The 72,089-nt window shown below is 50.2% G+C and overlaps 1 long non-coding RNA gene across 1 annotated transcript; it reads left to right on the top strand.

The window, feature by feature from the left end:
- The first annotated feature begins 32,345 nt into the window (after positions 1 to 32,345).
- LOC140430087 (uncharacterized) lies at positions 32,346 to 58,790 on the top strand. The gene is made up of 3 exons (XR_011949320.1): positions 32,346 to 32,940; positions 39,815 to 40,007; positions 58,117 to 58,790. It is a non-coding gene; the product is annotated as an uncharacterized lncRNA (long non-coding RNA).
- The last annotated feature ends 13,299 nt before the right edge of the window (positions 58,791 to 72,089 follow it).

The following is a 72,089-nucleotide window of genomic DNA, read 5'->3' on the forward strand; positions in this document are numbered from 1 at the left end:
AACGTTGATGATAAAGTGAGGGTGAATTATGGAAACCCTGCGGGAGGCAGGTCCCAGGGGGATGCCCCTAGAAAGCAAAAGCAAATTTGTACTGATAATTGCGGGTTAAAGGAATAGACCAAAAGGCCTGGCTAATATCCAGGATCGGGGATCTGTTTCATCATAGTTTCGGGACTAGTAGTTAACATTGGTGTAAAAAAAAAGAGTAGATTTATTTAATTCCCTAGAATCAATTGGAAGGCACCATGGCCCATCTGCCTTTTTAACGGGACAAATCAGAGAGTTACTGGTCATGCGAGCGATCAAAGAACTCCAATATCAAACAAACTATAAATCACTCTGGCAACACCTTGTTCTGCTCCTGTTTTAGGGTCTGGTCCCTCAACACTAACTTCACCCTTCTTACAAGCGCAGACATGTTTGTGACTGACAAAGGCCAGCTGGTTTTGGCGAATGATACACTGACCATCTTTGTTACCCGATATCTCGGATGTTCCGATCCACAATTCCCCAACAGAGCAAATTTTTCCCTGATCGATTCCCGTAGGAATGGGTTCCCTGTTTTCTCTACCCATTCTCCACATGCAGCAATTTGCCGGATCAAAGGGCAATTTTAACTCTGGCGTTAAATTGGATCTCAAGATATGTTTGGCTCTGGCTTGTAAATCGTCTAAAACTGCCGAATATTGCAAATTTCCAATCTATTGGGCGGGATTCTCCGTCGGCCAACGCCGAAATCAGGAAACACGATTGGGCGGAGAATAGGTTCTGACACCAAAATCGCAGTCTGGAACGCACGTACAGTAATTGGAATCGATTGTGTTCCACGTGGCACCGGTGCTAGCCCCTCAACAGTCGCTGAATCAGTCCAGGTGCGACGCCAGTTTTATTATTGCGGATGTCCACGAATCCTGCGCTGGTGTCAACACTTCGTCTCAGAAACAGAGAATCCCAGGCATCATCTTCTAAAATAAGATTCAAGGGGTGTACTCTATCTCTGCAGGACGGACCTACAATTTGGGGGCAATCGCCTGTCCGAAAGAGGAGCGATGGGTGTACAATCTCCGAGGGACATCACAATTTCTTGAGAAACGCCCCGGGCGACTACACCTAAAACAAACATCTCCTGCTGGCTGTTGACCTGTGAATCCCTTCCTCCCTGAGAATGGGGACGAGGGCCAGGCTGGATGTGATGGCGCTCCATTCCGTGGAGTCCTCTATCGGCCCCTTCAGTTTTCCAAGCCGGTTCCCCAGTTTGGCCATGCACAGAATTCATTCCGCCTTGCTGTTTAGAGGCAGGCTTTTTGCAGGTCTCCTTTTCCCCTGCTGTAACCAAGCGTCTCAGGACCCATGCCTCAGTGTGGGCGGATTCTGAGGGATGAAAATGGTCACAGCTTTTCTATGCCTGTTCCGTAGAGTGGCCCACCAGATTACCCAAGTGAGGAGCTACTAGTTGTGCCTGTACAATCCCAGAGTAAAAACCTTATTAAAATGTACCCAGAGTTGGTTCGCGAATGAGGACAGGTCCTCTCCCTTTCTCTGCCGGCAATTATTTAAATTTCTGTTCAGGATCACCCCTGTTAGACCCTACTGCATTTCTCATGGCTTCTAACATTTCATGAAGCGTTCCACCTCCTGTGTTGTGGGGGAATGGGGTAGCAGTTATCACTGACAGACTGGTTCACCCTTTGAAATAAATCCTCTGGATCATTTCCATATGTAAATGGCTTTATCGTTTGTGCTATTTCAGCCAATTGTTTAGTATTTAGGGGCTGTGATGAATGTGGGAATTCCAGATGTATTGTATTATATATGTTTTGGGTAAGTAAGGGTTAAAAGTCTGGGTTAGTGTGTGTGTGTGACTGCTGCAGCCATGTTTTCAAAGAAACTTGGTTTGAAAGATTGGGAGCCAGAGGTACAATTAAACCATCGTAAAAACTTTGGGCGAATGGAATTTTGTTTTGATCAAGAAGATTTCCTGTGGAGTTAATTAGATTTCAAATTGGTAAGGTGATGTCATTGACGGGTGGAGCTAAGGCACCAGGAATTTTGGCAAAATGGTTCAATTCTGATCTGAATTAAGCCGTGTCCAGAAGTCAAGCGGTTTTACTCTCACTGCAGTTAAGTTAAAAAGAGTAAGAAGTCTTACAACACCAGGTTAAAGTCCAGCAGATTTGTTCCAAATCACTAGCTTTCAGAGCACTGCTCCTTCCTCAGGCGAATGAAGAGGTATGTTCCAGAAACATATATAAAGACAAAGTCAAAGATGCAAGACAATACTTTGAATGCGAGCATTTGCAGGTAATTAAGTCTCTTCAGATCCAGAGATAGGGGTAACCCCAGGTTAAAGAGGTGAAATTGTCTCAAGCCAGGACAGTTGGTAGGATTTTGCAAGCCCGGGCCAGATGGTGGGGGATGAATGTAATGCAACATGAATCCAAGGTTCCGTTTGAGGCCGTACTCATGTGTGCGGAACTTGGCTGTAAGTTTCTGCTCGGCAGTGCTCCAAAAGCTAGTGATTTGAAACAAATCTTTTGGACTTTAACCTGGTGTTGTAAGACTTCTTACTGTGCTCACCCCAGTCCAACGCCGGCATCTCCACATCACATTTAAAAAGAAATTAACAGTCCTTAAAGCAGTGCAGATTTGTCTGAGAACAAGGCGGAGCTGAAACAAGCTGAGAAACAGTTTCTGAAGAAATACAGTCAGAGTTTCTGCATGGGTCTGATAGGAGTCAGATCTTGTGTCAAAATTGTAAGATATTTTCTGGTGTGACAAAGATTTTAACACTGTGTTGTAATAAAATTTGTTTTCAAATACCCTAAACTTATTTCTTCATATAATCACTCCTGGAGCGAAGTATTCTTTCCTCACCGTCTTACAAAATTAAAATAAAATATTCCTAGTCACTGTTGGGGTCTGGTCTGGGATCGTAATAGGGCGCTGCATATATAGCATGATGATTCTGTCCCGGTGTTCTAGCAGTTGTTAATGGATTCATGGGCATGGCTAGTGTAGCCTCCCATGATGGAACAACGTCCGTCCAGGGGGTTCCTGTCGGTTCAGGATCAGGCGATACGTATGGGGGCGAGGCTCCTCTAAGGTTCCCTTCTGGTCTGAATCTTTTCTTACTGGACACTCCCAATCAATATCATCACCTTTATACTCTTTCCATTCCCTGAAAGTACAAATGACCCCTCTCTGGTAGGATAAGGCTAATTTTAATTTTAGATTTCCGCCCAGCATGTCAAGTGAGCCGCACCGGGGTGTCCGTCCTGACTACACTGGTGTTGGACCTTAACTGTGGCTTTAATATCTGAATTTCTGTATGACAGATGACAGGCGTCTGACTCTGCTGGATCCCAGTTGCTCACTGCCTGTACCTTATCCTGATAAAGCCTTTGGCGTTTATTTTTTAACTGAGTCAAATGCATGACATTCAAAACGCACTTTTAAAATTTCTTCCCCCAGATGTTTCTCCAATTTTGTTTTCTACGCTATCATTTTGATCTATCAGATTTTGAACTTTTCAGATTCACCGAGGGTTTTCCTGCAACACAAATATAATTTTAAAAATTAATTTACGGGATGTGGGCATCGCTGGTCAGATCAGCATTTATTGCCCATCCCGAGTTGCCCTTCAGAAGGTGGTACTGAGTTGCCTTCTTGAACCGCTACAGTCCCTGAGGTGTTGGTACATCCACTGTGCAGTTAGGGAGGGTGTTCCAGGATGCTGCCCCAGCCACAGTGAAGGAACGGCAATATATTTCCAAGTCAGGATGGTGAGCGCTTTGGAGGGGAACCTCCAGGTGGTGGGCTTACGAGGTCTGCTACTCTTGTCCTTCTAGATGGTAGTGATCGTGGGTTTGGAAGGTGCTGCCTAAGGAACCTTGGTGAGTTACTGCAGTGCATTCTGTAGATGGTACACCCGGCTGCCACTGTTCATTGGTGGTGGAGGTTTGAATGTTTGTGGAAGGGGGAGCAATCAAGCGGGCTGCTTTGTCTTTGATGGTGTCGAGCTTCTTGAGTGTTGTTGGAGCTGCACTCATCCAGGCAAGTGGAAAATAAAAAAAATCCCAATGCTTATCACTACTCCAGAGAGGTTTATCAGAGAGGCTTTGATATGCTGTATCAAAAGCACACAAATAGTTCTATCTTCCTGTGCTACCACTACAAGGTCATAAGCATAGGCTAGACTGTCAATATTTATATAATGGGGGCAACATACAGCACAGTGGTTAGCACTGCTGCCGCACATGCCTCCCCATGTCTGCGTGGTGGGTCTCACCCCCACAACCCAAGAAGATGTGCAGGGTAGGTGAATTGGCCAAGCTGAATTGCCCCATAATTGGAAAAAAAGAATTTTGTACTCTAAATTTATTAAAGAAATAAAATGTTCAATAACTTTTAGTGGACCTTTGGAGACTTCACCACCTAATTGCACTGGCTAGGCACAAGCGGGGATCCGACTCCGTTTTCAAACTAGAAGCTTGAGGTCTGCTTCTGCAATTGTTCTTCCTCGAGGTTTCGCATAGCTTGGTCACTTCTGCGTTGAGATTTATATCTTTCTTGGAGCTGTGCATCCGATTGCCTACACGCATTCCTACACATAACTAATCACCACCGCCTTCATCAGACAGACCACAGTAAATGTTAATGTTTCACTCCAGCTTATCTCTCATCCTTTCCCAGATCAGGTTTCCATTTTTTGCTTCTGATACCTTTTGTCAGAAACGATTGCTATCACAGACGGGAGCCACCATCTGCTGTCCTGTTTCCTGTTTCCGAATCTGCACTCTCAGCTCTTAATGTCGGTTTTGCTTCTTCAGTGACTCTGTTACTTGGCCACATTTCCCAGTAGGCATAGTGTCCACCTTACTTGGCCATGTTTCCCAGCAGGCTTTGGGCCAGGGACACATGTTTCATTCCTGTTGCCAATGTGACATAATGGCCGAGATTCTCCGATCACGCTCGCCCCACCACCACTGCCATAAAGAACGGAGAATTTGGCGGTCAGCCAAAATGCCATTCATTGCAACAGGATCAGAGAATCATAGCCGCGGGCGAGGTCGGAGAATTGCAGCCAATGAGTATTTGTGGTCTTGCTTCTCTCTGATGAAGAATCATGGGGAAACTGGTAATTTGGACATCGAGGTCTTGGTATTCTGTGAGTGATCTTGGTCTTCTTCTGTAACATTAGGTATTTTCATTCCATAAAGTGGCGAGACCATCTAGCAGTTACTCTGAAATCATTACTGGACTGAGGGTGCGGGATTCTCCATTGGCAGGATACTCTGCTTCACCGGCTGCGCACTCACGTCCGTGGATTTCCCCACGGCGTGGGGGTGACCACAATGGGAAACCCCTTGGGTGGCTGCTGGGACGGAGGATCCCGCTGCTGGCAGAGGTGCGCCTTGCCCGAAAACGGGTCTGACGGGATGGAGAATCCCACCCAGGGTTCTTCACTAACACCAAATTCCCTCACTGCCGCTCAGTTACATTTAAAAATGTTTTTAAAATAAATTTACAGTACCCAATTCATTTTTTTCCAATTAAGGGGCAATTTAGCGTGGCCAATCCACCTACCCTGCACATCTTTGGGTTGTGGGGGCGAAACCCACGCAAACACGGGGAGAATGTGCAAACTCCACGCGGACAGTGACCCAGAGCCGGGATCGAACCTGGGACCTTGGCGCCGTGAGACAGCAGGGCTAACCCATTGCGCCACCGTGCTGCCCGCCGCTCAGTTATTTGATGTGTTAGCAAACGTGTGGCTTTTAGTTCAAAACCAGCTTCATAACTTCATTCATTTTGTTGGAAGGCTCATTCCTTTGTTCACATGTTCTGCATGCGCGTGTCTTAAACTCCCATGCATCTTTGCAACACAGCCCATACCACCAGCTCAGTCACTTGCGGCCAGTTACAAGGTACGTAAAACATGCACTTGTGGGGTGAAAAATAAAATAGAGGCTGAAACCGTAATGCGGGTGTAGCTTGTCTTGGCTGAAGGGAGTGGGCGGGGGAAGGGGGGGGTGGCGGTGAGTTGACTTTGTGATGATACGCATAATGTAAGTTTGTACATAATGTTATGCACAACCTCAAACCACTAGGTGGCATTGCAAACCCATCACTGCGTCGGTCACCATGTGATCGGGGAGTTGGGAGTTGGTCGTGCTGGGAGATAGGCGTATTTGTAGTAGTTCCACGAGAGTTGTTTTGTGTTAGTTGTTTGCTAGTTAATTTATCCTAGTTATCTAACCACGCAGTTTGTTCTATAATAAATGATTTTAAACTATATGTTTATCATTAAGTTCGGCCAGTCTACAGAATATGACAGACTTATACACCACCCAAAAGCATGATATTTGGGGCTGGAAAATGGGGTTGTATTATACGCTAGGTCGACCTATCGTCAAGATTTAAAGGAGATGCTTGTAATTCTGGCAAAAAGAATGGAAATCCTTAGGATTGGGAGGATTTTAGAGTTCGATAGGGTTCTCTAGATTCTATTAATTCTCAATGATTGTGAGTTTGAAAATGTAAACCTGCTCTTCATAAGAGGGACAGGGCAAACAGGAAACTGCAGACCATTTAATCTGACATCAGGAGTAGGGAAATGCCAGGTCTGACAATATGTGACATTGTAAATTGGCACTGGAAATATGTAGTAATTCAGCAGTCAAATTGGATCTGTGAAAGGGAAATCCTGTTTGACATATCTGTTAGTGGTCTTTAAAGGTTCAACAATAAGATGGATTAGGGAAACCAGTGGATGCAGTATGTTTGGATTTTCAGAAAGCATTTGATAAGGGACTACGCAAGAGGTGAGGACACCAAACACAAATTGATGGGACTGGGAGCAATGTATCTGATAAGGATTGAGGACCGGTTAACGGCCAGGAAACAGAGAGTAGGAATAAATTGATCATTATCGGGCTGGCATGCTGTAATTTGTGGATGATTGCAAGGATTGATCTTTGGGGCTCGGTTATTGACAATCTATATCAATGATTTAGATGAGGTGCAATATTTTCAATTTTGATGACAGTACGTGTTAGATGGGGGTAAAGCTATGATGATACAGAGGCTACAAAAGGGATATTAGAGAAGTGGGGCAGGGTTTAACCTTTCCAGCACAGATTCTGGCAGCAGACCTGGAAGTTTTCCTGGGTCCCAGGTTCGATTCCCGGCTTGGGTCACCCTCTGTGCAGAGTCTGCACGTTCTCCCCGTCGTTACGTGTGTTTCCTCCGGGTGCTCCGGTTTCCTCCCACAGTCCAAAGACGTGCCGGTTAGGTGGATTGGCCATGCTAAATTTCCCTTAGTGTCCAAAAAGATTAGACGGGGTTAATGGGTTACCGGGATGGGGTGGAGGGGTGGGCTTAGGCGGGGTGGGCTTTCCAAGGGTCGGTGCAGACTCGATGGGCCGAATGGCCTCCTTCTGCACTGTAAATTCTATGTTCTACGGTCGGTAACGCCGCTCGTGGCAGGAATAGCTGGCTGACTGTGATAATGCAGCTATCAACCAACCAGCACAGTGCTGGCGTGACCTATTATGTGACGGGGGCAGAAAGGAAGATACTAAGGGAAGGAGGCCCCGATTGCCACATAAGTGCAAACAATACCACCCTGGACCTGTGGGAAACCTATGATGGGCGCAAACCTCACAAACCATTTGGCCAGGCTATCTACGTCCGTCCTGTATCCGGTCTCGCCGGTCCTCTTGAACATTACTCCTTGGATGCAATGAAGAGCAGATGCCTGGAAAATCCCGCTTTTGTTCCTGGTGGAGCCCTGCAAGGTGCCAGTTGTGTAGAAGTTCATTGCCACCATGGCTTTCAAAGCCCCAGGTATTGGGTCCTAGGTGCCAGAGGTCATCCAAAGCAAAGCACACAGGTCTGCAATGGCCTCCCCGAGTCATCCACCTTATCACTGGCATAACATTTGGAGGTAGTAGAAGCAAGATCTGTGCACTCTGGGACTCAGCACTTGCCATCTATGCCACTCCTTTACCATTCTTGCCCTCCCCAAGATGGCCCTTGTTCTTTCCAAAATGGCCCTGGTGTTGAACAGAAACACCAGGGAGGACCCTCAGCAGCGATGCTTGGCCCAGAGGAACAGGGGTCAACCGGTGAGGATGGAGAGCCAGCCCCTCAACAGGCCAAGGGGGAGGTGGGACGGAGGCGACACATCAGACCTTATGTGTAGCAGCAGAGCCAGATGACAGGTCATTCGAGGAGGGGCTGCGTCCGTGGCCGATGGCACCTATCCGGAGACCACAGACTGATGCGGAGACCTACTACAACGATGCCCAAGCAACGGCCAGGAGCGTGATTGAGCGGTGTTTCAGCATCCTGAATGTGGTGTTGGGCGTTCTGACACACAGATGAGCCAACACGGTTGTATATGGTACAACGCTATTTTATTTAAACTTTCTATGTACAGTTTTGTCTTGATACTCTGCACGTGGGAATTCCCTGTTTGTGATCTTGTAACAGGTCTTGTCCGTGTCTTTGTCCCCAGACCTACTGTCCACTAGGTGTCGTGCTCGTGCTTTTATGTGGTTGGTGTCCTTGTGTGTGATTGGTTGTGGTGTTGTGTGCTCTGATTTGTCTGTTGGTGTGTCCATCATGATGTGTGTGTTTGAATATCATGACATCCCCCCCTTTTTACAAAGATATGTGCCTACGTGGTAATAAATATGATCGCGTCGTGAGTGCATCTAAGAGTGTGTGTGTGTTGTGTACAGCATGTGCATATGACGTAACTATTTACATGGGGCGATGTCGGGTGCGTCACATGAGCAAGGTTGTACCATAACAGAACATGAATGCGAACCAGAAAAAAAACTTGAACAGTGGTCCAGTCAGACGATATCTGGAACGATAAACAACAACAGGTTATCACATAAAATTGTGTAACTTGTTAGACATATGAACGGTGTTATAAGTCCAGTCTAATGGGCTTGCGACGAGTTACGGTTGACCGTCAGGGTGGCACACCACTCATCGGCTGGATTGATGGCATTGACCTTGTTGACATCGATGACGGAAACGCGGAAGGCATCCTGGTCATCTGCATCACTTAACTGGAAGTCTTGATGCGTGGGCTGGACGGTCCTGACTTGTCTGCGAGATTGTCGGGGATGTGCAGGATCCATGGGTTGAGCCGGACGACAGTGGGCAGCATAGTGGCCCATCTTGCCACATCTGAGGCACTGTCGGTTTTTAGCAGGACATTGCCCTTTTAAGTGTACAGCTCCACAATTGCCGCACGTCATGACGTCACGACGTTTGTAGCGCCACTGCGCATGCGCAGTGCGATCTTGCGGTGGGCGATCCTGCGCAGTGCGTCCCTCGATGTGGCCGTTATTTTTGGCGCGCACCAGCGCGGGAGAACGCGAAAAGCGCAGGAAGCGACCGCTGTCGTCCGGGCCGTGGGTCGGGAAGTAATCGACGGCCTGGATGCGTTCGGCGTCGTGGGCGGCCTGGCTTGCCGATTCGACGGCTGGGGACCCCCTCCGTGCCAACTCGGACGCCTGAAATCGGGCAAAACGGCAGGTTGAATTCTCGTGGAGGACACAGGCTTCCACAGCAGACGCTTAGGTGAGGCTTTTTATTTTAAGAAGCTGCTGGCGTAGGCCACTAGAGGCAACGCCAAAAACAATCTGGTCCCTGATCATGGACTCTGTGGTGCTGCCGTAACCGCAGGACTGCGCTAGAATTCGGAGGTGCGTCAAAAAGGGTTGAAAAAGCTCCTCCTTACCTTGCAGGCGTTGCTGAAAGAGGTATCTTTCAAAACTTTCATTCACTTCAACCTTAAAGTGCTGGTCCAGTTTGAGGATGACCGTGTCATATTTGGATTGGTTTTCGCCTTCTTCGAACACCAGTGAGTTGAAGACATCGAGGGCGTGCTGACCTGCGTAGAAGAGGAGCATTGCAATCTTCGTTTCATCCGAGGCACTCTGTTTTATGTTGGCTCGGATGTACAGGTCAAATCTCTGCCTGAAGAGCTTCCAATTGGTACCTAGGTTCCCCGCGACTTGCAACGGCTGCGGTTTGTCGGTGCGGTCCATGTCCAGAATGGCAGGTTAGTTGGCAGGTATCGACCCACTCCTGTACCATGTGGTGTTGGGCGTTCTGACACACAGATGAGCCAACACGGTTGTATATGGTACAACGCTATTTTATTTAAACTTTCTATGTACAGTTTTGTCTTGATACTCTGCACGTGGGGATTCCCTGTTTGTGATCTTGTAACAGGTCTTGTCCATGTCTTTGTCCCCAGACCTACTGTCCACTAGGTGTCGTGCTCATGCTTTTATGTGGTTGGTGTCCTTGTGTGTGATTGGTTGTGGTGTTGTGTGCTTTGATTTGTCTGTTGGTGTGTCCATCATGATGTGTGTGTTTGAATATCATGACAATGAAGATGCGGTTCAAATGCCTGGACGACTCTGGAGGGGCCCTCTAGTATGTTGATGAGGGGGTCGCCCGCACCATAGTGGCCTGTTGTGTCCTCCACAACATCGTGCAGTTTAAGGGTGACGTGATGGAGGAGAAGGACGGCAGGCCTCATCTAACAAGGAGGATGCGGGGAAGGGGTTGGATGGGCAGGACATGGGGCCCGGGCAGGGTCAGGAGGCTGCATCTGGGCCTCCAGGTTCACCAACTAGGGGGGGGGGACTGGCCAGGAGCACGGACATTGTATCCCACCCCTACATCCCCCCTCCCCTCTCCGGTCACCGCCCCCCTCTCCCCCCTTCAACACTCCCCCCCGCCACTGCTGCAATCAACCCCATGATACATACCTGCTGGACTACGGGGTGCGGGCCCTGGGTTGGCAGGAACAGCGGGTCTGGTCCATGGGACGGAGGATGATGAACACCTGCTCTGCGATGAGCTCTGGTGCTCTGCATCGTTCGGCAATGTCTGAATCCTGCCCACGGTAGCACTTTCCACCATCCACTTGGGTAATCCCGGCCTGCGAGCTGGCCACTCCATCACACAGTCCCGTCAAATCCCTGGGGTGGCGGAAGTGGGGACGAGGGCGGGTGGTGGGGGGAGGGGTGGGGATGTTGGTGGGGGAGGTGGGGAGATGGTGATGGGACACTGGAGCGTTGTGCGCTGGCTGAACTGTGGCCCCTGAGCCAAGCCGACAGACAACATCCACCCATTCCCCCCACCTCCCTGCACCCCCTCTGCAGCCAGCCCAGCCCTCACATCCTTCTGACAGAGCACCGAGGCAGGTTGCAACAGTGTCACAGGTGTTTAATGTGAAAACATGTTTACAGATTCATGCCGATTCTCTATCGTTAAACTGTGCCCTGCACCCGTGCCAACTTAACTGGTGTCTACTTTTCTGGCCTTACGGGCCCTAACACTATGTCCAGGCCCCCGGCCCGATTCCAATTTTCCCCCAACACCAAATTCCCTATCCTCTAGGAGAATGCACTCTGCGTGTCCCAGGATGGAGAATCCCAGCCAATGATTCTCCCCTCTCACTGATCACATGTCCATTCTCCTGTAGGATCGCCATCGGATGGTACCGGCCCATGCGAGGTGGCCTCTGCCTTCCAAGAGAAGACTTCGGAGAACTCTGGGGATGCCACCATCGAGGTATCACACCTGTCACCCCCAACGTCCACCAGCGCAGTGACCGACACTGCGATGGGCGACATTAGTGGACAGGCCTATGGGGCACAATCTGGTGACCACCACACGGATGCTGATGCACATCAGTTGGAGGCAGAAATGTCCAAGGGAGACAGCAGTCGGAGGTCTGCTTGTCCCAGGACTCTGCTGGGTCCCAGTCCAGTACTGAGCCTCTGAACAAGGTTCTCCCAGAGCTGATGCAGATGCTAGAGTGCGGCCATGAGATTCAGAAGGGGTTCGCATAGACACTGCAGTGGGTCCAAACCCGATTGCAGGAGTCTCAACGACTAAGGGAGCAGGGGACAGCACCGGCTATGCGTGGCATCAAGGACAACAATCCAGGCTGGTGACTACAGTGGAAAACCTGCAGCTCGAGGTCAGCATCATGGTTGGTGTCAAAGGCATCGCCCAATTAGTGATGGCCATGGCTGAGCACCTCAACATCATATCCCAGTCGCTGGGGGACGTGGCTCAGACATATGTGGATTATCCTCAAGGACTACAGAGCATGTCCCAGTCTCAGATGGACATTGCCAAAGCACATCAGAGTGTCCCAGTGGCTGAGGGACGTGTCCCAGATGCAAATGGACACTGCCGAGTCTCTCCAGAGCGTGGCCCAGTTAGAGAGGACCATCGCTGAGGGCGTTCACCATGGGGAGCCGCCAGGGCTGGCAGAGCCAGATGAAGCAGCGGCCTCTGGTGCTCACACCAGCTGCCCCTTCGTCCCTATGGGCACCGACCGGGAGGAGGGAGTGCAGGAGGCCCACCCTGAGCCTTCTAACTGGGAGCCGATGGCGGTCTCCAGCTCTTCCGAGTCACCTCCTGCCAACGCCACATCTCGGGGTCAGTGGGTGGAACAGTGCAGCATGGCGTAGCAAGTCCACCAGGCTCTCCAGAGAATGCCTGCCTGGGGCATCAAAGGCGGTACGCAGCAGACTGCCTCCACCTCCAATCTGCTTCCTGCGGACACATTTAGACAGAGTGGCACAGCACGGAGGGCTAAGGAGATCGAGGATCACTGAGAGGGCACTGGGAGGTGGGGGGTGGGGGGGGGTGCACCAACCGATAGCTGGGGGGCAGTTAGGTTTTTGATTGTTCACCATTAAAACTTGTTACACTTGACAACTGTGAAGCCTCTGTCACGTAATTCCAGATTGTGGGCCAGCCTGGCCACCCGCCACCCCAGGTGCCTTCCCTCTCCCCTGCCTCCCCCAGGAACGGGGTCCTAGGTGGTCCTAGATTGAGGCCCCGAGGCACTTCAGGTGATGGGTGTGAGCGTGGAGTCAGCAGGAAGACAGGAGTCAGACTCCGGCAAAGACCGAGGAGCAGCAGAGCTCAGCTCACAGCTGGTTATGGGTGGGGGAGGGGGGGATATCGGTGGAAAGCGAGGGGATGACGGACAAAGCACTATCCTACGAGAAGGGGGCGAGGGTGAGGACCTCCCTGGTCTTATGGACTTGCTGAACCCTCACTGCTGCCTGTCCTCTGTCCTGCAGATGCTGCCGCGGGTCCCCCCCTTTACCCTCTCCTGGAACGGCTCCTCCTCACCCTCCTCAGAGGAGGAGGCCTCATGTCCCTCCTCTTCCACCTCCAGCATGTCGCCCCGCTGCTGTGCCAGGTTGTGGAGGGCACAGCCACCCACCACAAAGCCAGTGGCCCTCTGGGCGGTGTACTGCAGGGCACCACCAGAGCGGCCGAGGCATCGGAACCACATTTTGAGTATTCCGATGCACCGCTCATGGGTGGTCACATGGGCCTCGTACTATTGGGTATCCGCATTGGTCTCCAGCCTCCCGACTCATGTCATCAGCCAGAACCACGGGAGATAGTTGGGATGTCCATCCTGTTAATGATGTGGAAATTGACCTCAATTGGTGTTAATCGGAACCTCGCCACGTCCGGGCGGGATCTGGAACCCTCCAATGGGAGTGGGCCGGTTAGATCAGAAACCAATTGGCACCCGGCATGGATCCCGATTCCGGCCTCTCCTGAGATCTAACCAACTCGCACGGATCCGTGCCGGGCGAACACGACCGTTAGATCACGCCCACTATCTAGGAACCCACTCCAATGAACTCACATAAAAACTCTTACCTACTCATCTTTCCAGAATCCTGAGTGCCTTTTCCCCTTCCCTCGATATAGAAATCATGAAAAACGTGAAGGCCGCCTGGTGGAGTGCCCCATACGCTGACTGGAAAAGCGCAAGAACCACTCCAAATCACAGTCAGTTGTTATTCAAATAGCCTTAATGGGCCCTGTCATTGTTGGTGGGTTTGCTTCGTGGGTTTGCTCCTGACTTTCATGCACGTCCACTGACCAAAATATCGCAAGGCAGCACGATGATGCCCCATTTTGCGTGCCATCTCCGCAAATGTAAAATTCAGGCCATAAAATGTTAGAATGGTTGTAGCAGAGTTGGAGGTATTTTGGCCCACAATGTGCTGCCTCAAAAGCGATCCCATTCCCCTGCCTTTTCCTCTTTTCCCTTCAGGTTTTCCCTCTTCAGCTAATTTTCCAAAGCCCTTTCGAAAACCATGATTGAATCTGCCTCTACCACACTCAGGGGTGCATTACTGAGGGCAGCCCGGTGGCGCAATGGTTAGCTCTGCTGCCTCACGGCGCCGAGGTCCCAGGCTCGATCTCGGCTCTGGGTCACTTTGGAATGTCGTATGAGGAACAGTTGAGGATTCTGGGTCTGTACTCGTTGGAGTTTAGAAGGATGAAGGGGGATCTTATTGAAACTTACAGGATGCTACGAGGCCTGGATAGAGTGGATGTGGAGACGATGTTTCCACTTGTCGGAAAACCTAGAAGCAGAGTGTCGTGTTGTGTGTTCTGGTTCACAAACAAGCCAACAATGCTGGAAGTGGTGTAACGCTATTTTATTAACTGTTCCACTATGCTAACATACTGTAAACGTGGGTATAAGCAATACCAGCTTAACTGTGGTCCCTTGCCTATCACTAGCTATGGTGAGGCACTCAGCACATGGTGAATGTCTGTGATGCAGGCTGTGAGCTCTGTGCTCTGAACTGGCTGCTGCTAGAATGAGCGGGAACTCTCCTGTCCCCTGTCTTTATAGTGCTTGTGTTCTCACTGGTGATTGGCTGCGGTGTTGTGTATGCTGGTTGGTCCTACTGTATGTCCATCAGTGTGTGTATGTGATTGCACCATAATATACTGATGTATATTATGACACAGAGGACACAATCTCAGACTAAAGGGACGATCCTTTAAAACAGAGGAATTTCTTCAGCCAGAGGCTGGTGAACCTGCGGAACTCTTTGCCGCAGAAGGCTGTGGAGGTCAAATCACTGAGTGTCTTTAAGACAGAGATAGACATGTTTTTGATCAATAAGGGGATCAGGGGTTATGGGGAGAAGGCAAGAGAATGGAGATGAGAAAAATATCAGCCATGATTTAATGGCGGAGCAGAAGCGATGGGCCGAGTGGCCTAATTCTGCTCCCATGTCTTCTGGTCTTATGGATAAAACAGTCATTCCTCCTGTTAATTTGGCTTCTTTTGCAAATTGCCTGAAATGGGCATGCGGCAGTCCCGATCCTTTGCAAAATGGGTGCCCTCTGACTCTCCATCCTTCCACAAGTAGGAACAGCTTCTTCCTAGCCAGACCCCTCACGGTTTTCAATACCTTTATCAACCTTCTCTTCTCGAAGGAGAACAGCCCCAGCTTCTCTCGTCTATCCATGGAACTAAAATTCTAAACCATTCTCGTGATTTCTTTCTGCATCCTCTCCAATGCCTTCACATCCTTCCGAAAATGTGGTGCCCGGAATTTGACGCAATACTCCAGTTGAGGGTGAACCAGCCTTTTCTAAAGGTTTATCATAATTGTTCTTGTATTCTATATGCCCCTATTTATGAAGCCTAGGATGATCTGCTTTGTTACATTTAATGATTTGTGCACAGACATCCCCAAGGTATCTCAGCCCCCAAAATCCATTTACAATTGTACCCGAGATATTAAATGACCTCCCCCTGTTCTTCTTATCAAAATGGATCACTACACACTTCCCCACATTAAATTTCATCTGCCACTTGTCCACCCATTGCACCAATCTGTCTACATTTTCTCGAAGCAGATCACGGTCCTCACAGTTCACAATAAACTTCTGCACATTTTGAAATTGTGCCCTGTGCACCCACGTCTAGGCCATTAAAATATATCTGGAACAGCAGTGGTCTTAACACTGACCCTTGGGCAACCTCTATTCCTCCAGTTCAAAAGAACAACTCTGCACCATTATTCCCTGTTTCTTGTTGCTCAGCCAATGTTGTAGCCATGCTGCTACTGTCTCTTCTATTACATGAGCTCGAGCATTATTGACAAGCTTGTTATGTGCAGTTTATAAAATTTCTTTTTGAAGTTCATATACTTAATTCACGGCCGGGAGCCCGTGGAGAAGGAGCATGCAGTGCCTACGGGCACTATCGAGGCCTTCCATGCTCGGTGGTCACCCCAGGGTCTGGGGTGCTTTATTGATCTTTTAACCACTTTTCAGTTTAATGCTTTAAGTTTCATTTATTTTTTGTTTTTGTTTAAGTCAATATTCCTTTAAGGGGCTGCCCCTTTTAATTTGTCCCTCAGTTTGTTTAATTTAGTTTATTTGGTTCAATTAAAATAGTTGAAGTCCATGTACATGCCATCAACAATATTCTCATCAACCCTCCCTGTTCCACAAGGCACTGTCCTTGGCCCAACTATCTCCAGTTACTTCATCAATGACCTCTCCATGGTAAAGTCAGAAGTGGGGATGTTCACTGATGATTGCGCAATGCTCAGCGCCAGTCGCAACTCCTCGGAACCTGTAGCAGTCCATTAGTGGCCCAATCAGGGAACCCCCTTCTGTCTATATAACAGGAGTGTCAGATCCTCTGCACTCCCGGTGTGGACAGCAGACTGAATGGTCATGGTTGTTCAGCTGTTGGGTTTGTAAATAAAAGGAATTCTGGTGACGAGACTTTGCCTCCGTGGACTTATTACAGTGGCGCCGAGGAAAACGGAACGACCCAAAGAAATCTGCTCCTCAGCAGCTGCCGCATATTGAGGGGAAGCCACTGACAGGCAAAATGCCTTTATTCGGAAAGTTGGACTCTTCTGACCCTGCAGCGGAAGACTGGGCCCAATATGTAGAGCGGATGAAGTACTTCTTTAGAGCAAACAATATAATTCTGGATGAAAAGCAACGGATCAGGGCAGCATGGTGGAATAGTGGATCAGCTATGCTGCCTCACGGCACCAAGGTCCCAGGTTCGATCCCGGCTCTGGGTCACTGTCCATGTGGAGTTTGCACCTTCTCCCCGTGTTTGCGTGGGTTTTGCCCCCACAAACCAAACGATGTGCAGTGTAGGTAGATTGGCCACGATAAATTGCCCCTGAATTGGCAAAAATGAATTGGGTACTCTAAATTTTAAAAAAAGGAACGGATCATTCTGCTGACCATATGTGGGCCAGCAGCCTTTGCCATTATGCGCAGTCTCACTTTTCCGGAGGCACCGGACACAAAAACTTTCCAGGAATTGACGGACTTCGTAAAAGAGTGCTATGGTCCTAAGCCACTTCTGATCCTGCGAAGGTACTGGTTTTACTCAGCCTTCCGAGACACTGGGGAGTCAGTTCCAAACTTTTTAACAAGATTAAGGCGATTAGCAGAGGCTTGCGAATTTAGCCTGACACTAAATGAGGTGCTCCGAGACCGTTTGGTATGTGGAATAAATAATTTAGCAATACAGAAACGTCTGTTAGCAGAGGCCCGAGTTGGATTGCAAACAAGCATTGCAGCTGGCTTTGTCCTTAGAAAAAGCGGCAAGCGGAGCGCATGAGTTACAGGGTACTCCAATAGAGGTAGACGCCATACCAGTGAAACTGAGTTAAGGAACTACCGCTGGGAGATAGGCAACTGCATAGCCACCCTCAGGAACGACTCGGATACTAAGTTAACCAGGCCCACTCGCAGAAGCCCTCCCAAGCAAGGGAAAATTAGGTCCAGACAGACGGCAGCCCCTGCAGTCTTTCGCCCAGCAAAATATTGTAGTTGTTGCCAGAGATCGGAGCCAGAAAGGAGAAATAGAAGTCCAAAACCGTAATCTTGGAGAAGGTCACGTAGGTCAGAATGCATACCCGAGAAGCCCCACCTACCTTCGATGAGGAACAACTAAATTGTGTAACGATGATGAAATCAAAACCCATTGAATTACCCATAAGGTTGAATGGACATCCCACACTGATGGAAGTCGTCACTGGAGCAACCATATCAGTGATAGGGGAAAATGTATTCAATAAAATTCACACTGGACTCTAACCCTTATTCCTAACCAGGACCTCGGCCAAACTGAGGACATACACAGGGGAACCACTGAGAGTGTTGGGCACAACACATGTAACTGTGGCTTATGGAGAGCAACTGGTTAGGCTGCCTTTAATGGTAGTGAAAGGTGTGGGGCCAAGCTTATTGGGACAAAACTGGCTAAAAGAGATCCAGCTGGATTGGGTAAACATTTTCCAGCTGGAAAATAGCTGCCTGAGAGAACTCCTGTGCAAAAACCCAGAGGTTTTCCGAGAAGGGCTCGGGACAACAAAGGGAGCAAAGGCGACATTGCATGTAGATCCAGAGGCAGTCCCAAGATTCTATAAGGCCCGACCAGTACCCTTAGCATTAAGGCAGAAAGTCGATATGGAAATAAAATGATTAGAGCATAAGGGAATAATAAAACCGGTCCAGTTTGCAGAGTGGGAGGCACCCGTAGTGCCTATCCTTAAGCTGGATGGCTTGGTCTGCCTTTGTGGAGATTTCAAACAAACAGTTAATCGCTACTCACAACTGGACAAATACCCAATTCCCCGGATTGAGGATTTGTATGCAAGGCTGGCTGGATGACTCCTATTCTCAAAGCTGGATATGGGCCACGCATATCTACAGCTGAAACTGGATGGAGAGTCCATCTTGGACCCCCCCACACCAATTACTAAAAAAGGGGCAAGCCTGGGAGTGGTCCGCTCGCCAAGACAGGGTGTTCAAGAAGATAAAAGAACAGCTTTCCTCCGAGAACGTCTTGGTACAATATGCCCCCAGGAAAGAGTTGGTGCTCACGTGCGATACGTCTCCATATGGCGTTGGTGCAGTTTTGGCACACAGAGGGCAAAATGGACAGGAATGACCTATAGCGTTTGCTTCCAGGATGCTGGTAGCAGCAGAACGAACGTACGCCCAAATCGAAAAGGAAGGACTGGCTGTGATCTTCGTGGTGAAGAAATTTCACCAGTACATGTATGAGCGGAAATTCACTATAATTACAGACCACAAGCCATTGCTGGGTTTGTTGAAAGAAGACAAACCAAACCACCAATAGCTTTGGCCCGGATCCAACGCTGGGCCCTACAACTGGCGGCGTACCAGTATCAACTGGAGCATCGGCCAGGAACCCGGGTGGCAAACGCCGATGCACTCAGCAGGCTGCCATTACCGGACGCCCCGCCATTAGTACCCAAAATAGAGGGAACGGTAATGACGTTACATTTCCTGGTAACCCTTCCAGTGGCCGCACAAAACATTTGTTTATGGACCCAAAGGGACCCGGTTTTACCAAAAATAAAACACGGTGCTAACTGGCGAGATGGAAAATGAACTCTGCAAAATGAACTCTGCAAATTCAACAACTACCATTGGAAAAACTCCGTACCTCGTTCGCAACTCATGGTATCCTGGAGGTGTTAGTTTCGGATAATGGATCGGTTTTCACCAGCCAGGACTTCACAAAAGTTATGAAGTCGAATGGCATTCGGCACAGAAGGACGGCACCATACCACCCGGCATCGAATGGTTTGGCGGAGAGAGCCGTCCAGACCTTAAAAGTCGGGTTGAAGAAACAGTCAGCAGCATCATTGGACACCAAACCGTCGCGCTGGCTATTTGACAACAGGACAACCCCACACGCCACAATGGGAATAGCACCGGCAGAGCCCATCATGGGCAGACGACTCCGAACCCTGCTGAGTCTACTATTCCCAAATTTAGGTGGCAGAATAGAGCAACACCAAGACGCCCAATGCAGGGGCCATGACAACACTCGGCGAGAAAGGCAGTTCAACACGGGTGAAAATGTATGGGTCAGAAGTTATGCGAATGGCCCCACATGGTAGCAAGAACAGTCAAGGCCAGGACAGGACCTGTGTCATATGACATACATGTAATAAAGAAACACCTGGACCAGGTGTAGGCCTCAGATTTGTTTCCTCCTCCGGAGCTGACTCAGACCAGCATACCAAGGACCGTGGAGAGTCCTCCCAGACAAACTATTCACGCCCCTCCGACATCACTGGCGAGGACATCGGATTCGGATTTGGACACCGTGGATGATGCGGCAGCTGTGCCCCTGCCACCGGAGGAAAGGGGCGAACCACCCCTCAGGCGCTCCCATCAGAAAAGATGGGTGCCTAGCCATTATACCCCCCTCCCCCTACGTCGGCGGCCGAAGTGGAGGAGCTGGACCCGGTGCAAAAACGATGCAGGAGACCCGTGAGTCACGAGGACCATGGGGGCTCTTCGGACTTTGGGGGGGAGGGGTTGTCATGATATACACCAGTATATCATGGTGCAGATACACACACACTGATGGACACACAGCAAGACCAATCAACACACACAACACCGCAGCCAATCACCAGTTAGAGCACACTCACTATATAGACAGAGGGCATCAGAGTTCCCGCTCATTCAGGATGCAGCCTCTCAGAAGGACAGAGCTTATAGCTTACAGCACAGATCCTCACCATGTGCTGAGTGCATAGACTGGTTAGGACAGGCATAGGTCTTTAGTTTAATCTAACATTGTGTTAACCCACAGTGAAAGTATGTTCAACAGTTTCTAGCTTAATAAAATAGTATTGTACCATTTTAAGTGCTGGTGGCCTGTATGTGTTCCACGGATCCAGAGTACCCAACACATCATGATACCAGGAGTTGAGGGATGTTAGAACTTCTTAGACCTACCTGCAAGTGATCTGCCTTCCACCAGCACACAGCCATCCTGCAAAATGGACAGCGTCCGCCCGCCGCCGCCGCTCCGCATCACCGGTAACCTAGGGGCCAACTGGAAGATATTCAAACAGCGCTTCCAGCTCTACCTTGAAGCCACAGACCGGGAAGATGCCTCGGACACCAGGAAGATCGCTCTCTTCCTATCTATGGCCGGGGAACACGTCATCCGCATTTTCAATTCTCTCACCTTTGCTGATGATGAAGAGAAATCAAAATTTAAGACGGTCCTCCTCAAGTTTGACACTCACTGCAACACAGAGGTGAATGAAAGTTTCGAGCGCTATGTATTCCAACAGCGTATGCAGGGTAAGGATGAACCTTTCCAGTCCTTTCTCGCCCACCTCCGCATCCTTGCGCAGTCTTGTAGCTACGGGCCCACCTCCGACTCCATGACATGCGACCAGATCGTTTTCGGTGTTCAGTCGGACCCCCTACGCCAGCAGCTCCTCAAGGTAAAGCAGCTCACCCTAGCGATTGCCATCGAGACTTGCGTGCTACATGAACACGCCACTAGTCGGTATTCCCACATCCAAGGAGCTGAAATGGCGTGGCAAGGTCCCCACGAGGCAGAACGGGTCCAAGCAATCGAGCAACTCCAGGGCCTCAGCCTGGATGAGGGCGGCCATTTTGCGCCCTTTTTGCGGACTCCCGCGCTTGTGCGCACCGAACGAGGGGACGGCGATGTCGACGAACGTACTGCGCAGGCGTGCACCATGTACGACTGAACTGCGCATGTGCGGTGGTGCAGCGAACGTATTGATGCTACAACGTTCGGCAACTGTGGCTCCGCCCACTTAAAGCGGCAATGTCCTGCCAAATTCCGACGATGCCTGCGATGTGGCAAACTTTGCCACTATGCTGCTTTATGCAGAGCAGCTCAGCCTGCCAACTCTCGTCGCTCCAGCCAGCCTCACAGGAATGTCCAGGCCGTTCAACCCACGGTCACCGAGCCCGATTTGGACCTGCTACCCGATATTGACACCGAGGACCCGAAGGCGCCTTATCAAGTCGGTATCGTTACAAAAAACAGGGTGTCCCCGAAGCAAAGAACTCAGCCTCTATCGGTATACAGCATCGATCCGGACGATGAGTGGTGTGCCACCCTTACGGTCAACCGTTCCCAAATACGATTCCGCCTGGACACTGGTGCCTCCGCCAATCTCATTGCGCGCTCTGACCTCCAAAGCCTTCGGGTCAAACCAGCCACCCTGCCATCAGCCTGCCAGCTATTAGATTATAATGGCAATGCCATTGCTGCCAGCGGCTCGTGCCAACTTGAAGTGACACACAAGTCACGCAAAGTCATCCTTCCTTTTGAAATCGTGGGCTCCTCGAAAGCCTCCCCGCTTGGCACACAGGCATGCAAGCTGTTGAACCTAGTTCAGAGAGTTCACTCTCTCTCTCCTGATGACACATCTGCCTTTCAGGACACTGACTTCAGGGCGCAGCTCAACGCCATTATCAACCAGTACCACAACGTCTTTGAGGGCATGGGCACGCTCCCGTACACCTACAAGATTTTATTAAAACCGAATGCCACGCCTGTGGTGCACACACCTCGCAGGGTCCCAGCACCCCTTAAGGACCACCTCAAGCAGCAGCTGCAGGACCTCCAGAACCAAGGAGTGATTTCCAAAGTCACGGAACCGACCGACTGGGTCAGTTCCATGGTATGTGTAAAAAAGCCTTCTGGCGAATTGAGAATTTGCATTGATCCCAAGGATCTAAATCGCAATATTATGAGAGAGCATTATCCAATTCCCAAGCGCGAAGAGCTCACATGTGAGATGGCTCGCGCCAAGCTCTTTACCAAACTCGACGCCTCAAAAGGATTCTGGCAAATCCAGCTCGATAAATCCAGCAGGAAACTCTGCACATTTAACACCCCCTTTGGAAGATATTCTTACAACAGGATGCCGTTTGGGATCATCTCGGCACCAGAAGTGTTCCATAGGATTATGGAACAAATGATGGAAGGTATTGAAGGTGTTCGCATCTATGTCGATGACATAATCATTTGGTCCACCACAGGAGCATGTTAGTTGCCTCCAGCGCATATTCAGACGTATACATGAACATGGCCTCCGTCTCAACAGGGCCAAATGCTCTTTTGGTCAGACAGAACTTAAGTTCCTCGGGGACCACATCTCCCAATTGGGTGTGCAGCCGGATGCGGAAAAGGTAGCTGCCATCACAGCTATGAAAACACTAGAGGACAAGAAGGCGGTCCTCCAATTTCTGGGCATGGTCAACTTCTTAGGGAAATTCATCCCTAACCTCGCCTCTCATACCACGGCTCTCAGGAACCTGGTCAGGAAGGCGACAGACTTCCAATGGCTCCCTGCCCACCAGCGCGAATGGAGAGAACTCAAAACAAAACTGACCACGGCCCCGGTCTTAGCTTTCTTTGATCCAGCAAAGGAGACCAAAATTTTGACCAATGCCAGTCAATCTGGCATTGGGGCAGTGCTCCTTCAACGTGATGAGGCCTCCTCATGGGACCCCGTTGCATATGCGTCACGTGCGATTACCCCCACGGAGCAGCACTATGCGCAGATAGAAAAGGAGCGCCTGGGCCTTCTGATCGGTGTTGTTAAGTTTCACGATTATGTATACGGACTTCCTCAATTCACCATTGAGACCGACCATCGCCCGCTGGTCAATATAATACAGAAAGACTTGAACGACATGACGCCTCGCCTCCAGCGTATTCTCCTCAAGCTCCGGCGATATGACTTCCAGCTGGTATACACCCCAGGCAAGGACCTCATCATTGCTGACGCTCTCTCCAGGGCTGTCAACACTCCATGTGACCCAGCGGGATTTGTCTGCCAAGTTGACGTCCATGTGGCATTCACGGCCTCCAATCTACCTGCCTCGGATGAACGCCTCGTCCAAATTCGCCGCGAGACGGCAGCAGACCCCTTGCTACAGCGTGTCATGCGCCACCTAACGGATGGGTGGCTCAAGGGCCAATGCCCTCAGTTCTATAATGTCAGGGATGATCTGGCAGTAGCAGACGAGGTTTTTCTAAAACTGGACCGCATTGTCATCCTGCATAGCATGCGCCAGCTTGTCCTGGAACAACTACACGAGGGCCACCTTGGCGTGGAAAAGTGCTGCCAACGGGCCCGAGAGGGAGGTGGTCCAATTTTGCCCATGTGACGTCCAGTCCCCTGTATCCCCAATCCAACGGCAAATCAGAGAAGGGAGTACATATCGTCAAACGGCTCCTATGCAAGGCTGCCGATGCTGGGTCTGATTTCTACCTTGCCTTGTTGGCCTATCGCTCCGCACTGCTGTCCACTGGCCTGTCGCCAGCCCAGTTACTCATGAGTCGCACCCTGAGGACGACGGTGCCGTCCATCCATGTCCCAAACCTCAACCACGTTCCGGTCCTTCGCCGGATGCTGCTGTCTCGTGCACAGCACAAGGCGGCTCATGACTCCCGTGCAGCTGATCTCCCTGCTCTGGCTCCAGGTGACAACGTCCGCGTCCATCTTCCGGATGGTGGCTGGTCTTCAACCGCTGTTGTCCTTCGGCAGGTGGCCCCCCACCCGGTCTTGGTTCGTCTACCGGATGGCTCCATTCTGCGTCGCAATCGACGCGCCCTTCATCTCGTTCTCTGCTTGCCACGTGATCCTCCAGTGTCGCCTTGCCCTCCTGCTGACCCTGCCACGGACTATGTAGAGCTCCCTGTCACTCTGCCTCCCCCTGACTTTGACGCAGTCCAGCCCGCTCCAGAACCGGCGGCTCTCGGCCCACCCTTGAGGCGGTCAACCAGAATTCGTCGCCCACCTCAGAGACTAAATTTATGAACTTTTTGAATTTATGGACTCTCTGAATTATTTTGTTGCTTTGTTTGATCGTTTCCCTGGTTTGTATATAGTGTTGATCTCGTTACTCTTGTTGCATACTGCTTGTCTGCACCAGGCACCTTCCCATGTAAATAGCTTAGTTCTCATGTACGTAGTCCTGTAAATATGTCTTCGCACCCCACACGTAGTTAGGAACATTCTCACCATACATTATTTATTGCCACACACATACATTTTTTATAAAAGGGGGGGATGTCATAATGTATGCCAGTATATCATGGTGCAGACACACACACTGATGGACACACAGCAAGAACAATCAACACACACAACACCGCAGCCAATCACCAGTTAGAGCACACTCACTATATTGACAGAGGGCAAGAGAGTTCCCCCGCATTCGGCATGCAGCCTCTCAGAAGGACAGAGCTTACAGCTTATAGCACAGATCTTCACCATGTGCTGAGTGCATAGACTGGTTAGGACAGGCGTAGTTTTTTGGTTTAATCTAACATCGTGTTAACCCACAGTGAAAGTATGTTCATCAGTTTCTAACTTAATAAAGTAGTGTTGCACTATTTTAAGTGTTGGTTGCCTGTATGTGTTCCAACACATCAGCAGTGTGTAATGACTTAGGCCAGGCCTTTGAGATTGGCCAATTAGAATACGAGATCCCTGATTAGTGGACCAATCAGGGAAGTCCGATCCTCGCACTCCCAGTGTAGACAGCAGACTGAATGGTCATGGTTGTTCAGCTGTTGGGTTTGTAAATAAAAGGAATTCTGGTGACGGGACTTCTGCCTCCGTTGTTAGTGGTTTGCGCAGCTGCATGGCTGCCTTGCCGGCTGCAGCAATGGTGCTCCGCGCCCGTCCGCCCCGACACCACAGCCCACCTCCTGGCCACCCCCCACTACTCCCCCTGGCCCTGGCAGAAGCCCCCCCCCCGGTCAGCGGCACAACTGTCAGCAAACTATGGCGATGTTGGACACTTTCCGTACGCCCTCTCTCTCCCTCAGCAGCCGCCATGCCGGTTTCGCGATTTTTAAAAGCACAAGTGAGCCTCGCCGTGGGGAACTTGGCCCATCGGAGGCGAAGAATCGCGGAGGACCCGGAGAAAACGGGTCAGGCTCGCTAATGATGTGCAAACGGTGTCTTTTGTATGTGCGGAGTGAAACGTATTGACGCAGTTTTCGAGGTGACGGATATTCGTGATTTGGCATCAAATCGGCGCCTACCGCAATTCTGGCGTTGGAAGCTATTTTCCAGCCAATTGCATTTCCTGATTTTGGCGTCGGCTGACAGAGAATCCTGCCCCTTGTCTCACTGTAATATGCACTCACTTGATCGGCCCGAGGAATTGGGCCCTGGCCTTGGCGACCTCGGGGGAGCGCTGTTCAGTGCCTAAATGGGCACCAGATGGAATGGCACTTGTGGGGGTCTCCCAGTGGATCGGAGGCCCCCAGGTGCTTGCCCTCTGGGCAGGCTGACACCCCGGCACTGCTGGTGCCACCTGGGCACCTTGGCATTACCAGCCTGGCATGTAGTGCTAGCCTGGCACTGCTAAGGTACCCAGGTGACACTGGCAGGGCATTGCCAGGGTGCCAGGCAGGCATTTTTCCCATGGCAGAGATTGGGCCCGGGGTGCCCTGGGCATGTGAGGTATGGTGCCAGGGTGCCCAAAGACCCTCTTATAGGTGAGTTGGGCTTCAGGAGTCGCGTCAGGAGGTCGAGAGGTCAGGACGCCATTCTCTTCCTGCATTGAGGAGTACGGGCGAGTGGAGCTCCTCAGTGCAGGAAACGGGACTAAGTGCGACCTCGGCAAGTGTTCCCCGCTGAGGCCCCAAATTGAAACCGAGTCCTGAAAGATAGTGAGGTGTTTCTCAGTGCTGCAAGCGTGGGGGAACCCCCGGTTAAACGCACCCTTCACGGGATGCTGTTCCAATTTAGTTAGATCATGCCCTGTGACTAGTCCAGTCTGTATTTGGATCATTGAAATTCCCCTATTATAGTTGCTCTATAATGTTTGCAACCTGATAGAGCTCAAAGCAGGGTCAAGCGATCACATAGATAGATTAACATGTGCCCATTCCTTCAGTGTCATATCATGAAAATAAGTGCATTTCTTGATCTACACATTGCCTAACAATCCACTGCTTTTGAGTGTGACTTTATATCCTATCTGTACTGACAACAGGAGGTACATTTTTAAGTGCATCAGTACACCGTGCTACTTTACAATTGCTTTTTAAAGTAATGATGTAGAACACCGAAGAGCATTATGTTTATTCATTATGTGTGCAAGGCATGTGGCACCAGGGAACACTGCAGCACCAATGTAGAAAGCAAGGGTTAGATAAAGTGGCTTGACATCATGAGAATCCACAGCCAGAGGCCAGGCAAGTACAGCAATCCAATCAATCAAGAGCATGTAACATACATCACCAAAATACAACTCCATGAAATATCGGCAAGCTGTGTGGCCACATGATGAGGACAGTCAGACCATCGATACACCAAGTGAGCAGACATTCCGTATGGTGAATATCAAAGAATGTGCTGGCACATGGATGTCAACCTTTGCCACCCTGGATTATATGGCCACAGATGTAGGGATGTGGTCGTCACCACTGTTTGTATAATACGTACATGAGAGGTAATACGGTAAGGCTCCTGTACTACGCTCGACCTCGCGGCGACCAAGAAACTCGCGACCTCACTAACGGTAGCCTCCTGTAATGTACAAGCGTACGCCCCCCCGACCGCACGGCGCCCCCCTCATGGACATCGTGGGCCGCACCAGCGGCCGCCCCCAGCCAACCCCAAGCCTGCACCACGCGGCAGCCAGCAAACTCCGGGGGGCCCAAGTGTTATTTCTGCGGGCAGACAAAGAACCCCCGGCAGCGCTGCCCGGCGCGGAATGCAATCTGCAAGACCTGCGGGAAGAAGGGACATTTCGCTGCGGTGTGCCAGGCCCGGTCGATCGCTGCTGTATCCAGGCCCATTGTTCCTGCACACCCCACGTGCAACCCGTGGGCGCCGCCATTTCCGCCCCCGCAGCCCATGTGCGGCCCGTGAGCGCCACCATCTTCCCCTCAGCAGAACACGTGCGGACCATGGGCGCCGCCATCTTCCCCCCATCAGACCCCGTGCGGACCATGGGCGCCGCCATCTTCCCCCCATCAGACCCTGTGCGGCCCATGGGCGCTGCCATCTTTAACGCCGCCCGCCACCTGCGTCCTGTGGGCGCCGCCGTGTTCATCACCATTTTGGACACGCCTCAGGACCCCTGCTCGTCGGGCATCTCATCTGGCCGCGATGCACGCAGTCGACGAGACCCTCCCCTTTCAAGTCGAGAGCGATGCATCAGACGTCGCTCTGGCCGCCACCCTCAACTAGGCAGGCAGACCCGTGGCATTCATTTCCTGCACCCTCCATGCCTCTGAAATTCGGTGCTCCTCTGTCGAAAAAATGGCCCAAGCTATCGTTGAAGCTCTGTGGCATTGGAGGCATTACCTAGCTGGCAGGAGATTCACTCTCCTCACTGACCAACGGTAGGTGGCCTTCATGTTCAATAATACGCAGCGGGACAAGATCAAAAATGATAAAATCTTAAGGTGGAGGATCGAGCTCTCCACCTATAATTACGAGATTCTGTATCGTCCCGGGAAGCTCAACGAGCCCCCTGACGCCCTATCCCGAGGTACGTGTGCCAGCGCACAAGTGGACCGACTCCGGGCCCTACACGATGGTCTCTATCACCCAGGGGTCACCCGGTTCTTTCACTTCATAAAGGTCCGCAACCTACCCGACTCCATTGCGGAAGTCAGGACGGTCACCAAAGACTGCCAGGTCTGCGCAGAATGCAAACCGCACTTCTACCGGCCAGACCGAGCGCACTTGGTGAAGGCCTCCTGTCCCTTTGAATGCCTCAGCATGGATTTCAAAGGGCCCCTCCCCTCCTCCGACCGAAGTACTTACTTCCTGAGCGTGGTTGATGAATACTCCAGATTCCCCTTCGCCATCCCATGCCCCGATATGACATCTGCCACAGTCACCAAAGCCCTCAACAGCACCTTCACTCTGTTCGGTTTCCCCGCTTATGTCCACAGCGACCGGGGATCCTCCTTTATGAGTGATGAGCTGCGTCAGTTCCTGCTCAGCAAGGGTATTGTCTCGAGCAGGACAACCAGCTACAACCCCCGGGGAAACGGTCAGGTGGAGAGGGAGAACGGGACGGTCAGGAAAGCCGTCCTGCTGGCCCTACGGTCTAAAAATCTCCTGCTGGCAGGAAGTCCTACCCAACATCCTCCACTCCATCTGATCGCTACTTTGTACTGCGACTAATGAAACCCCCCATGAACGTCTCCTTGCCTTCCCCAGGAAGTCCACCTCTGGGGTTTCGCGCGCAACGTGGCTGGCAGCCCCAGGACCCGTCCTCCTCCGCAAGCACGTGCGGCTCCACAAGGCGGACCCGTTGGTCGAAAGGGTACAACTGGTACATGCGAACCCGCAGTACGCCTACGTGGCATACCCTGATGGCCACCAAGATACAGTCTCCCTCAGGGACGTGGCACCAGCTGGTTCCCCACCCCCCCTTCCAATTGCCCCGGCGCCACCCACCCTCCCCTCAGCGCACCTCACCACAGCCCCATTTCCAGGATGATCCGTCCTACCATTGGTTCCACCCGGGGATGAGGATGAGAACTACACTACCCGGAGTCACAGGCGACCAAGTCAGCGCCTGAATCACCACCGGGACTGCGGCGCTCACAACGGAGGATAAAGGCACCCGACGGGCTAAATTTGTGAACTTTCACCAAACTGTACACTTTAAAAATGCTCACATACGGGGCGAAATTCTCCGACACCCCGCCGGGTCGGAGAATCGCCGGGGGCTGGCGTGAATCCCGCCCCCGCCGGTTGCCGAAGTCTCCGGCACCGGATATTCGGCGGGGGCGGGAATCGCTCCGCGCCGGTTGGCGTGCCCCCCCGCTCGATTCTCCGGCCCGGATGGGCCGAAGTCCCGCCGCTAGAATGCCTGTCCCGCCGGCGTAAATTGAACCACCTACCTTACTGGCGGGACAAGGCGGCGCGGATGGGCTCCGGGGTCCTGGGGGGGTGGGGCGCGGGGCGATCTCGCCCCGGGGGGTGCCCTCACGGTGGCCTGGCCCGCGATCGGGGCCCACCGATCCGCAGGCGGGCCTGTGCCGAGGGGGCACTCTTTCCCTTCCGCCTCCGCCACGGTCTCCACCATGGCGGAGGCGGAAGAGACTCCCTCCAATGCGCATGCGCGGGAATGCCGTCAGCGGCAGCTGACGCTCCCGCGCATGCGCCGCCTGGAGATGTCATTTCCGCGCCAGCTGGCGGGGCACCAAAGGCCTTTTCCGCCAGCTGGCGGGGCGGAAATTCCTCCTGCGCCAACCTAGCCCCTCAATGTTGGGGCTCGGCCCCCAAAGATGCGGAGCATTCCGCACCTTTGTGGCGGCGCGATGCCCGTCTGATTTGCGCCGTTTTGGGTGCCAGTCCGCGGACATCGCGCCGTTTCCGGAGAATTTCGCCCCCATGTAAATAGTTTTGGAAAATGCTCACACACCATGTAAATAGTTTTCCACCACCCCCGCTGGGCTCTTTTTAACAGTGGGTGAATGTGGTAGTCACCACTGTTTGTATAATACGTATATGAGAGGTAATAGGATAAGGCTCCTGTACTACAGGTACGAGGGTAGATCCCTGCCTGCTGGCTCCACCCAGTAGGCGGAGTATAAATGTGTGTGCTCACCGAGCTGCAGCCATTTCGACAGCAGCTGCAGGAGGCAACACATCTCTGCGTAATAAAGCCTCGATTACACTCTACTCTTGTCTCGTCGTAATTGATAGTGCATCAAAGGACAACCCAGATTGCAAACTGAATAATAGTATGGGAGCTTTGCACTTTGCACACAGAAATGTATCAACCCACAGAAGTGGCAGGTGCTGGTTCATCCAACCACTCCCAATCTCACGGTGTATAGTGGCTCAGAGATTCTAGCCCTGGAATCCATTGCACTCAAGTGTTGCTGCAACAACTGACCCTGGTCACCCCGGAGTTTTTATACCTGGGATACTGTAGGTCCAGTGATTGCAGGCCTACTGGCATGCAGGGACCTTGGTGTCCTTGGTAAAAATCATGATGAAGACCATAGACCACAGTGAGCATTATTAGAAGCAATGTGCTTACACTGAGAAGACCACATAACTCTACAATGTAGATCATCAGCTGACGGGTTTGATGTGTTGGGTATGCCTGGTCTGCGAGAACTGCGTTTACTGCAGCAGTGAGAGAGACAGGCTTCCAACACTTGAAGAAATGCAACTCGATTTTATTGAACTCTTAACTATCATACACACTTTAACTGTGGGTTGACTGGAGACCTGAGGCTAACCTGACCAGACTGTCTTACTATCACATGGTGTATGTTCTAGTTGCTGCTCACAGGCTCTGACTGTCTCAGAGGCTGGATCCCAAGAGAGCGTGAAAACTACTGGCCTCTGGCTTGATAGTGATTGTGTCCTGTCTGGTGATTGGCTGCAGTGTTCTGTGTGTTCACTGGTCATCCTGTGTATCAATCACTGCCTGTCTGTGCACCATCATATACCTGTGTGTATATTATGACAAGGTTATGTGCATAGTTGGAACAAATATGTATGCCCGTTTGAAACTTGCAAACCTCACTGTACTGCAGAACCCATGTGTCGTGTTGGGTGTTCCGATACACAAACGAACCAACACGGTTGCAGATGGTACAACTCTGTTTTATTATTCTGTACAATAGTAACTATTAACTTCTGGCTGTGGTTCGTACTTCACCAGCTAACCTGTGGACCCAGCCCCAGCACTATCTTAGTGAGGCACTCAGCACATGGTCTATGTCTGAGTGGCGCGCTGTGAGCTCTGTGCTCTGAGCTATCTCCCGGTAGACTGAGTGGGAACTGTGGTGTTCCCTGTTTTATAGTGCATGTGCTCTCACTGGTGATTGGCTGTGATGTGTGTGTGTTGATTGGTCCAACTACCTGTCCATCAGTGTGTGAGTGTGATTGCACCATGGTATGTTAATATGGATATCATGACACCATGCAGAATTACTATCTGGCAGACAAGTGTAACATGCCTCCCCAGTCATCACTTGTTGATACTCCTCGGAGCAGAAGATGCACTGATAGAAAAAACGACCAGGATGAAATGGACTCACCATCGGCATGTGGGGAATGAATTATCAAATTGAAGGTTGGACAAAAGGTCCAACATAACCGATGGCACATGAAATCCAACACAACCCTCAGCACCTGCCCAGAACCAAGATTGTATCAAGATTGGGGGCAGAGGGCAGCACGGTGATGCAGTGGTTAGCATTACTGCCTCACGGCGCTGAGGTCCCAGGTTCGTTCCCGGCCCTGGGTCACTGTTGTTGAGAAAAATGCAAAGATGTCATTTGAAACATGAAGGTCTGATGGAAAAGAAAACAAGAAACATGAGACAAAGCAAAGTAACAGAAAAGATCCCATAAAAGTATATGTAGTGAAATGGTAAAATGAAATAGCAGAAGGCGCTTGAAGGGTTAACTGCAGAAAACATTTCTTTAGAAAGCAGACAGACATTATCACACAGGCCTTGAGATAAGGAAGCAGTTCATGCTGTAACTTAATATCTTTAGTTCAAGAAATTCTTATAAAAAATTAAGTTTTAAGTTAAATAAAGAGGATGAGTTTTATACCCTTTAATAGAAGTTAATTAATTTAGCAAGCAATTGATTGGAATTATCACAATCTTAATTTTGAATAATTTGAAACATTTAAGAATACAAGAAAATACAATACTTCCAAAAGATAAGGGAATGAAAGACTGGAATGCCCCAGTATAATTAACAAGGAAACCTCCCTTCCAGTAAGCTGGCAGACCAAGGTAAGGTTTACACAAAGGCCCTCTCATGATATTATGAGGACTTGATGTGGAATCACATGGACAGGAAAAGTATTGCGATCAGGACCAGAAGAAAATACTTTAGAATAATGTCATGTAATCAGCTGTTTTAAAGGTGATATATATCCCAGATCGCCCCAGCCAGGCACTCACTCTCAGCCTGCAGGGTGATTTCGGTACAAGGGACAGACAGAATACGAAAGCCAAGCAGAACCGTAGAACAACTGGGAGGAGACCAACAGATAAAGGAGAGAGATTGTCGAGGAGGCCCAGGAAGGTCAACCGACCAGGAGAATCCAGAAGCAAGATCTTTTTACTTTTCTGTAAACACAGTGATTTTATCTTTTAAAAGAAAAAATAAAATAGCTTAAAGTTTAAACCTGAAACAGTGGTTTATTACAGAAGTCTACTTTACTTATCTAGCAACGCGGGACCCAGAATCGAGGCTACTAGGTGGTAAGTAGATAAAATTCTTCTACAAAGATATGGGTTATCCCGGGGAATAACTTGAAACAATAGTTTGACCTGAATAGCACTCTCTTACGTCTGTGTAGGAGTCGGGGAGTGTGAATCCCTGTCCACCATTTAGAATCTCTTGACCCTTGTTCCGTAAAGGGGAAACCTAAGAATTCTAAGAATAGTGGTGAGGTTTAAATACACTGTCCCTGTGGAGTTTGCACATTCTCCCCATGTGGGTTTCACCTCCACAACCCAAAGATGTGCAGGGTAGGTGGATTGGCCATGCTATACTGCCCCTCAATTGGAAAAAGTGAATTGGGTACTCTAAATTTAAAAAAAAAGATTGGGGGCAGCATGGTATCACAGTGGTTAGCACAGTTTCTTCACAGCTCCAGGGTCTCAGGTTCGATTCCCGGCTTGGGTCACTGTCTGTGTGGAGTCTGCACATTCTCCCCGTGTCTGCGTGGGTTTACTCCGGGTGCTCCGGTTTCCTCCCACAGTCCAAAGATGTGCAGGTTAGGTAGATTGGCCATGATAAGTTGCCCTAAGTGTCCAACAAAAAAAGGTTAGGTGGGGTTATTGGGTTATTGGGATTGGGTGGAGGAGTGGGCTTAAGTAGGGTTCTCTTTCCAAGCAGCGGATGCAGACGCAATGGGCCGAATGGCCTCCTTCTACACTGTAAATTCTATGAAGTGCAGACACCAAACTCTTTAACAGTGTGACAAAACAGATGTCAAAAGCACAACCAGAACTCAATGTGATCCTGTTGCAAATAGAACACGGTTTAAGATGTAATACAAACAAAGCAACGCTGAGCAACATTTTGAAAACACACAGCAGCTTCCAACCAAGGTCACCACCATTAAGTCTGGATGGATAAGCAAACCACCAATACATTTCAGAGACAGGGCAGCACGGTGGCGCAGTGGATTAGCACTGCGGCCTCACGGCGCCGAGGTCCCAGGTTCGATCCCGGCTCCGGGTCACTGTCCGTGTGGAGTTTGCACATTCTCCCCTTGCTTGCGTGGGTTTCGCCCCCACAACCCAAAGATGTGCAAGCTAGGTGGATTGGCCACGCTAAATTGGAAAAAATGAATTGGGTACTCTAAATTTAAAAATAATAAATTTCAGAGACTTTCTATAATGGTATCATAATGTTATTCCCTTTTGCTGCAATGTAAATAGTTTTACTTTTTTGAAGGTAAACCTCTAGTTTAGAAGAAAGGGGGATGTTGTGAATTGCTATACATGTATCTTCATGGGTACATATCTTAATCTGCTGTCAGTCACTGCCATCAAGATCGGACGTGATAGAGTAATCCTTTGTCCCTGAACTCAGTGTACATGAGCAGACCTGCAAGGCAGATGTGCCTACATAACCTCCCAGTCAACATCGTATATGGGGAACCCGAAGAGGCGATGGAGTTTGTTAAGAGTCAAGGGCTGACCCTGAGCTGAGGACGTTTCGACTCATGTCAGAACTTTTAAGTATAAGTGGTGTCTCTCACGTTTTGAAAAGTGCCTGCATGTTTGGGTCCGTTTTTGTCGTTCTTTTTTAAAAACTTTTTTAGGGTGTTGGAAGGTGGTAGAGATGTGTGTTTTTTTTGCGAGCTTTTTGCGTGGTTTACCTGAATGTTTCCTTTTTGGGCTCTCTGATTAGTTGGAGTTTGGCTGGGGGGAAAATAATCAAGAAAACAGTTAAAAGTGTTGGGTTAAGATGGATGCTTCAGGGGAACTTTGTGCTATCTTTTTCTGTGTCTGTATGGGAAGGACTGAGAGTGCCTGTTATTTCTTATCTCTTTTTTCTTGTTTAACTTGAATTGTGCTATTGTTGGGGTGGGGGTTGTTTATGACTTGTACAGAGTGTTTAGTAGGGCTGATCTGGGGAAGTGGTATAGATGAGTTAGGGGAGGGGTGACTGGGAACAATGGGTGGGAGATGAGCTGGCGCCGAGGCTGGGAGCCCCAGGCTAGCTGAGTGGTGCTAGTCAATGGTAGCCGAGGTGGGGTGTATGCATGTAGTTGGATTAGAGCAGGCGTTAGGTGATAGGATGGTGTTGCTAGGGGGGGGAGGGGGGGGGGGAGTTGTTCTGCTGACGGGGATGGAAACTGGGCATGGCAACAGTGAGGAGGTCATGGGTGGAGCTGGTCAGGGGTCAGGTCAGATGAAGCACGACACATGGCTGGGGGGCTGGCCAAGGAAAGGGGATGGCTGATTGCAAAGGGGGGGCGAAGTGCCTCCCAACCAGGCTGATCACCTGGAATGTTGGAGGGTTAAACGGGCCAGTGAAGAGGGCGTGTGTGTTTGCGCATCTGCGGGTTCTGAAGGCGGACATAGCCATGCTGCAGGAGACGCACCTGAAAGTGGCAGACCAGGTTAGGTTAAAAAGGGCTGGGTCAGTCAGGTCTTTCATTCGGGGCTTGATTCTAAGATGAGTGGGGCTGCGATCCTAATTAATAAAAGGGTACAATTTGAGGCAGAGGGCACAGTCGTGGATAGGGGTGGCAGGTTCGTTATGGTGAGGGGTAAGCTCGAAGGGGTGAGAGTAGTCCTGGTCAGTGTGTATGCCTCTAATTGGGACGATGTGGATTTTATTAGGAGGATGCTGGGGAAGATCCCCGACTTGGACTTGCGTAAGCTGATCATGGGCGGGGACTTAATACAGTCCTGGACCCGAGCCTGGACCGGTCGTGCTCAAGGGCGAGCAGGTTGCCAGCGATGGCAAAGGAACTGAGAGGGTTCATGGAGCAAATGGGGGGAGCAGATCCGTGGAGATTTAGCCGGCCGACGGCGAGGGAGTTCTCGTACTACTCCCACATCCACAAGGTGTATTCCCGAATCGACTACTTTGTTGTGAGTAGGGACCTGCTGGCCGGAATGGTGGGGGCAGAATATTCGGCAATTGCCATATCGGACCATGCTCCGCACTGGGTAGACTTGCAATTTTGTAAGGACAGCTTTCAGCGCCCACCATGGAGGCTGGAAGTTGGATTACTCGCGGACGAGGTGGTGTGCGAGAGGCTGAGGAAATGCATGCAGAATTACCTGCAGGTGAACGATACTGGAGAAGTCTCGGCAGCAGTGCTCTGGGAGGCACTGAAGGCAGTGGTGAGAGAGGTGCTGATTTCAATCCGGGCGTACAGGGACAGAACAGCTAGGGCAGAGACGGACTGACTGATTAAGGAAATTCTACGGACGGACAGGAGTTATGCGGAATCCCCGAGGCCAGAGTTACTCAGGAAACGACAGAGGCGGCAGGCCGAATTTGGGGTGCTGACTACAGGCAAGGCTGTAGAGCAGCTTAGAAAGGTAAAAGGCGTGATTTATGAGCATGGGGAGAAGGCCATTAGAATGCTTGCACAGCAACTGAGGAAGAGGGAAGCAGCTAGGGAAATAGGGAGGGTAGTGGATGGGGAGGGTAATCTAGTGGGTGACCCGGCAGGGCTGAACAAGGTCTTTAGGGACTTTTATAGGAAGCTGTACACTTCGGAACCGCCCGGGGGACCGGGGGGGATGAGGCGATTCCTGGACGGACTGACCTTCCCAAGAGTGGGGAGGGGGTTGGTGGACGGACTGGGGGTCCTGGTCAGGATTGAAGAGGTATTGGGGGACCTGAAGGTCATGCAGCCGGGTAAAGCCCCGGGGCCAGATGGGTATCCGGTGGAGTTTTCCAAAAAATCTGCCGGGATAGTGGGGTCGGTGCTGGTCAGGGTCTTTAACGAGGCAAGAGACAGAGGCCGTTTACCCCCGATGATGTCGCAGGCCACCATCTCGCTCATTCTGAAACGGGATAAGGACCCGGAGGCTTGTGGGTCATATAGGCCGATCTCTTTGATCAACGTAGACGCTTAGTTACTGGCTAAGATCTTGGCGACTACAACTGAGGACTGTGTACCGGATGTAATTGGGGAGGACCAAACCGGGTTTGAGAAGGGGAGGCAGCTGGTGGCCAACCTAAGAAGGCTGCTTAACGTGACTATGATGCCCCCCGGAGAGTAGGGAGGTAGAGATAGTGGTAGCCATGGATGCTGAAAAGGCTTTTGACCGGGTCGAGTGGGATTATCTGTGGGAGGTACTAGGACGGTTCGGGTTCGCGGGGTGGTTCATCGACTGGGTTAGGCTATTGTACCAGGCCCCGGAGGCGAGTGTAAGGATGAACGGGACGACATTGGATTACTTTAGACTGCACCGTGGGATAAGACAGGGCTGCCCTCTCTCCCCACTGCTGTTTGCGCTGGCCATAGAGCCGCTGGCAAATGCAGTGAGAGCTTCCAGGGACTGGAAAGGGCTGGTCCGGGGGTGGGGGGGGGGGGGGGGGGGGGGGGAGTGGAACATAGAGTCTCGTTATACACAGACGATCTGCTGTTATATGTATCGGATCCAATGCTGGGGATAGACGGTATTATGGCAACCCTGAGGGAATTTGGCCGGTTCTCCGGATACAAACTGAACATGGTTAAGAGCGAGTTGTTTGTAATTCAGGTGAGGGGTCAGGAGAGTAGGCTGAAGGGGTTGCCGTTCAGGCTAGTGGGGGAGAGTTTCCGATATTTAGGGATTCAGGTGGCACGGGACTGGGGCAAGCTGCATAAGCTCAACCTGTCCCGACTGGTGGAACGAGTGAGGGAGGAGATCCGAGGTGGGATGCGCTCCCGCTGTCATTGGCGGGGAGGGTGCAGACTGTTAAGATGATGATTCTCCCGAGGTTCTTGTTTGTTTTTCAGTGTCTCCCCATCTTTATCCCGCGGCCCTTCTTTGAGAGGCTGAATAAAATTATTCTGGGATTTGTATGGGCAGGGAAGTCGCCGTGGGTGAAGAGGGTGATGCTTGAAAGGAACAGAGGAGAAGGGGAGCTGGCGTTGCCAAACTTCAGCAACTATTACTGGGCGGCCAACATAGCGATGATAAGGAAATGGATGGTGGGTGCGGGGTCGGTTTGGGAGCGGATGGAGGCTGCTTCGTGCAGGGGCACTAGCTTAACAGCCCTGGGCACGGCGCCTCGGCCGCTTCCGCCGGCACGGTACTCCACCAGCCCGATAGTGGTGGTGGCTTTTCGGATCTGGGGCCCGTGGAGGAGACATGTAGGGGAGGTAAGAGCATCGGTGTGGACCCCAATCTGCGGCAACCACCGATTTGCCCCGGGGAACATGGACGGGGGTATCGACTGTGGAGGAGGGCGGGGATTGTGAGGATGGAGGATCTATTCCTGGAAAGGAGCTTTCCGAGCATGAGGGCGCTGGAGGAGAAGTTTGGGCTAGTGAGGGGGAACGAATTTAGATACTTACAGGTGCGGGATTTTGTACGCAGACTGGTGCCGTCCTTCCCACGTCTCCTGCCGAAGAGGAGGCAGGACAGGGTAGTTTCCAGGGGAGAGGTGGGTGAGGGTAGAGTCTCAGACGTCTGCAAGGAGCTAATGGGAGCTGAGGATACGCAGACCGAGGACCTGAAGCTTAAGTGGGAAGAGGAGCTTGGGGGGGGGGGGGGGGGGAGATGGAGGACAGTGTCTGGGCAGAAGCCCTGAGCAGAGTAAACACGACCGCAACATGCATCAGACTCAGCCTGATCCAGTTTAAGGTCATGCATCGGGCCCAGATGACGGTGGCCCGGATGAGCAGATTCTTCGGGCTGGAGGACAAGTGTGCTAGATGCGCCGGAGGGCCGGCTAACCATGTACACATGTTCTGGTCGTGCCCTAAACTCAGGGGGTACTGGCAGGGATTCGCAGATGTCATGTCCCGGGTATTGAAAACTAGGGTGGTAATGAGCCCTGGGGTGGCAATCGTTGGGATTTCGGAGGACCCGGGAGTCCAGGAAGAGAGAGAGGCCGACGTTCTGGCCTTTGCTTCCCTGGCAGCCCGGCGACGGATACGGTTAGCATGGAGGGACTCAAAGCCCCCGAGGGCTGAGGTATGGTTATCGGACATGGCGAGCTTTTTTGGCCTTGAGAAAGTCAAGATCGCCTTGAGAGGCTCGCTACTAGGGTTCGCCCGAAGGTGGCAGCCATTTATTGACTTCTTCGCAGAGGAGTAAGCGTCAGCAGGGTGGGGCGGGGGGGGGGGGGGGGGGGGGCAGGGTAGAGTAGGTGAGAGTAGGGGGATATTGAGGCAGGTCCTTGCGTGAACAGAGCCGTGGTTCGCACTGTTTAATTTGTGACTTGACTTCTTTTTTTTGTACTGTACAATGTCACTTTTTCTATATGCCTAAAATAGCTCAATAAAATTATTTGTTAAAAAAAAAACATCGTTTATGGGCGCGATGCTCTGGAAAACTGTCTAAGTGTGCTCACGAGCGGAAATTGCCGTGGACTTCCTATCCAATATTAATTGGTCCACTTAACGAGGCCTCACTTCCTTCTTGCCCCATATGACGGCTTGCCAGCTGATTTGCCAGCACCGTGCTCACCTGTCACCTGAGACCCCCCTCCACGCCACCTGCCTCCCCGCCCACCCCCGGCGCTCAGAAGGTCGAGCAGCACTTAAGCTGCACTTGCTCGACCAACTTGCCCGCCGAGGAGCCAGCCCCAAGATTCTGGGATGCTGACCTGGGGAGCCTCCTGGTTGCGGTCAGGAGGGATGTCCTGTTTCCCCGGCGGTCACTGAGGGTGAGCCACAAGGCAGCGAGCACTGCCCGGGACGAGGTGGGAGCAGCGGTCAAATCGTGGAGTGTGACCAGGAGGATTGGCCTACAGTGCCGGAAGGAGGTCAACGACCCACAGCGGGCACCATGAGTGAGTAGACACCAACTGCCCCACCATCGCCCCCCCCCCCCCACCAAGGAGGCATCCACCTCCCAACCCCCCCAGGCGACCCCCAACCCCCCTTCGCAACTGTGAGCCACAAGTGTGGCTAATGATGCCCTCTCTGTGTCTCCTCAGGAAAAGCTCTCCAATAATTGGCGGAAGAGGGCCCAGCCTGGTGGTTGGGTGCTGGACTTAAGAATCCTCGCCTTCTTTGAGGAACAGGCCCTGGACGTGACTGGTGTGGCGGAGGACAGGGCGGTCACCCACAGGTTGGCGGACACCACAGTGATGAGGAACCACCGGACGCCACCCGAGGGACCTGTCAAACGTGAGTAGTGATTGCCTTACTGACTGACCCAACCCTCCCACTGACCACACGTCCATTCCCCTGCAGGTGCTCCGCCCATCCTGGGCGACACCTCTCCTAACTCTGAGGGGAGCACCTTGGAGAGAGCTACAAGGTGCAACTGTTATAGTTGCGGCACCTCCACCCTCCACCAGCGCAGATACACACACCTCGGTGGGAAATGTTAGTGGTCAGGTTTCTGGGGCACAATCTGGTGAACACCACACTACTGCTGATGTACATCAGGAGGAACCCCCAGCCGAGACAGCAGTTGGAGTTCTGTCGGGACCCAGGACCCAGCTGGGTCCCAGCCTGACGCTGAGCCTCTGGAACAGGGTTACCTGAAGCAGATGGACACGATAGGCCGGGACATTCAGAGGGAGACGTCAGCACCACTCCAGCAGATTCATAGGCAATTGGAGGAGCCCCACAGGCTGCAGCCACAGGAGATGGCGCCGGCATTGCCGAGGCGCGGCAGAGCATGTCGCAGTCACAGAGGAGCATCGCCGAGGGCTTTGACACCATGGTGCAGACATGGGGGAGCCGCCAGGGCTGGCAGAGCCAGATGATGCAGGGGGCTTGAACCAGCTGCCCCTCCATCCCAAGGTGGATCCCAGGGGCCTGTTGGCACAGACCGGGAGGAAGGGGCCCTGGGTGCCAACCCGCACCCTGCACAGTAGCACAGTGGTCAGCACAGTTGCTCAAACAGCTCCAGGGTCCCAGGTTCGATTCCCGGCTTGGGCCACTGTCTGTGTGGAGTCTGCACGTTCTCCCTGTGTGTGCGTGGGTTTCCTCCGGGTGCTCCGGTTTCCTCCCACAGTCCAAAGATGTGCAGGGTTAGGTGGATTGGCCATGCTAAATTGCCCTTGGTGCCCAAAAGAATGTTAGGTGGGGTTACTGGGATAGGGTGGAGGAGTGGGCTTAAGTCAGGTGCTCTTTCCAAGGGCTGGTGCAGACTCGCTGGGCCGAATGGCCTCCTTCTGCACTGTAAATTCTGTAACTATCACTTGGGACAGCAATGGTGGCCATTATCTCCGCCGGGTTCCATCCCTCTGATGTGGCTGCATCTCGGGGTCAGCACACGGGACAGGGCGGTACAGCTGTGCATGGGACATCGACAGGGGGGCCGGGGGCCTCCAGCCTCAGAACCCCCAGAGGATGTCCACCAAGGGCATCAAAGGCCACGGGATGAGGTAAGCACCTGGTTGACAGATGTGCATCCTGGGGAGACATCTAGACATAGTGGTTGAGCTAGGAGGTCCAGGCACAGCGGGGATCACTGAGGGCACTGGGGGAGGGGGGGGGGGGGGGGGGGGGGATGGGGCAGGTAGGGGGTGAAAGTGGGTGTGGAGGGTGGGGATTTGGGGCGGTGGGGAGGGGTGCGGGGCAACTCCATTGGGAGAGAGAGAACCTGTATTGAACAATAAACATCCTTGTGCAAAATCAGTAGGAAGCCTCTGTTATTTTCTTCCGCAATCGGGATCAGACTATGGCATAGGTTGAGGAGCACCAGCGCTCAGCTCTCTGCAGGTTATCATCACCACCCCCGTCCTCAACAGTGACCCGCTGACAGTGCCAAAACACTGACCCAGCACCCTGGAGTGATGTGACACATATCCTGGGAGGGTGTAAATGGGGTTGGTGGGTGGGTAAGTTTGTGAAGACGGACCAGACCACATCCTAGGTAAAGCGAGCGAATATGAGAGCCCCCTTGGCCCTCCGGGCTTGCCGGACCCTCACCACTGCCACGTGTCCTGCAGCCTCCGGATGGGCCTCAGGTTCCTCCCCGGCCTTGTCCTCCAGCCCCTGCCGGTCCGGAGCCTCCTCATCATCCTCGTCCTCCTCGTCCCCCTCCTCCTCGGAGATGGCCACACGTTCCTCATCACCAACTTGCAGCTCGTCGTCCCGCTGCTGTGCCAGGCCGTGGAGGACACAGCAGACCACCACAAAGCAGACGACCCTCTGGGCGGTGTACTGGAGTCCACCACCAGAGCGGTCGAGGCATTGGAACCGCATCTTGAGGAGTCCGATGTACTGCTCAAGGACAGCCCGGGTGGCTGCATGGGTATCGTTGTAGCGGGTCTCCGCTTTGGTCTCCGGCCGCCGTACAGGCATCATGCATGACATCTATGACTCCCTGGACCTCGGGTATCCCGGCGATGGCAGGGAAACCTGCCGCTCGGGCATCTTGCTGAGCCTGGTCCGTGTCAAAAATGGTGTAGTCTTCCGCCCGGGCATACAGGGCGTTCGTGACCTGCCGGATGCACCTGTGGGCTGTGGCCTGTGAGGTCCACACAGGTCCCTGCTAGAGTCCTGAAATGATCACATGGCAGAAACGTTCAGGGCTGCAGTGACCTCGACAGCCACTGGGAGCGGGTGTCCTGCTCCTGCGTGTGGTACCAAGTCCGTGACTATATGGCACAGGTGTCGCACCGTCTCCTTTTTGAAGCAGAGCCTCCTGCTGCATGCACTGTATGTCATTTGTTCAAAGAACCAGCGATGCCTGTACATCCTGGGCCTTAGTGGGACTCATCCTCTGGGTCCCTCCCTAGGTTGATGGGCACCTGGATCCTCAGGGCATGTTCCGGCACATGGGCCATTGCCTCGAACATCTGCAGACACTGTTGCTGCAGCCTTCTCCGGTGTTTGGTCGCATCGCGTACCACCAGCACTATTAGGGCAACCTCTGAGTCCAACATCCCTGGCATAGCGTTCAACATCTTTAAGGCATTGGCAACATGGACAAATAGTGGTGGCTCCCACCCCCGGAAACACTCCATTCCCCCACTGATCCTCCCCACCCCCCTCCCCGGAACGCCCTGCCCACGCACTCCCGGTCACAGCGGGCAACCCTTACCGGGCCCCGGGCCCTGTACCCCGACACCCGCTCAGAACGTCAACCTGACGGGGCACTGGCCCCCCTCCCCGTGGCACTCACCCACCCTCCAGCCAGAGCTGTGTTCCATCCCCTGGGTGTTCGGATGTTGGCTGCTGCATGTGTGGTGTTGCCTCCCGCAGTGTACATTCACCACGGTCTGATTGGAATGCTGGGCAATCATTCCCACATCTTCACTTAACCATGACTGCCAATTCCCTAGAGGCCAGCTGCACGGCCAGAGGCCTCGGCAGTCAGCGGGGGTTATGGGTGGCCATTGAGGCAGACAGGCAGAGGTAAGGGTTGACCCCAGAATGGGTACACACAATCCAGGGTTTGGCATGGTGGTGCCGTGAGTGGTTGCCCGCTGGCTACCCCCTCACCTTCCCATGGTGACCTACCTTCAGCCGAGGGTCCCCCACCCCCCGCTGAGTACAGGGGCAGCAAGCCCAGTGTCCCCGGACTCTTTGCCTGTGAGCAAAGATGGCTACTCCCCTCCTCCGCTCCCCACAGAAGCCCTTCCGCCCAGTTCACATTTTATAAAAGGAGTACTAATCGGCACCAGCGTGGGCACTTGCTGGGGAGGCCGTTATATGACGGGAGGGCGTTGGATAAAGGGTGGCTCTCATTAGTTGTATGGAAATGGGGCTTAAATGGTGATAATTGGTTTCTCACCTCTCTACGGCGAGATGCCGATTTCACCGACAGGAGCGGGCCGGTTGCATCGCAAACTGTTTGGCCCATGGCGCGGATCTCGTTTTTGGCCTCTCCCGTTATTCACCAGCCTCGTTTCACTTGAGCATGATCGGAATGAGGCCGGTAGATCGCGACCTATAGTTTATCTTGTAATAAAGAATATACATGATTGTTTTACCATTCCTTTGTCACATGATTAGTACATTTACGAAGGTAACTCTCGGTGGCTGTTGACAGGCAAAGTTTACCCAAATCTATTGCAACTGTGAAGAAGCAACCTCCTCGGAGTGGAATCCAAGAGTAAGCCTTGGGAAGGGAGAGAATGGCATCATTTAATTGTTAAAAGTTGCAGTCAGTGTGGTGAACCACTGTAATAGGGGATGTAAGGTAGGACCTGCACTACAGGTTCGCCGGTAGCTCCTGCCGGCTGGCTCCGCCCACGGAGAACTGTATCAATATGCATGACCTCCAGTGCCCTGCCATTTCACCAGCTGCAGCAGGAGGCCACGCATCTGACTGTAATAAAGCCACAGTTGTATCCAACGTTAGTCTTTGTGCAATTGACCGTGCATCAATTTATTACAGTCAGATTTTCCACAGAATGGATATCAGAATTAAGCCCGATCGCCTGCAGCTTGATCCGCACACGCTCGACTCCAGGAAAGACTTTACTCACTGGCTAGCATGTTTCGAGGCTTACATCAAGGCTGCGGACCCCGAGCCAATGGAGGCTCAGAAGATAAACGTCCTGTACTCCAGACTGAGCTCCAGCGTGTTCCCGTTGATCCAAGACGCCACGACTTACACAACAGCAATGGAACTCCTCAAAGAACACTACGTGCAGAAGGCGAACACGCTCTTCGCCAGGCATGTACTCGCCACCCGCTCGCAACTACCTGGTGAGTCCATCAAAGACTTCTGGTGGGCCCTAATTCCACTCGTCCGGGACTGTGACTGTCAGGCCGTCACGACCACCGAACACGCAAATCTCCTCATGCGCGATGCCTTCTGTCATGATATTCAAATAAACATATCATGGTGCAAACACACATACACACTGATGGACAGAACAACGGACCAATCAACACACACGCAACATCAGAGCCAATCACCAGTGAGAGCATACGCACTACAAAACGGGGAACACCACACTTCCCCTTCATTTCAGCAGGAGACAGCTCAGGGCACAGAGCTCACAGCGTGCCACTCAGACATACACCATGTGCTGAGTGCCTCTCTAAGGTAGTGTGAGGGCGAGGTCCACAGGTTAACGGGTAAAGTTCGAACCACAGTCATACGTATACAGATGTTGTTATCAAGAGTAATAAAACAGAGTTGTACCATCTACAACCGTGTTGGTTCGTTTGTATAGCGGAACACCCAACACGACACCTTTGTGACGGGGATTGCGTCGGACCGCATCCGAGAACGATTGCTGGAAGGGGCCAGGCTCGAACTGGCGGAGACGAAAACCTTGGCGCTCTCCATGACGGTCGCATCCTGTAACATACAATTGTACATCTCCCGCCGAGCTGCCCACCCTTCTACCCCTTCCTACCCCTCCTGGACCCTGCCGAAGACCTCCTCAGCCGGTGCCCTGGCTTCACAATACGCCTGCGCCGCATGCCAATCCGCGCACCCCGGGGGTCCCCGATACTATTCTGCGGTCAGCAGAAGTACCCCCGCCAACACTGCCCGGCCCGCACTGCAGTTTGTAAAGCCTGCAGTAAAAAGGGCCACTTTGCGGCTGTGTGCCAGGCCCGCGCACTCGCGATCGCGCCCGCTATCGCCCCCTCCCAAACGCCAGAAGCACAATGGGAGCCGTCATCTTGTCCCGACCCCGCAATGTGCGCACCATGGGCGCTGCCATCTTGTTCCCCACAAGGTCCCCGGACATCCCGACATCGGAACCGCACACGCTCGCCACCCGAAGCATCAGGTGGCTACCCGCAGCTCGCTTCGATGATGCTGGACTAATCTCGCCCGCACAACCTGGCCACCGCGTCGCCAACGGTTAAAATCAACGGCCACGCGACCACGTGCCTGCTGAACTCCGGGAGCACGGAAAGCTTTGTTCACTCAGATACTCCCTCGCGGTCCACCCTGCCAATCAAAGGTTCTCCCTAGCCTCCGGATCCCACTCCGTCCCGATCCAAGGCTTTTGTACAGTCATCCTCACGGTCCAGGGCGTAGAATGTAGTAACTTCCGCCTCTATGTCCTTCCTAATCTCTGCGCTGCACTCCTCTTGGGCCTGGATTTCCAGTGTAACCTCCAGAGCCTCACCCTCAAATTCGGCGGGCCCTTACCCCTCCTTATGGTTTGCGGCCTCGCGACCCTCAAGGTCGATCCCCCCTCCCTTTTTGCCAATCTAACTGCGGTTTGCAAGCCCATTGCCACTAGGAGCAGACGGTACAGCACCCAGGACAAGACCTTCATCCGGTCCGAAGTCCAGTGGCTGCTTAAGGAGGGTATTATCGAGGCCAGCAACAGCCCCTGGAGAGCCCAAGTGGCAGTGGTTAAAACTGAGGAGAAACACAGGATGGTCATGGACTACAGCCAGACCATCAATCGGTACACGCAGCTCGACGCGAACCCCCTCCCACGCATATCTGATATGGTCAATCAGATTGCGCAGTAACGGGTCTTCTCAACAATTGACCTGAAATCCGCCTACCAACAGCTCCCCATCCAGAGGTCGGACAGGCCATACACTGTCTTCGAGACGGACGGTCGCCTCTACCACTTCCTTAGGGTCCCTTTCGGTGTCACAAATGGGGTCTCGGTCTTCCAAAGAGAGATGGACCGAATGGTCGACCAGTACGGTTTGCGGGCCACCTTTCCGTACTTAGATAATGTCACCATCTGCGGCCATGACCAACAGGACCACGATGCCAACCTCGATAAATTCCTCCGCACTGCCACTCTTCTCAACCTGACCTACAAGAAAGAGAAGTGTGTGTTCAGCATGACCCGGTTAGCCATTCTCGGCTATATAGTTCAAAACGGACTTCTCGGACCCGACCCTGACCGCATGCTCCCCGTCATGGAACTTCCCCTCCCCCACTGCCCCAAGGCCCTCAAACACTGCTTGGGGTTCTTTTCCTACTACGCTCAGTGGGTCCGAAACTATGCGGACAAGGCCCGCCCACTCATCCAGTCCACCCAATTCCCCCTCGCGGCCGAGGCACAACGCACTTTTGCCTGCATCAAAGCAGACATCGCCAAGGCCGGGATGCGCGCAGTGGACGAGTCACTGCCTTTCCAAGTAGAAAGTGACGCTTCAGATGTCGCCCTTGCCGCCACTCTAAACCAGGCAGGCAGACCCGTGGCATTCTTTTCCCGCACCCTTCATGCCTCTGAAATTTGACACTCATCCGTCGAAAAGGAGGCCCAAGCTATCGTTGAAGCTGTGCGGCATTGGAGGCATTACCTGGCCGGTAAGAGATTCACTCTCCTTACGGACCAACGGTTGGTAGCCTTCATGTTCAACAACACACAGCGGGGCAAGATCAAAAATGATAAAATCTTGCGGTGGAAAATTGAGCTCTCCACCTATAATTACGAGATCTTGTATCGCTCCGGTAAACTCAACGAGCCCCCAGGTGCCCTCTCCCGAGGTACATGTGCCAGCGCACAAGTGGACCAACTCCGGGCCCTACACGACAGCCTTTGTCACCCAGGGGTCACCCGATTGTACCATCTGGTCAAAGCTCACAATCTGCCCAACTCCGTTGAGGAAGTAAGGACAGTCACCAGGGACCGCCAGGTCTGTGCGGAGTGCAAGCCACACTTCTACCGGCCAGACCATGCGCGCCTGGTGAAGGCTTCCCACCCCTTTGAACGCCTCATTGTGGATTTCAAAGGGCCCCTCCCCTCCACCGACCGTAACACGTACATTCTCAGTGTGGTCAATGATACTCCAGATTCCCCTTCGCCATCCCATGCCCCGATATGACATCAAGGCCCTCAGCACCATCTTCGCCCTGTTTGGTTTCCCCGCCTACATCCACAGTGACAGGGGATCCTCATTCATGAGCGATGAGCTGCGTCAGTTCCTGCTCAGCAGGGGTTTAGCTTCCAGCAGGACGACCAGCTCCAACCCCCGGGGAAAGGGCAAATAGAACGGGAGAATGGGACGGTTTGGAGGGCCGTCCAGCTGGCCCTACGGTCCAGGAACCTCCCAGCCTCTCACTGGCAGGAGTTCCTCCCTGACGCTCTACACTCCATCCGGTCACTATTGTGCACCGCCACTAATAACACACCCCATGAACGTGTTTTTACCTTCCCCAGGAAGTCCACATCCGGGGTGTCGCTCCCGACTTGGCTCGCTGCTCCAGGACTGGTCCTTCTCCATAGGCACGTTCGACTCCACAAGGCGGACCCCTTGGTGGACAGGGTTCACATGCTCCACTCCAACCCTCAATATGCCTACATTGAGTTCCCCGACGGCCGCCAAGATACGGTCTCACTCAGGGACCTGGCACCATCAGGTTCCACCCCAACACACCCTCCCCCCCCCACCTCCCTCCGCGCCGCCAATATTGACCCCCCCTCCCCTTTTCTGCACAAGAGGATGAAGAGGACTTCTGCATGCTCCCGGAGTTCCCCGATGACTGGCCAGCATCAGCACCGCCATCGCTGCCACCTCCACCACCGCCAGCACCAACTTCACTGCCACCGTTACGCCGCTCCCAACGAAGCAGCAAAGCACCGGACCGGCTGAACCTTTGATGGACTCCGGACCGTCAACATGGACTTTTCTTTCTCTACCACTGTATATAATTGCACTAATTGTATAGAGTTTCCCGTCACGCCCGCCGGACTCATTTTTAACAGGGGTTGAATGTGGTGATCCAGTGCAATAGGAGATGAAAGGTAGGACCTGCACTACAGGTTCGCCAGTAGCGCCTGCCGGCTGGCTCCGTTCTTGATGTTGTGGCTGCTACAGCTACACTGTTCTTGATGTTGTGGCTGCTACAGCTACACTGTTCTTGAGTTGTGGCTGCTACAGCTTCGCTGTTCTTGATGTTGTGGCTGCTACAGCTACACTGTTCTTGGTGTTATGGCTGATACAGCTACACTGTTCTTGGTGTTGTGGCTGCTACAGCTACACTGTTCTTGAGTTGTGTCTGCTACAGCTTCACTGTTCTTGAGTTGTGTCTGCTACAGCTTCGCTGTTCTTGATGTTGTGGCTGCTACAGTTACACTGTTCTTGAGTTGTGGCTGCTACAGCTTCGCTGTTCTTGATGTTGTGGCTGCTACAGCTACACTGTTCTTGAGTTGTGTCTGCTACAGCTACACTGTTCTTGATGTTGTGGCTGCTACAGTTACACTGTTCTTGAGTTGTGGCTGCTACAGCTTCGCTGTTCTTGATGTTGTGGCTGATACAGCTACACTGTTCTTGGTGTTGTGGCTGCTACAGCTACACTGTTCTTGACTTGTGTCTGCTACAGCTTCACTGTTCTTGAGTTGTGTCTGCTACAGCTACACTGTTCTTGAGTTGTGGCTGCTACAGCTACACTGTTCTTGGTGTTGTGGCTGCTACAGCTACACTGTTCTTGATGTGGTGGCTGCTACAGCTATGCTGTTCTTGAGTTGTGGCTGCTACAGCTTCGCTGTTCTTAATGTTGTGGCTGCTACAGCGACACTGTTCTTGAGTTGTGGCTGCTACAGTTACACTGTTCTTGGTGTTGTGGCTGCTACAGTTACACTGTTCTTGGTGTTGTGGCTGCTACAGCTACACTGTTCTTGGTGTTGTGGCTGCTACAGCTACACTGTTCTTGAGTTGTGTCTGCTACAGCTTCACTGTTCTTGAGTTGTGTCTGCTACAGCTACACTGTTCTTGATGTGGTGGCTGCTACAGCTATGCTGTTCTTGAGTTGTGGCTGCTACAGCTTCGCTGTTCTTGGTGTTGTGGCTGCTACAGCTACACTGTTCTTGATGTGGTGGCTGCTACAGCTATGCTGTTCTTGAGTTGTGGCTGCTACAGCTTCGCTGTTCTTGATGTTGTGGCTGCTACAGCTACACTGTTCTTGAGTTGTGGCTGCTACAGTTACACTGTTCTTGGTGTTGTGGCTGCTACAGCTACACTGTTCTTGGTGTTGTGGCTGCTACAGCTTCGCTGTTCTTGATGTTGTGGCTGCTACCGCTACACTGTTCTTGAGTTGTGTCTGCTACAGCTACACTGTTCTTGATGTTGTGGCTCCTAAAGCTACACTGTTCTTGGTGTTGTGGCTGCTACAGCTACACTGTTCTTGATGTTGTGGCTCCTAAAGCTACACTGTTCTTGGTGTTGTGGCTGCTACAGCTACACTGTTCTTGATAATGTGGCTGCTACAGCTACACTGTTCTTGAGTTGTGTCTGCTACAGCTTCACTGTTCATGATGTTGTGGCTGCTACAGCTACACTGTTCTTGAGTTGTGTCTACTACAGCTTCACTGTTCTTGAGTTGTGTCTGCTACAGCTATACTGTTCTTGATGTGGTGGCTGCTACAGTTACACTGTTCTTGGTGTTGTGTCTGCTACAGCTACACTGTTCTTGGTGTTGTGTCTGCTACAGCTTCGCTGTTCTTGAGTTGTGGCTGCTACAGCTACACTGTTCTTGATATTGTGGCTGCTACAGCTTCGCTGTTCTTGGTGTTGTGGCTGCTACAGCTTCGCTGTTCTTGATGTGGTGGCTGCTACAGCTACACTGTTCTTGATGTTGTGGCTGCTACAGCTACACTGTTCTTGAGTTGTGTCTGCTACAGCTACACTGTTCTTGAGTTGTGGCTGCTACAGCTTCGCTGTTCTTGATGTTGTGGCTGCTACAGCTACACTGTTCTTGAGTTGTGTCTGCTACAGCTTCACTGTTCTTGAGTTGTGTCTGCTACAGCTACACTGTTCTTGATATTGTGGCTGCTACAGCTACACTGTTCTTGAGTTGTGTCTGCTACAGCTACACTGTTCTTGAGTTGTGTCTGCTACAGCTACACTGTTCTTGAGTTGTGGCTGCTACAGCTTCGCTATTCTTGATGTTGTGGCTGCTACAGCTACACTGTTCTTGAGTTGTGTCTGCTACAGCTGCACTGTTCTTGATGTGGTGGCTGCTACAGTTACCCTGTTCTTGGTGTTGTGTCTGCTACAGCTACACTGTTCTTGGTGTTGTGTCTGCTACAGCTTCGCTGTTCTTGGTGTTGTGTCTGCTACAGCTACACTGTTCTTGAGTTGTGTCTGCTACAGCTACACTGTTCTTGATGTGGTGGCTGCTACAGCTATGCTGTTCTTGAGTTGTGGCTGCTACAGCTTCACTGTTCTTGAGTTGTGTCTGCTACAGCTATACTGTTCTTGATGTGGTGGCTGCTACAGTTACACTGTTCTTGGTGTTGTGTCTGCTACAGCTACACTGTTCTTGGTGTTGTGTCTGCTACAGCTTCGCTGTTCTTGAGTTGTGGCTGCTACAGCTACACTGTTCTTGATATTGTGGCTGCTACAGCTTCGCTGTTCTTGGTGTTGTGGCTGCTACAGCTTCGCTGTTCTTGATGTGGTGGCTGCTACAGCTACACTGTTCTTGATGTTGTGGCTGCTACAGCTACACTGTTCTTGAGTTGTGTCTGCTACAGCTACACTGTTCTTGAGTTGTGGCTGCTACAGCTTCGCTGTTCTTGATGTTGTGGCTGCTACAGCTACACTGTTCTTGAGTTGTGTCTGCTACAGCTTCACTGTTCTTGAGTTGTGTCTGCTACAGCTACACTGTTCTTGATATTGTGGCTGCTACAGCTACACTGTTCTTGAGTTGTGTCTGCTACAGCTACACTGTTCTTGAGTTGTGTCTGCTACAGCTACACTGTTCTTGAGTTGTGGCTGCTACAGCTTCGCTATTCTTGATGTTGTGGCTGCTACAGCTACACTGTTCTTGAGTTGTGTCTGCTACAGCTACACTGTTCTTGATGTGGTGGCTGCTACAGTTACCCTGTTCTTGGTGTTGTGTCTGCTACAGCTACACTGTTCTTGGTGTTGTGTCTGCTACAGCTTCGCTGTTCTTGGTGTTGTGTCTGCTACAGCTACACTGTTCTTGAGTTGTGTCTGCTACAGCTACACTGTTCTTGATGTGGTGGCTGCTACAGCTATGCTGTTCTTGAGTTGTGGCTGCTACAGCTTCGCTGTTCTTGATGTTGTGGCTGCTACAGCTACACTGTTCTTGAGTTGTGGCTGCTACAGCTTCGCTGTTCTTGATGTTGTGGCTGCTACAGCTACACTGTTCTTGAGTTGTGGCTGCTACAGTTACACTGTTCTTGGTGTTGTGGCTGCTACTGCTACACTGTTCTTGGTGTTGTGGCTGCTACCGCTACACTGTTCTTGAGTTGTGTCTGCTACAGCTACACTGTTCTTGATGTTGTGGCTGCTACAGTTACACTGTTCTTGGTGTTGTGGCTGCTACAGCTTCGCTGTTCTTGATGTTGTGGCTGCTACCGCTACACTGTTCTTGAGTTGTGTCTGCTACAGCTACACTGTTCTTGATGTTGTGGCTGCTACAGTTACACTGTTCTTGATGTTGTGGCTCCTAAAGCTACACTGTTCTTGGTGTTGTGGCTGCTACAGCTACACTGTTCTTGATGTGGGGGCTGCTACAGTTACACTGTTCTTGAGTTGTGGCTGCTACAGCTTCGCTGTTCTTGAGTTGTGTCTGCTACAGCTACACTGTTCTTGATGTTGTGGCTCCTAAAGCTACACTGTTCTTGGTGTTGTGGCTGCTACAGCTACACTGTTCTTGATGTGGGGGCTGCTACAGTTACACTGTTCTTGAGTTGTGGCTGCTACAGCTTCGCTGTTCTTGAGTTGTGTCTGCTACAGCTACACTGTTCTTGATGTTGTGGCTCCTAAAGCTACACTGTTCTTGGTGTTGTGGCTGCTACAGCTACACTGTTCTTGATATTGTGTCTGCTACAGCTACACTGTTCTTGAGTTGTGGCTGCTACAGCTTCGCTGTTCTTGATGTTGTGGCTGCTACAGCTACACTGTTCTTGAGTTGTGTCTGCTACAGCTACACTGTTCTTGATGTGGTGGCTGCTACAGTTACACTGTTCTTGGTGTTGTGTCTGCTACAGCTTCACTGTTCTTGGTGTTGTGGCTGCTACAGCTACACTGTTCTTGAGTTGTGTCTGCTACAGCTACACTGTTCTTGATGTGGTGGCTGCTACAGTTACACTGTTCTTGGTGTTGTGTCTGCTACAGCTTCACTGTTCTTGGTGTTGTGGCTGCTACAGCTTCGCTGTTCTTGAGTTGTGTCTGCTACAGCTACACTGTTCTTGATATTGTGGCTGCTACAGCTTCGCTGTTCTTGGTGTTGTGGCTGCTACAGCTTCGCTGTTCTTGATGTGGGCTGCTACAGCTACACTGTTCTTGGTGTTGTGTCCGATACAGCTACACTGTTCTTGATGTTGTGGCTGCTACAGCTACACTGTTCTTGAGTTGTGTCTGCTACAGCTACACTGTTCTTGAGTTGTGGCTGCTACAGCTTCGCTGTTCTTGATGTTGTGGCTGCTACAGCTACACTGTTCTTGAGTTGTGTCTGCTACAGCTTCACTGTTCTTGAGTTGTGTCTGCTACAGCTACACTGTTCTTGATGTTGTGTCTGCTACAGCTACACTGTTCTTGGTGTTGTGTCTGCTACAGCTTCACTGTTCTTGGTGTTGTGGCTGCTACAGCTACACTGTTCTTGGTGTTGTGTCTGCTACAGCTACACTGTTCTTGATATTGTGGCTGCTACAGCTACACTGTTCTTGAGTTGTGTCTGCTACAGCTACACTGTTCTTGGTGTCGTGGCTGCTACAGCTTCACTGTTCTTGGTGTTGTGGCTGCTACAGCTACACTGTTCTTGGTGTTGTGTCTGCTACAGCTACACTGTTCTTGATATTGTGGCTGCTACAGCTACACTGTTCTTGAGTTGTGTCTGCTACAGCTACACTGTTCTTGGTGTCGTGGCTGCTACAGCTTCGCTGTTCTTGATGTGGTGGCTGCTACAGCTACACTGTTCTTGATGTTGTGGCTGCTACAGCTACACTGTTCTTGGTGTTGTGGCTGATACAGCTTCGCTGTTCTTTGTGTTGTGGCTGCTACAACTACACTGTTCTTGGTGTTGTGGCTGCTACAGCTACACTGTTCTTGGTGTTGTGTCTGCTACAGCCACACTGTTCTTGGTGTTGTGTCTGCTACAGCCACACTGTTCTTGGTGTTGTGGCTGCTACAGCTTCGCTGTTCTTGATGTGGTGGCTGCTACAGCTAAACTGTTCTTGATGTTGTGGCTGCTACAGCTACACTGTTCTTGGTGTTGTGGCTGCTACAGTTACACTGTTCTTGGTGTTGTGGCTGCTACAGCTTCGCTGTTCTTGATGTGGTGGCTGCTACAGCTAAACTGTTCTTGATGTTGTGGCTGCTACAGCTACACTGTTCTTGGTGTTGTGGCTGCTACAGTTACACTGTTCTTGGTGTTGTGGCTGATACAGCTTCGCTGTTCTTTGTGTTGTGGCTGCTACAGCTACACTGTTCTTGAGTTGTGGCTGCTACAGCTACACTGTTCTTGAGTTGTGGCTGCTACAGCTACACTGTTCTTGGTGTTGTGGCTGCTACAGTTACACTGTTCTTGGTGTTGTGGCTGATACAGCTTCGCTGTTCTTTGTGTTGTGGCTGCTACAACTACACTGTTCTTGGTGTTGTGGCTGCTACAGCTACACTGTTCTTGGTGTTGTGGCTGCTACAGTTACACTGTTCTTGGTGTTGTGGCTGCTACAGCTACACTGTTCTTGGTGTTGTGGCTGCTACAGCTACACTGTTCTTGATATTGTGGCTGCTACAGCTACACTGTTCTTGATATTGTGGCTGCTACAGCTACACTGTTCTTGGTGTTGTGGCTGCTACAGCTACACTGTTCTTGGTGTTGTGGCTGCTACAGTTACACTGTTCTTGGTGTTGTGGCTGCTACAGTTACACTGTTCTTGGTGTTGTGGCTGCTACAGCTACACTGTTCTTGGTGTTGTGGCTGCTACAGTTACACTGTTCTTGGTGTTGTGGCTGCTACAGCTACACTGTTCTTGGTGTTATGGCTGATACAGCTACACTGTTCTTGATGTGGTGGCTGCTACAGCTATGCTGTTCGATATCAATTACAGATAGAAGCTGGTTAGTCTAAATATTAATCAAAGAGTTGTAGTTCAGTGAAGACATTGTGGGTTTACAGTGTTGGAAAAATCTCAACAGCCATCAGAAAATGGGACAAAAGTTAATGGCAAACAATGATATTTCACAGTAAGGAGGCAAAACGACTATAAAATGGCTGAGGAACAGATAAACCTGGGAGTCCGAGCTGGAGAGGAAATAGCAGCTATTCGGAATTACGAAGTGCAATGAAATGTCTGGTGCTCGTCCTGATTACTGGGCTCTCGCTGCCCCTCTTTGCAGATTCTACATTGAACCCCGATTTGGTATTCAAAAAGCTCTGTGGTCACAGTTTTGTCAAAATACTGATAACTATCTGCAGGGGCAGTGGCCAGAGATCACTCCATCCGGGATATAGTGAGTATTGACATCCCTGCTATTGACCAAGGTAGAGAAATAGTGATTCCGAAAAAGTAGTGTTGTCATTCCGATTAAAACGTGGTGTGATTTTATATATCAATGCTTCAGGAATACAATGACCTGATCAGCTTCATTATCACAAAGGAATGTCAGTCTTCACATATTCCTGCAGGGCTTGAACCTTATTTAAAAGTCATGGAACCACAGCCTTTCATTTCTATTCTGTAAATTAGGCAGACCTACATTTTGTAATCTTTTGTAATTACTTGTATTCTGAAATGAGCTACATAATTCTGTTACTTTACACTTTAGTTTTAGTTTAATGATTGTCCATAATTCTGCCATGCATTATTATCTATCTATCTCTATCTATCTGTCTATCTAATGATTTGTTATGGGAAGGGTGGGGAGGTTGGCCCCAAGTCTACTTCAGCCAAAGGGAGAATCAAACCCCATGCTGGTGGCGTTATTCACTGGCTGTCCATGCTAGGGCGGCACGGTAGCACAGTGGTTAGCACTGTTGCTTCATAGCACCAGGGTCCCAGGTTCAATTCCCCGCTCGGTCACTGTCTGTGCGGAGTATGCACGTTCTCCCCGTGTCTGCGTTGGTTTCCTCTGGGGGCTCCGGTTTCCTCCCGCAAGTCCTGAAAGATGTGCTTGTTAGGTGAATTGAACATTCCTAATTCTCCCTCTGTGTACCCGAACAGGTGTCGGAGTGTGGCGACTAGGGGCTTTTCACAGTAACTTCATTGTAGTGTTAATGTAAGCCTACTTGTGACAGTAATAAAGATGATTATTATTATTAATGTGGACCCCCCCCCCCCCCCCACTTGGAGTCTAAATAATATGAAATGTTAAACTTAAAAGAAAGATAATGTGGCCCAGCAGCAAAGGAGGTAAATTACAGGGAACAGTAGAGTCCAGGTTTAGTTCTCGGTTGATGCTGAGTGAGTTGAACTCAGCAATTTTGGAAAAGGGAGGGGAATAAATCGTAAGGTTCCTGTCTCTGACCTCTGTCCAGTGACTCCTGGTGAAAGTGAATCTGTGCATGTCCCACATGAGAGTACATGATCAGAATTTCTTCACATTCACTCCAGTTACTGCCCCTTCCCAATGCTGCCAGGTAATGTTACTGAGGACTACATTTGGGAAGAGGGTCTCGTACTGACATCCTCTCCTCAGCTTCCTTTGAAGGGATCAGTCTCTGCCACCTCCTCTAGTATTGAGGCGACAGACCTGCTGTGGCAGCCCCCTCAGGAATCTGCAGCAAGGCTTTCCCAAGCTGTCTCACTGGGAGCTTGCCTGGCATTGTTAACCATTCACAACACAGGGAAATGGGTCAGGATTGAGTTTGACTTGGACTGACGGACAGAAGAGGAGCAATCCGGCCAGCGGGTGAGTAACACTAATCAAATTGTTGGAAACGCAAAATGACTCTGAAGGTACACCGAGAACACATTAAACCCGGTTTAAACTTTATTTTCCCATAATTCAGCACACTTTCTGGAATGCGCAAGTTTACTTGCACAGTTCCTGGCAGGTCTAATGAGTTGAAATTATCACTGAGTTATAGAGCATGTCAGAACAAAACCTGTAATAATAGTGCTGAAAGGCTCAATGAGAACTTGCTGGGAATTTGTCCCTCTGCACCACCATGCCTTTGCCAGATGTGTGGGAGCCTCACTGAAGATTTTCCATCAAGGCACAATAGCAGAACAGGAGCAGAGCCAGTTTGTTTTGCATCATGGTGCTTCCCAAACCCTTTTCCAGTGTGACCCCGTTTCAATATTTGAAAATTCTTGTGTCGTCAGGTACCAACTAAATCAAACAAGAATGAAACAGCACTGTTACGTTCAGTATATGATTCGCGAAGCTTGTGCGTTATAAATCAGCATATCTTATGAATATTTCATAGATGTAAATCTGTATTTGATTCTGCTTTGTAAAAAGGTTATTTCATGTGGGCGTTCAGTCAAGCTCTCCATATTCCTCATTGACAGAACCCACACCTCCTGCTCCCTGGCACAGGATGGTTGCACATGGTCCTGCTGCAGATTTCTCCCCATAAATATGGCATTCATGCCCATTCCCTGCTGCCCTTTTCCATTACTAAACCCCCCTTATTTGCCTCCTTATTCAATAATCCTTTTGTAGAAATAAATTTAGAGTACCCAATTCATTTTTTCCAATTAAGGGGCAATTTAGCGTGGCCAATCCACCTAGCCTGCACATCTTTGGGTTGTGGGGGCAAAGCCCACGCAGGCACGAGGAGAATGTACGAACTCCACACGGACAGTGACCCAGAGCCAGGATCGAACCTGGGACCTCAACGCCGTGAGGCAGCCACCGTGCTGCCTTCCTATTAAATCATCCTTAATAGGCAATACCAGGAGCAGTGGCTGGTGAATCAGCTCCAAAATGTTTCCAAACTCCTCTGGCATGAGGCTCCCAGCTGGAATCATTGAGCCCATCCTATAGGATAGAAAAACAAAAACACCAACATTAGAAAATAATTTGTATGGTTAATAGGCAAAAACTAAATAAGCAAAAAGGTTCACTTCAATCAATGTAAGTATGGGTAAATTCTCTCTGAGGTGAATGTTCCATTTTCGTGATAACATGAAGTTAAAATGCTGATACGTTGACTGATATTGGAACCTCATTTTTCTTCCATTTGCAATGAAAAACATGCCACTGTTTCCCATGTAAAGTTGAAAGGTTGAATGTTTATGAAAATGGCCAACTAATCAGCAGAGTTGCCAACATTATTGTCCCCATTCCTGTGCCGTGGTGTTCTTCGATGTTGTATCTGAACAGTCACAGATTTACACGGCGCGGCTAGAACATCCCCATGTTCTGGACACCGAGTAACAGTGTGTGTGTTAATTGAGACAGCGCGAAAGAAAATAAAATCAGTCGCAATAATCCTTCAGCGTTCACAGACGGAACTTTGTTTCTGCTCCAGATCCCGCTGAGATCGCAAACAGGGATGATTACTTCAAGAAGATGAACACAGAGCAAATTCAGAGGGTGTTCGGCGATGACAGGCTTCAGCACTATGAGTTTTATGATGGACGGCAATCGTCTGGCAATGACTACACCCAGGAGGAGCAGATGGAACCTGATTATCATGTTGCTGGCTCTCAAGTTGAGAGGGACAGAACAATGCAGTTTGCTTTCCCAAAGCCCCTCGCCCAAATTAAATTGATCAAGAGGAATATTCCAATTATTGACCAATGCTGTGATAGCAGTTGCACGGCAAGGGAAATCTCCAAAGCCTGCAGCTTAGTCAAGTAATGATGCCCACTGTATCCTTGGAGCATTCAATAGTTGTTGATTCAGAATCACTCAAAGCAGACAAAAGGGTACATTTTATAAATTCCGCCTCCTACCAAGGACTTTTGTCTACTCACGGCGCATTTTGGGAAGCAAAGCACGGAGCTGCTGCAGCGTTCCTTTTTATCCACAATGTTTGGAAAATCCTGCACAGTTTGATCTCAGCTCTCTCCAAATTCCTAGAATGCGGGGCGGCAGTGGGTAGGTAGCTCTCTGCTGGGAAAACAAATCCAATAAATTTATTCGCTAGTCCACAGAAAACTAATTCGAGTCGGGTCCATTTCAACGACTCGAGTTCTTGTCATCGCGCTAGTAATAGCAAAAATATTAAAAATATTTGCAACTCTAATTGTTTCCGCTTTCTTCTTTTAATTTTCTTCAAAAAGATTTTATTGATTAAGGGAGGAACCTTACAGAGCTTGAATCAGGTTCAAATGGATCTCGAGTCAAAGGAGACATTAGGAGGACTAGGTGCAAATATGTTTTAAGAAGGCTGTTAATGGAGCCAGAGGGGTTTTGGGCGAGTATTCCGGACCAAGGGGCTGAGGCAGCTGGAGGTATGGCCCTCATTGGGGAATTGCAGACAATGGAAATGCAAAAGGACCAGGAGGCAGGAGAACTCGGTTTAAGTGGGTTGTGGGTGTGTGGCTGTCAGAGATTACAGAGATAGGGAAGGAGAAGGTCTTGAAAGGATTAATACACAATGAACATTTGGGGTGACCTGATTGAGGCGTACAGGATTATGAGGGGCATGGACAGGGTGGATAGGAAGCGGCCGTTCCCCTTAGTTGGAGGGTTAGTCACGAGGGGACACAAGTTCAAGGTGAGAGGCAGGAGGTTTAGGGAGGAATTTGAGGAAAAACATTTTTACCCAGTGGCTGGTGACGGTCTGGAACGCACTGCCTGGGAGCGTGGTAGTGGCGGGCTGCCTCACATTCTTTAAAAAGTACCTGGATGAGAATTTGGCACATGATAACATTCAAGGCTATGGAACAAGTGATGGCAAATGTGATTAGGCAGTCAGGTCAGGTGTCTTTCATGCGTCCGTGCAGATTCGATGGGCCGAAGGGCCTCTTCTGCACTGTGATTCTGTGATTTTAATTTTGAGTTGCTGGTGAACCAGGGGTCAATGCAGATCAGCCAGGTCAGCAGTGGTGAACAAACAGGTCTTGCTGATGCAGACAATATCAGTGGCAGAAGTTTGAATGAGCTGATCTTCATCGAGAATGAAGAACGTGTGGCCTCCGGCACATGGATGTACGCGGAGCAGGCTGTGTTCTCAGATAAAGCGGAGGAGCCGAGAGGGATGGTCGGGTTAGATGTCACCAGCAACTAGTGACATTTGAGTCCATGTCTGCTGGTACTTAAAGGCTGTAGGTGAGGAAAGGAAGAAGGCAAGGGTAGATCCTTGAGTTAGCAATGCTAATCAGGAGGAGCAGTAATTGTCCTGCCTGACTTGCTTTTATAGGATAGGGAAACATGCAACCAGTAAAGTGATTCGGCATGCGGCTGGTACATAGTGGAATTATTATGAGTTTGGTGAGCGAGCGAGTTTGGTGAGGTGGAGAAGGAGATGCTCTTTGCTTTCTTTTATTCTATCTCTCTCAGCCTCCAGGAGACGAGGAGTTGACAAGTTGCACGAGAGGGCTGAGTTTGAAAATATCCAAGAGTGAGATGACTGGAGATACAGAAGTTCATTGATTGGTGAGAAACCGCTGCTCGGGAGGGTCTTTACGTGGTTGCAAATGAGAAAAATGCATTGTTTTTAAAAGATGTAGCTACTAAGATTTTAAGTAAGAACCCACAAGCAATAGGGAAGCCAAATATGCCAAGGCCAGATAAGATAAAACAATATCACAAAATCCAAATAAAATAAAGTTAGCGTAAGAGAAATGAATTGAAGCCATAGAAGGACAGCTAGTTCTTGAGGAATATGTGTCCTGTAATATGTGGGAAGTCGTGGATGCTACCAGGGTTCCTCAGAGGAGTGCAGTCAGAGCCCGGTTAGTGGCACGATAAGCGGCTCTCCTATACAGGAGGGGAGAAAGAAGGAAGGACGAACAGTATTTATAGGGGATTCATTATTTAGGGAAACCGACAGGCATTTCTGTGGCTGTGGATATACCCCAGGGCGGTATGTTTCCATCTTGGTTCTGGAGTCACGATTGTTATGGAACAGCTGGAGAACATTCTTCTGGGGAGAGGGTGATCAGCCAGAGCTCGTGTTCCACATTGATACCTATGAGTTAGGCAGGAAAGGGGATGAGGTCCTGAAAGCAGATGTTAGATAACTGGACAGGAGATTGAAAAACAAGACCTCTATTGTTCTTTGTTCTTTAGGGTTTTGGCAAAGGTTGGTATCATGACCGGTACAGGCATGGAGGGCCGAAGGGCCTGTTCCTGTGCTGTATTGTTCTTTGTTCTTTGTTCTTCTAAAGCAGCAATCTCAGGATTCCCCCCGTCCCACATTCTACTGAGAATAGAAATAGGAGAATTGAGCAATTAAACATGTAGCTGTAAAGGTGCGTCGGAGGGAGGGCATTGGATTCCTGAGGCATTTGGGAAAGGTGCACCTGAAAAGGACTGGGATGAATATCTCGTCGGAAGATTCATAAGAGCAGCTTGGAGGGGAAACATTTAATCTAGATATGCAGAGGAATGGGAAACGGAGGGCAAATTCAGAGTAGGGAATTGGAATTGGAAAATCAATGAGTGACTCTGAAAAACAAAAGAAGCACAGGTTAAAAACTGTACAGCACAGGAATCTGGCAGTGCTAAAAGGTGTACATGGAAATGTAAAGAGTTAGCAAATAAAGACGGTGAACTGAGGGCCCAGATAGACACAAGGCAGCATGATACCATCACTATGACCATGACTTGGCATAAAGAGGGACAAAAATGGCAGCTCAACATCCCTGGATATAGAGTTTTCAGGCAGGATAGGTAGGGGGTAAAATGGTGGTGGTGTTGTATTATTGATTAAAGAATCAATTACAGTTGTAAGGAGGGACACTATACAGATTGAAGGATCAAATGAGGCCATATCGGTTAAGATCTGAAATTTAAAAAAGGTCAGTGATGGATCTCTGTGTCTATTCGGAACCTTGGATATCCGTTATCTCTTCTCAGTTCCCAAATATCAGAGGTCAAGTCTGTGCTTTTTGGCAAAGTCCACTGGAACTTTATTCGTCAGCCGTAGTGCCCACTGGTAACTTTATTTTCAATACAACATTAAGAGAATTTCGACTAACCCTTTAGCAAACCAGTCAGATTGATTGTCCTTAACGAATACAGTGGTTGAATTTTAAAATACAGATCGTGGTAATTCTTCAAATCATAATACACAATATAAAATGACTGAGTGATTTAAACAAAAGAAAGATGGCGATTTAGCAAAAGCAGCAAGGAAATAGGTTATAGAAAACGATAGATTGATTCCGGAATGAGTTTTTCCATCCCGGGTAAGTTATTCTTAAGGAGGTCATTATCTTAAGGTCTCGCCTTCTTTTCACCCCTGATTGGCTTTAACTAATTTATAATTCACTCAATTCGGCCAAACTGTCTCCATCAATTTTAAGAAATATATGCATTTGAATATATTGGTGCCAATTTCTCATTCCATCGCCTGCCAATTTTCCAACTTATCCACACCTGCATCCAGACATTATTGGAGAAACACAGTTTTTGCTAAGTAATTATCAGCCCTAGACTGGCTATTACGATAGAGACGGAACTACCAGTTCTTTACTGTATAATAATGGGGCCTTTTAGTTGACGTCACTGTTCTTACAATCTTAAGCAAGTCTCGAGCAACTTGCAAAATGTGAGAAATTGAGAGTATTATCTGGATTAACCCTTAGCGGATTCCCAGCTATAGTTGCACTGAAATAATGCCTAGTATGATTATAGTTAATTTATTCTTAATGAGTTCTCATTTAAACCTCTTATATCTGACTAGAATAGTCAATTTCTATCAGTCAGTCACATTGGTAGAACTGTACAACAGACCCCAAATAGTGGGAGAGCAAATATGTAGGCAGGGTTCTGAGAGTAAAGACAATAAGGCAGTAATCATTGGGGACTTCAACTAGCCCATTATCAATTGGGATGTGAACAGTGTGAAGGGCACAGAGCGCAAAATTCTTGAACTGCATTCGAGAGAACTTTTTTTAGCCAGCTCAACTAGAGTAGGTGCAATTGTAGATTTAGTCTTGGGAATGGAAGCTGGGCAAGTGGATGAAGTAGCCGTGGGGAACCATTTTGTCGAGAGTCACCATAATATAGTTAGATTTAGAAAGGTCTAAGACAGAACAGGAGTAAAAGTTCTTAATTGGTGGATGACAGAGTTTACAAAGCTGAGAGATGAGCTGGCGAGAGTGGACTGGATAGAGCGTCTAATAGGGAAAACAGTATCACATCAGTGGGAGACATTCGAAAGCAAGATTCTACAAGTGTAGTGTAAACATGCCCCACAAGAAAAAGAGCGATACTGCCACATCTAGAGCTCCTAAGAATCCATAGGATTACAGTGCAGAAAGAGGCCATTCTGGCCATCGTGTCTGCACTGACCCTCGGAAAGAGCACCCTACTTAGGCCCACTCCCGAAACTATCCATAACCCCATCTGACCTGCACATCTTTGGACACTAAGGGGCAATTTACCACGGCCAATATACCTCACCTGCACATCTTTGGACTGTGGGAGGAAACCGGAGCACCCGGAGGAATCCCACGCTAACACAGGGGAGAACGTGCAGACTCGGCACAGACAGTCACCCAAGGCCAGAATTGAACCCGGTTCCCTGGCGCTGTGAGGCAGAAATGCTGAGTCCGATGGTTATCCAGAAGCATACAGGGCAAGATAAAAACATAGAACATAGAACATAGAAAATACAGCACAGAACAGGCCCTTCGGCCCACGATGTTGTGCCGAACCTTTGTCCTAGATTAATCATAGATTATCATTGAATTTACAGTGCAGAAGGAGGCCATTCGGCCCCCCGAGTCTGCACCAGCTCCTGGAAAGAGCACCCTACCCAAACCCAACACCTCCACCCAACACCAAGGGCAATTTGGACATTAAGGGCAATTTATCATTGGCCAATTCACCTAACCCGCACATCTTTGGACTGTGGGAGGAAACCGGAGCACCCGGAGGAAACCCACGCAGACACGGGGAGGACGTGCAGACTCCGCACAGACAATGACCCAAGCCGGAATCGAACCTGGGACCATGGATCTGTGAAGCAATTGTGCTATCCACAATGCTACCGTGCTGCCCTTAAGAACAAATAAATCTACACTATATCATTTTCCCGTAATCCATGTACCTATCCAACAGCTGCTTGAAGGTCCCTAATGTTTCCGACTCAACTACTTCCACAGGCAGTGCATTCCATGCCCCCATTACTCTCTGGGTAAAGAACCTACCTCTGATATCCCTCCTATATCTTCCACCTTTCACCTTAAATTTATGTCCCCTTGTAATGGTGTGTTCCACCTGGGGAAAAAGTCTCTGACTGTCTACTCTATCTATTCCCCTGATCATCTTATAAACCTCTATCAAGTCGCCCCTCATCCTTCTCCGCTCTAATGAGAAAAGGCCTAGCACCCTCAACCTTTCCTCGTAAGACCTACTCTCCATTCCAGGCAACATCCTGGTAAATCTTCTTTGCACCTTTTCCAGAGCTTCCACATCCTTCCTAAAATGAGGCGACCAGAACTGTACACAGTACTCCAAATGTGGCCTTACCAAAGTTTTGTACAGCTGCATCATCACCTCACGGCTCTTAAATTCAATCCCTCTGTTAATGAACGCGAGCACACCATAGGCCTTCTTCACAGCTCTATCCACTTGAGTGGCAACTTTCAAAGATGTATGAACATAGACCCCAAGGTCTCTCTGCTCCTCCACAATGCCAAGAACTCTACCGTTAACCCTGTATTCCGCATTCATATTTGTCCTTCCAAAATGGACAACCTCACACTTTTCAGGGTTAAACTCCATCTGCCACTTCTCAGCCCAGCTCTGCATCCTATCTATGTCTCTTTGCAGCCGACAACAGCCCTCCTTACTATCCACAACTCCACCAATCTTCGTATCGTAAGCATAAAAAGTAAACTTATTTCAGTCACAAAAAGCTTAATACGGTGGAAAGCCAAGAGGAGTATAGAAAGGACACGGGTGAAATTAAAAAAGGAAATTAGGAAAGCAAGGAGAGAATATTAAAAAATGTGAGCTGGATTTTTATCAATACATTCAGAGCAGGAGAATAACTAAGGAAAGGGTAGGGATTATCAGAGATGTATATTGATGCAGAAGATGTGGGCAGGGTTCTCAATGAGTACTTTGTCTCTGTCTTCACAGAGGAGATGAATGACGCAGCACGTTAGCACACGTGATTAGCACTGTGGCTTCACAGCGCCAGGGTCCCAGGTTCGATTCCCTGCTGGGTCACTGAATGTGTGGAGTCTGCACTTTCTCCCCGTGCCTGCGTGGGTTTCCTCCGGGTGCTCTGGTTTCCTCCCACAGTCCAAAGAGGTGCAGGTTAGGTGGATTGGCCATGATACATTGCCCTTGGTGACCAAAAAAGATAATGGGGGGTTATTGGGTTACGGGGTTACGGGGATTGGGGGGAAGTGAGGGCTTAAGTGGGTCGGTGCCGACTCGATGGGCCGAATGGCCTCGTTCTGCACTGTATGTTCTATGTAAGAAGGTAAGTAAGTGATTTTTACTCATTTTTACTTTTATACCTTTTTCAAAATTGTGTGTGTCGGGGGGAAACTGAAGTGACATCACAGAAAAGCTGTGACCTGAGTGGCTGGTTGGGATCTACACTAAATTAAAAAAATTAAGCATTGGTAACTAATTAAACATAATTACTTAATTATAATTTAGAGGGGTATCTAAGCCAGAGATCAGAGAGTACTATATTTAGCTTTCGCATTTATATTAGAAATCTAGTGCTAGGAAACAGATAGTTAACAGTAACTTTAAAAAAATATATAACATTTAAAAAAAAAAACTTTTAATTTTAATTAATTGATGCAATGTCAGTTAGAGGGGTGCTGTGCTCTGACTGTGAGATGTGGCAGGTCCAGGAGGCTTCCAGCATCCCGGATGGCTTCATCTGCAGAAAGTGCACCCAACTGGAGCTCCTCACAGACCGCATGGTTCGGTTGGAGCAGCAATTGGATGCACTTAGGAGCATGCAGGTGGCAGAAAGGGTCATAGATCGCAGTTATATAAATGTGGTCACACCCAAGGTGCAGGCAGAGAAATGGGTGACCACCAGAAAGGGCAGGCAGTCAGTGCAGGAATCTCCTGTGGTTGTCCCCCTCTCGAACAGGTATACCCCTTTGGATACTGTCGGGGGGGATAGCCTATCAGGGGAAAACAGCAGAAGCCAGAGCAGTGGACCATGGCTGGCTCTGATGTTCAGAAGGGAGGGTCAAAGCGCAGAAGAGCAATAGTAATAGGGGACTCTATAGTCAGGGGCACAGATAGACGCTTCTGTGGACGTGAAAGAGACTCCAGGATGGTATGTTGCCTCCCTGGTGCCAGGGTCCAGGATGTCTCCGAACGGGTAGAGGGCATCCTGAAGGGGGAGGGCAAACAGGCAGAGGTCGTTGTACATATTGGTACTAACGACATAGGCAGGAAGGGGCATGAGGTCCTGCAGCAGGATTTCAGGGAGCTAGGCAGAAAGTTAAAAGACAGGACCTCTCGGGTTGTAATCTCGGGATTACTCCCTGTGCCACGTGCCAGTGAGGCTAGAAATAGGAAGATAGAGCAGCTAAACACGTGGCTAAACAGCTGGTGTAGGAGGGAGGGTTTCTGTTATCTGGACCACTGCGAGCTCTTCCGGGGCAGGTGTGACCTATATAAGAAGGACGGGTTGCATCTAAACTGGAGAGGCATAAATATCCTGGCCGCGAGGTTTGCTAGTGTCACACGGGAGGGTTTAAACTAGTATGGCGGGGGCTGGGCACGGGAGCAATAGGTCAGAAGGTGAGAGCATTGAGGGGGAACTAGGGAATAAGGACAGTGGGGCTCTGAGGCAGAGCAGACAGGGAGAAGTTGCTGAACACAGCGGGTCTGGAGGCCTGAAGTGCATATGTTTTAATGCAAGAAGTATTACGGATAAGGCAGATGAACTTAGAGCTTGGATTAGTACTTGGAACTATGATGTTGTTGCCATTACAGAGACCTGGTTGAGGGAAGGGCAGGATTGGCAGCTAAACGTTCCAGGATTTAGATGTTTCAGGCGGGATAGAGGGGGATGTAAAAGGGGAGGTGGAGTTGCGCTACTGGTTAGGGAGAATATCACAACTGTACTGCGGGAGGACACCTCAGAGGGCAGTGAGGCTATATGGGTAGAGATCAGGAATAAGAAGGGTGCAGTCACAATGTTCGGGGTTTACAACAGGCCTCCCAACAGGAGGAGATAGGTAGACAGATTTTGGAAAAGAGTAAAAACAACAGGGTTGTGGTGATGGGAGACTTCAACTTCCCCAATATTGACTGGGACTCACTTAGTGCCAGGGGCTTAGACGGGGCGGAGTTTGTAAGGAGCATCCAGGAGGGCTTCTTAAAACAATATGTGGACAGTCCAACTAGGGAAGGGGCGGTACTGGACCTGGTATTAGGGAATGAGCCCGGCCAGGTGGTAGATGTTTCAGTAGGGGAGCATTTCGGGAACAGTGACCACAATTCAGTAAGTTTTAAAGTGCTGGTGGACAAGGATAAGAGTGGTCCTAGGATGAATGTGCTAAATTGGGGGAAGGCTAATTATAACAATATTAGGCGGGAACTGAAGAACATAGATTGGGGGCGGATGTTTGAGGGCAAATCAACATCTGACATGTGGGAGGCTTTCAAGTGTCAGTTGAAAGGAATTCAGGACCGGCATGTTCCTGTGAGGAAGAAGGATAAATACGGCAATTTTCGGGAACCTTGGATAACGAGAGATATTGTAGGCCTCGTCAAAAAGAAAAAGGAGGCATTTGTCAGGGCTACAAGGCTGGGAACAGACCAAGCCTGCGTGGAATATAAGGAAAGTAGGAAGGAACTTAAGCAAGGAGTCAGGAGGGCTAGAAAGGGTCACGAAAAGTCATTGGCAAATAGGGTTAAGGAAAATCCCAAGGCTTTTTACACGTACATAAAAAGCAAGAGGGTAGCCAGGGAAAGGGGTGGCCCACTGAAGGATAGGCAAGGGAATTTATGTGTGGAGCCAGAGGAAATGGACGAGGTACTAAATGAATACTTTGCATCAGTATTCACCAAAGAGAAGAAATTGGTAGATGTTGAGTCTGGAGAAGGGTGTGTAGATAGCCTGGGTCACATTGAGATCCAAAAAGATGAGGTATTGGGTGTCTTAAAAAATATTAAGGCCCCAGGGCCTGATGGGATCTACCCCAGAATACTGAAGGAGGCTGGAGAGGAAATTGCTAAGGCCTTGACAGAAATCTTTGCATCCTCACTGTCTTCAGGTGATGTCCTGGAGAATATCCAATGTTGTTCCTCTGTTTAAGAAGGGTAGCAAGGATAATCCAGGGAACTACAGGCTGGTGAGCCTTACTTCAGTGGTAGGGAAATTACTGGAGAGAATTCTTCGAGACAGGATCTACTCCCATTTGGAAGCAAATGGACGTATTAGTGAGAGGCAGCATGGTTTTGTGAAGGGGAGGTCGTGTCTCACTAAATTGATAGAGTTTTTCGAGGAGGTCACTAAGATGATTGATGCAGGTAGGGCAGTGGATGTTGTCTATATGGACTTCAATAAGGCCTTTGACAAGGTCCCTCATGGTAGACTAGTACAAAAGGTGATGTCACACGGGATCAGGGGTGAGCTGGCAAGGTGGATACAGAACTGGCTAGGTCATAGAAGGCAGAGAGTAGCAATGGAAGGATGCTTTTCTAATTGAAGGGCTGTGACCAGTGGTGTTCCACAGGGATCAGTGCTGGGACCTTTGCTGTTTGTAGTATATATAAATAATTTGGAGGAAAATGTAACTGGTCTGATTAGTAAGTTTGCAGACGACACAAAGGTTGGTGGAATTGCGGATAGCGATGAGGACTGTCAGAGGATACAGCAGGATTTAGATTGTTTGGAGACTTGGGCGGAGAGATGGCAGATGGAGTTTAATCCGGACAAATGTGAGGTAATGCATTTTGGAAGGTCTAATGCAGGTAGGGAATATACAGTGAATGGTAGAACCCTCAAGAGTATTGAAAGTCAAAGAGATCTAGGAGTACAAGTCCACAGGTCACTGAAAGGGGCAACACAGGTGGAGAAGGTAGACACGAAGGCATACGGCATGCTTGCTTTCATTGGCCGAGGCATTGAGTATACGAATTGGCAAGTCATGTTGCAGCTGTATAGAACCTTAGGCCACACTTGGAGTATAGTGTTCAATTCTGGTCACCACACTACCAGAAGGAAATTAAATGAAAATCACTTATTGTCACAAGTAGGCTTCAAATGAAGTTACTGTGAAAAGCCCCTAGTCGCCACATTCCGGCGCCTGTTCGGGGAGGCTGTTACGGGAATGCGAACCGTGCTGCTGGCCTGCCTTGGTCTGCTTTCAAAGCCAGCGATTTAGTCCTGTGCTAAATCGATGTCGAGGCTTTAGAGAGGGTGCAGAAGAGATTTACCAGAATGTTGCCTGGTATGGAGGGCATTAGCTATGAGGAGCGGTTGAATAAACTCGGTTTGTTCTCACTGGAACGAAGGAGGTTGAGGGGCGACCTGATAGAGGTCTACAAAAGTATGAGGGGCATAGACAGAGTGGATAGTCAGAGGCTTTTCCCCGGGGTAGAGGGGTCAATTACTCGGGGGCATAGGTTTAAGGTGAGAGGGGCAAGGTTTAGAGTAGATGTACGAGGCAGGTTTTTTACGCAGAGGGTAGTGGGTGCCTGGAACTCGCTACCGGAGGAAGTGGTGGAAGCAGGGACGATAGTGCCATTTAAGGCGCATCGTGACAAATACATGAATAGGGGGGGGAATAGAGGGATACGGTCCCAGGAAGTGTAGAAGATTGTAGTTTCGTCGGGCAGCACGGTCAGCACGGGCTTCGAGGGCTGAAGGGCCTGTTCCTGTGCTGTACATTTCTTTGTTCTTTGTTCTTGTATGTTTTTTCCACATTCTAGTTAAAGAGGAGTGTGAAGTATGAGATACAATCAGCAGAATGGGAGAGGAGTGACTGGAGGAACTGACATCGTTGAAGGTGGATAAATAATTAGATTGCAATGGATTGTATCTGAGTTTGTTAAAGGAAGCCAGGGAGGAAATAACCAATGCTCTGGGGATAACTTTCCAATCCTCACTAGCTACAGGTGAGTTCCCAGAGAGTATGGGCCGTCCCAACTGCCCTCCATTTCAGAAGGCATTTGAGAGTCAATCACATTGCTTTACATCTGGAGTCACATGTAGGCCAGACCAGGTGAGGACGGCAGATTTCATTCCCTAAAGGGCATTACTGTGCCACTGCCTCCCTTTGGCAAGGTCCCACATGGCAGACTGGTCAGAAAAGTGAGATCTCATGGAATACAAGGGATGGTGGCAGGTTGGATCCAAAATTGATTCAGCGACAGGAAACAAAAGTAATGTCGATGGATGTTTTTGTCAATGGAGGGTGGTTTCCAGTGATGATCCACAGGGCTCAGGGTCTTTGCTGTTTGTTGTATATATTAATGATTCAGGGTGTGAGAAAAAAGGAGCGTGGCGCGGCGGGTAGATGCTGACAGTTCCCTCTCCCTGGATCCACCTGGCTCGCCCCGCCTCGTGAGGTTTAACACGATCTCGCAAGATGTCGTAATGTGAATCTTGCAGATTGTGGGCAGAACACATTTTAGCACATCTGCATATTAGAGTGAGAGAGCTAGTTTCACTCTGACATGCACATCCACGATCTACCCAAGGTATTGGGATCTAACCACCTTGCCTTGGAGACCTCGGGCGAGTTCCATTCAGTGCTGGTCCTCAAGCGGGGACCAGATGGAACGGCACTGGTGAGGGTCTCCCAGGGGATTGGAAGCCCCCCAGGTCTTGCAGCGTGGCAACCTGACACTGCTGGTGCCACCTGGAAACCGTGGCACTTCCAGTCTTGCATCCTGGTAGTGCCACCTGGCAGGGGCACTGCCAGGGTGCTAGGCTGGTGGTACCAAGCTGGCATGTTTTCCGCAATGGGGATAGGACCAGGTGGTGCCCTATCCGGATGCAGGGGGGCCTGAGGATCCCCTTATCGGTGGATTGGGCTTTGGGAGGGTTCGGGGGTCACGTCGGGGAGATCAAGGAATCGGGATACCATTTAACGGGACTGAGTGCAGCCTCGTGGAGGATTTCTCCACTGAGGCCCCGAATGGGAACAGTGTCCCGGTCAACAGTGTGGCGTTTCCCGCCGCTCTGAGTGTGGGAAAACCCGGCTAAACATGCTCATTATGGGATTCTGTTCCCATTCGAGTAGGTGACGCCCTTAGACTTAAAGGTAGCATGCTTGGGAAATTTGGAGGTGAAACAAAATTGGCAGTGTGGTTAATAGTACCAGCCTCCCCGAACAGGCGCCGGAATGTGGCGACTAGGGGCTTTTCACAGTAACTTCATTTGAAGACTACTTGTGACAATAAGCAATTTTCATTTTTTTAGTGAAGAGGAGAACTGTCGCCTCCAGAATGATTTCCATGGTTTGGTTAGGTGGGTCGAAAAGTGGCAAATAGAATTCAGTCTGGAAAAGTGTGAGGTAATGCATTTGTGGAGGGCAAAAATAGCAAGGAAATATTCAATAAACAGGAGGACACTGGAGGTGGGGGGAGGTTTGAGGAAGTGAGAGACTTTGGAGTGCAGGCCCACGGGTCATTGAAGGTGGCAGGGCAGGTGGACAAGGTGGTCAACAAAGCATATGGAATGTTTTCTTTTATTGGACAAGGTAGCGAATACAAAAGTTGGGATGTAATGATGGAACTGTATAAAATGCTGGTTAGGCCGCAACTGGAACTTTGTGTACAGTTCTGGTCACCACATCACAGGAAAGACATCATTGCTCTGGAGAGAATGCAGAGGAGATTTACAAGAATGTTGCCAGGGCTCGAAAATTGCAGTTATGGAGAAAACTAGATAGGCTCGGCTTGTTTTCCTTAGAACAGAGGATCTGAGGGATGACCTAATTAAGGTGTACAAAGCTATGAGTGGTCTAGATAGAGCAGACAGGAAGGACCTGTTTCCATAGCTGAGGGAGGTCAATGACAAAAGACCATGATTTGAAGAGCTTTGTAGAAGAATTAGAGGGGACATGAGGAAAAACATTTTCACCCAGAAGATAGTGGGTGGCTGGAATTCACAGGATTTACCAGCTGTGTTGTGTCCCGAGCCGGGTGTGATGCGGCCATTAAAGCGCGCCCAACGTTTCTTGATTCAGGTGGGTCTGTACCAGACAATCAAGCCATAAAATTTCACCGAGCAATTAGGAATGAACGCCGACACAAGCTGAACATAATCAGGAGAGCTAAACCATCCCTGAAAAATAAGTGACAGAATTCTCTGCACCAGAAACAAAGTGCTGGACATGAATCGGGGGTTTTCTACGACAGCAAAGTTTGCGCTGT

Source organism: Scyliorhinus torazame, chromosome 9 (genome assembly GCF_047496885.1).
Source record: "Scyliorhinus torazame isolate Kashiwa2021f chromosome 9, sScyTor2.1, whole genome shotgun sequence".
Classification (NCBI taxonomy): domain Eukaryota; kingdom Metazoa; phylum Chordata; class Chondrichthyes; order Carcharhiniformes; family Scyliorhinidae; genus Scyliorhinus; species Scyliorhinus torazame.